Source organism: Lactuca serriola, chromosome 8 (genome assembly GCF_051521515.1).
Source record: "Lactuca serriola cultivar US96UC23 chromosome 8, Lser_US96UC23_V15, whole genome shotgun sequence".
NCBI lineage: Eukaryota > Viridiplantae > Streptophyta > Magnoliopsida > Asterales > Asteraceae > Lactuca > Lactuca serriola.
In genome coordinates, this window is record NC_136415.1 from 194,660,431 (window position 1) to 194,732,519 (window position 72,089).

The following is a 72,089-nucleotide window of genomic DNA, read 5'->3' on the forward strand; positions in this document are numbered from 1 at the left end:
AAATACCCCAACATACCCTAAAAATTAGGGTATTATCCGAACACACGTATGCCTGATGTACATGAGTGTACGCCAAGTGCACTAGGGTGTGCCCTAATATGCTTGGCGTTCCTAAATGTACGCCCAACATACTACTCAACTTTCCAAAAATTACCAATCTACCCCTAAGGCTAGGTCCAAACCAATATCAGGGGCCAAAATTGACTTATTAAAATACCAAGTAAAGATTCGAAAAATACCTGAAATCCATAATGTTACAACTCTCCCCACTTGAACTAGACTTCGTCCTCGAAGTCTGCTGCAGCAAATAGATTTGGATAGTGCTCCCACATCTCGACCTCCGGCTCCCAAGTCCACGTAAATCCCTTCTGATGCCGCCATTGTACCTTTACCAAAGGTATCTCCTTGTTACGCAGAACCTTTATCTTCCTCTCCAAGACAACCACCGGTTTCTTAACATAATTCAGGCATTCATCAACCTGAATGTCATCCAATGACACTACCACATCCTCGTCTAATATGCACTTCCGTAATTTCAAAATGTGGAAAGTTATATGAATTTGACGGAGCTCTGAAAGGTGCAGTCTATACGCCACCTTTCCAACCTTGGCAATAATCCGAAACGATCCAATATATTGGGGACCCAAATTTCCCCTCTTCTTGAAGTGGATCACACCCTTCCAGGGTGAGACCTTCCACAACACCATATCGCCGACCTAAAACTCCAACTCGGATCAGCGCCGGTCGACATAACTTTTTTACCGACTCTGAGCAGTTTGCAATCGTTGTCTGATCTGCTGAATATTCTCGGTGGTTTGTAGAACCACCTCGGATTGTCCCATGACCCGATGACCAACCTCGCCCCAGCAGACTGGGGTACGACATCTCCGACCATACAATAACTCGGAAGGTGGAGCACCAATGCTGGAATGATGGTTGTTGTTGTAGGAGAACTCTTCAAGGGGTAGGTAGGAGTCCCAGCTCCCACCTAAGTCAATGACGCATACCCTCAACATATCCTCGAGGGTGTGAATGGTCTGCTCGCTTTGGCGGTCAGTCTGTAACACCCTGATCTAAAAATAATCGTTTACAGAATTCACAGGCCAAGGCTAGGGTCGTTTTGGGCTTTTAAGGCCTTTGAGTTTTATTTGAGAAGTTTGGACCGAGGAGTGTTGCTAGAAGTGTAGGGCTTCTTGCAACCTTTTCATGGATATAAACTTCGTTGGAAACGAACTTGGAACGAAGGAATTATAGCACTTTGAAGTTATTATCATTAATGGTCCCTTAATGGAAAAATTGGCAAAAAAGACCATGCATGTAAAGTAGAAGGTGTGTGGGTATGCCCAACGTATAAAGGAAAAAGGATCGCGGGTGCTTAAGGCGTACGCTTAGCGTACAGGAAGTATGCCTAGCGTACACCCAGCGTCCAGAAACCCTAATTTTAGGGCCAAGATACCATATAAAAAACATAACACCCAGGTTAACAACCTCCATCTCATCTTTATACAGACACCACGAAACCCTAAACCTCTCTTGATTGTTCTTGAAACCTTGGGGGTAATTAGAGAGAATTTTGGGTGTTGTAAAGCCATTTCCAAGCAAGTAAAGAGATTAGCAAGGTGGTGGATTGAATGGGAAGCAGCAAATCCAAGATTGTGGTTCCATTTCAGACAATTTTGAGGTATAAAGTCTGAAACTTTCCTTAAGTATGCTTAGATCTAGGTTTATGGAGCTTTGGACCTTTTTGGGTCCAAAGGATGGACCTTTATGATGCAGCTTCGTCTTTAAGCTTAGGATTGCCACTCTCAGAGCTAAAAGTGTCCCATAAATAATAAAATCTTAATCTTGATGGTCCTAATGAGCTAATGCATGAGATTTAGCCCTTGTTATGGAAGTTTGTTGTCACTTTTCGAGTTTGGGCTTAATTAGTGGGTTGCAAGCCACCAAGTTAGCAACTTTATGGATTAAGACGTGGACAAGGATCTGGATCTGAGTTTGTAGCCTCTGAAGTGGTGTATTAAGCACTTAATGGAAAAGTGGCTTAATAGGGCCGTATGTTGGGCGTACAAGGAGGTTCGCACAGCCTACAAGCCATCAACAAGTACGCCTAGCATACTCTGTCAGTTTGGGCTTTGTGTTTTTGGGCCCCGGCTTGGACTATGTTTTGGATTTTAGGCCTCTAGTTCACAGTGGGTCAGCAGAAGTCAGTTGTTATGGGCCAAAAATATGTTATGGGCTTAAGGTAAAGCCCATTAAAGGGATTGGGCCCAATATAGCAAATTGGGCCATTAGTAGGCTTGAGAAGCTTACCTAGTACTAGGCCTTGTAAATCATGGTAGAGGACCTTGGATATATATCAAGTTGGGTTAGGAGGGGTAGAATGGTTATTCTACTCTATGAAGAATTATTGTATTGGACTAAGTGATGTTTTGGTATTGATAGCTCGGGGAGCCGAAGGAGCAGCGGTTTGGCATTACGAAGGGGTCTAAGGCCACAATGCCGACCCATGTAGTTTATGAGTAGGAAGACCCGGGGGTTATCCCTAGGCACTATATGCTAGTATGTTATTCCGGACTAAGGTCTGATATTGGACGTGTGCCCGGTGAATGTTTGTACGTTAGTTTATACATGTTGTATGTGTGATACTTGTATTGTGCCTGGTAGGAGGTGAGTGTGGGCGAGGACCCGTATCTCATCATTAGCAAAATATGGATGGGGTTCCGTATCTCATTAGTAGCATAGCAGGGGCGAGGCCCGAGGTAGGGGAAGAGTGAGTGTGGGAGGGGGCTCGTATCTCACCAACAGTAGGAGCATAGACGGGGTTTCATGACTCACCAGTAGCAGGACATGGGCGGGGCCCAAGATAGGCGAGCCCTTAGATCAGGATTATAGTAGAGTATGTTAGCTTCTTGTTATGTGTTATGTTATATGTCCATACGTGTTTAGTGGGCGGGGCCCAGAGACATACAGGGCCTAGGAGAAACAGATCTGTATAATCGGGTGGGGCTCGAAGCCAGGCGGGGTCCGATGTAGCGCGCGAGGCCCAGTGCTTGCAGTATTTGATTATGCATGGTATGTGGTAGGTTGTGGAACTCACTAAGCTTCGTGCTTACGACTTTCAGTTTTGGTTTCAGGTACTTCCGGTAGCGGAGGGAGGATCTCGGGGTGATCGCATGGCACACATCATTGTTTATTCAGCCTGGGATGTTTACTCTGATAAAATTAAATAATGTTTTAGACATGATACTCTGATGTGATATGTTTTGAATGAATTGTTGGCACTTGTCGTTTTATTATTAAATTAAATTGAACTTTTTGGGTCGTGTTTTTGGGGACGTTACAAGTTGGTATCAGAGTGTTGGTTTGAGGGATTTGGGCATGCTCTCGGGTGTGTCTGAAGTCAAACTGAGGACTTAGTATGAAAAGTTTCAAATGAAAATCATTTTTATAAAAAGAACTTAAGAAAAAGAAAAGAGTTTTGGAAATAAAAAAGCACTTGAAAAGGGAAACAAATTTTGAAAAAGTGAAAAGGGTGTGGTGCATGCAATCAGCCGAGCTCAAGTAAGTAAACCAAAATACTCATGCAAGTTTATGTTATGCTATATTATGATATTTGTATTAGAACTGCATGTGAGTTTAGGACTAAGGATCTAGGAAGAGGCCTTATGTGCCTGTTATGTGTGTATGAGATTTATGAATTGCATGCTAGTACAGCTTCCTGTTAGAGGATAACCGCTTGATTGAATTATATGGTTAGACTTTCCCTTTTGTCTGAATGTTGCTTGCTCTGTGCTTTGTGGGACTCTGAGTGATGGGAGTTAGTCATTAGGTGAATACATCACGTCACATGTGATCAGGGTTGAATAATCTCAGAGTGTTGGATTTGGCCCTATTGCGCAACTCTTGTATGATTCCAATCGTTGTAGCAAAGATTCGTTTACTTGAAGGATTATCTGAGCCTCATCACATGTGGTGGTATTCAGGTAGTGGAAAATTGGCATTATGAAGATGGCTTCAGTAGCCGAGGACTAGGTTCGGGTTGGAGGTTTCCCTAGGGAAAGCCAGGGATGAGATTAGTGTTGGGAGCAGTGGTAGTAGTAGTAGTGGAAGGGACTTGGTGGAGTCAAGGCAATTCCTGAGGAAAGTACAGATATATGTGGAAGGTAGTATCGGCCCGCACTACTTAAAGCAGAGGATCCGTACTCGATTCAAGAAGGGCCGAGATGAGACCATGGAACTTTTAGTGCATATGGGAACCCTTGTCAGTGAGGAATATTCAGATGCGTGTTATGATATGTTTGTAGCATGGTGACGCCACAAGATAGACCAATGGGTGGTGCGGGCGCCGGTGAGGGATCATGCTCGGGTTCAGGAGCCAGTCAGCTCGAGGGGCAGATGAGAGAGTTTGTATCAGCTGAGGTTCGCGCGGTATCTTGGACCAGACTCCTTTGATCTTTGGCACGGTCAAGGAGGTAATTTTGGAGCTTTTGGATAGCCGCCTCGAGGCCTTTCAGGCCGAGATCTCTACAGGGAAGTTAGGGGCTCCTCAGGGGCTGAATGTTTGTGGCTCACTAGGATCCCTTGGTAGATGGATTCCGTTATTAGCTTGAGTTGTCAGGGGTAAGAGATAGGGTTCGCACTTGGTCTTCAGGATAGTTCACTACACGATTGGATCATAGTGGAGGTTTCACGGGCCGTACACGAGGAGTTACGAGACATTATTGAGCGTGTTACTGGCAGGGTAACCACTAGGTTTCAGGGTCAGACGACGACTGTTCAGGCAGTTGATGGGGTAGCCGAGGCAACTCAGGAGCAAGAGTTTGGTTTGGATGTGCAGTTAGGGAAAAGGAAGCAGACACCAACATTAGGAAGATTGAAGGAAGGTGGAGGTTCCGACTCAGTTGACTTGAGTGTTGGAAGTCATGGAGATCTTGAGGTTTGTGGCAAGTGTGGGGGAACCCATGGGTTTGCTTTTCATAAGTTTAGGTGTTTCAAATGTGGAGAAAGAGGGCATGTACATCAGGATTGCAAGAAGGATCATATATGTTTTCATTGTCACCAGCCAGGTCATTTCAAGTCTCGTTGTCCTATTTTGGAGGCGGAGAGAGTTCAAGTTCCAACGCCCATGGTTCCGCAGGAAATCAAGATCGAGCCTCAATAGACCGCTGGTATGCATTTCATTTTAGCTTCTGATTGTGATATTATTGTTATGGTACTACATCGATGTTAGTAAGTGTATTTCAGAATATTATGTTTTCTGCTTGTGATTAAGTTATATCCCATCTGCATACCTTGGATGTTAGAGTAGTAGTTCGAAGATATTTCCATTTTGAGCATGTTCTCAGGATGAAGTCACTCTAGCAAGTGTTAGAGGGGCTCGGGAGGTATTCTGTTAGTCTGTTAGAGTGATTCAGATTCGTTATTGGTTAGTTTTGGAGCACTAGCAATGAGTTGTAAGGAATTATCAGGATCAAAGTAGGGGAGAACCCTCCAAGTATTCAGGAGCAGTAGCAAGCTAAACCCGGAGGAGTTAGTGACCTTCGAGAAGGAAAGGAAAGCAGTCTGAGGGGCTGTGTGGGTAGAGGAGTGAATGAGTTGAGGATTCAGGAAACTTCCCAACGTTGAGTTAGTATATTCATGTTAGTTTATGGATGGTTTAGGAAAACAGGTTGGAGGATCGCCATCAGGACTCAAGTGAGTCGGGATGAAGATTATGTAAACGTCTGGCATGGGATTCTTTTGGATTGTAGTCAATGGTAGAGACAACATGGAGAGTGTGGTAAGATTGTGGATCAGCTTCAACATTCGTTAGTAGCCAATTAGAGGAGTGTGGGCGAGGGCCCGTATCTCCTAGTTAGCATGATAGAAATTAGGAAAGGATAGTTCATTGAAATTTAGTATTGAGTTGGCCTGCATAGCCCTAGAGAGGTGAGACATTAGGAGAGGCCGCTCCAAGATATAGTTGGGTGAGACCCATGGGCGAGGCACGTATGTTGGTAGCAGTGCATGTGGGACCTGGTAGCGACCTTAGGGTCAGGTTAGGGGATCGAGGATCCCAAATCATATAGAGTCAGAGTGGCAAAGCAGATAGAACAGTTTTAGATAGCTGAAGTTTCCTTCGGGAGTCGCTGGGAGCGACTGAGCGATTGAGATTGGGTTTAGTAACCGGTAGGAGTCCGGTAACCCAGTTAATGGCAGATTAGTTGGGACCAGGGTGGTCTCGGTTCATCCGGAAGGCGGATAAGAGACAGAAAAATCTTCATTCAAGGGCAACAATCATAAGAGAAGTTTGGCGTGCAGTAGCTAGTTGACCGAGGAGTGCTACGCCTCTCACAGAAGGGTTAAATAATCTCAGAGGGAAGGGGTTGACCCTGTTGCACATCTCTCATATGAGTCTAACCGTTGTAGGGATGAGTCTTTTACTCAAACTATTATCTGATCCACTTGCTGTGATGGGTCTTCAGCTCCAGGATATAGTAAGAGAAAGCAGTCAGTGGATATCAGTGAAGTAACCAGCACTGGGAGTGGCTGGGGACGCAAATACAGTAAGGGGTATGTCAGTCACAGAGAAAGGAAGGGATATTGGTTGAGTTCTATTACCTTGGTAAGTCCATGACCACGCAAGTTAAATGGGTGAACCCCTTAAAGGCTGGGTATAGGTACTCCGGGAGTACCAGAAGGAATGACGATTAGGAAAAGTTATGTTCCTAGGATCGATGATGAGCAGGGTGCTCTCAAGGATCTATCATCAAGGATTGGTGTAACTTAAAGAATGGATGGAAGGTCAATGGAAGTGGTCCTCCGAGGATCGGACCTAGCTGAGGATGTATGCATCGGGCAGAGATGTTGTGAGCAGGTTGAAGGATATTTGGCCGTAGCGGACTTCGAGGATGAAGTCTAGTTTCAGTGGGGGAGAGTTGTAACACCCTGATCTAAAAATAATTGTTTATGGATTTCAGAGGCCAAGGCTAGGGGTATTTTGGTCTTTTAAGGAATTTAAGTTTTATTTGAGAAGTTTGGACTGAGGAGTGTTACTAGAAGCGTAGGGCTTCTCGCCACCTTTTCATGGGTATAAAGTTCGTTGGAAACGGATTTGGAACGAAGGAATTATAGCAATTTGAAGTTATTGTCATTAATGGTCCCTTAATGGAAAAATTGGCAAAAAGGACCATGCATGCAAAGTGGAAGGTGCATGGGTACGCCTAGTGTAAACTGGGTTACGCCCAACGTTTAAAGGAAAAAAGGATCGCCGGTGCTTAAGGCGTACGCCTAGTGCCCAGAAACCCTAATTTTAAGGCCAAGCCACTATATAAAGAACATAACACCCAAGTTAACAGCCTCCATCTCATCTTCATACAGCCACCACAAAACCCTAAACCTCTCTTAAGTGTTCTTGAAACCTTGGGGGTCATTAGAGAGCATTTTGGACGTTGTAAAGCCATTTCCAAGCAAGTGAAGAGATTAGCAAGGTGGTGGATCGAAGGGGAAGCAATAGATCCAAGATTGTGGTTCCATTTCAGACCATTTTGAGGTATAAAGTCTGAAACTTTCCTTAAGTATGCATAGATCTAGGTTTATGGAGCTTTGGACCTTTTTGGGTCCAAAGGATGGACCTTTATGTCTTTAAGCTTGGGGTTGCCACTCTCAAAGCTAAAAGTGTACCATAAGCAATAAAGTCTCAATCTTGATGGTCCTAATGAGCTCATGCATGAGATTTAGCCCTTGTTATGGAAGTTTGTTGTCACCTTTTGAGTTTGGGCTTAATTGGTGGGTTGCAAGCCACCAAGTTAGCAACTTTATGGAATCAGACGTGGAAAAGGACCTGGATCTGAGTTTGTAGCCTCTGAAGTGGTGTATTGAGCACTTAATGGAAAAGTGGCTTAAGAGGGCTGTATTTTGGGCGTACAAGGAGGTACGCACGGCATACAAGCCATCAGTCAGTACGCCTAGCATACATAGGAGTACGCCCCGTGTACTCTGCCCGTTTGGGCTTTGCGTTTTTGGGCCCCGGCTTAGACTGTGTTTTGGACTTTAGGCCTCTAGTTCATAGTGGGTTAGCAGGAGTTAGTTTTTATGGGCCAAAAATATGTTATGGGCTTTAAGTAAGGCCCATTAAAGGGAATGGGCCCAATATAGCAAATTGGGCCATTAGTGGGCTTGAGAAGCTTACCTAGTATTAGGCCTTGTGAATCATGGTAGTGGACCTTGGATATATATCAAGTTGGGCTGGGAGGGGTAGAATGGTCATTCTACCCTATGAAGAATTATTGTATTGGACTAAGTGATGTTTTGGTATTGATAGCTCGGGGAGCCGAAGGAGCAGCGGTTCAGGAATTGTCTCATAGCAGCCAGAAGGATATCTGCAAGGGTTCAGTAGTGCAAGGTGAGTCTCCTCATTGTGTGAGTGGGTCTAAGGCCACAATGCTGGCCCATGCAGTTTATTAGTAGGAAGATCCGGGGGTTAGCCCTAGGCACTGTATGCTAGTATGTTATTCCGGACCAAGGTTCGATATCGGGCGGGTGCTCGGAGAATATTTGTATGTTAGTTTATACATGTTGTCTGTTTGATACTTGTATTGTGCTTGGTAGGAGGTGAGTGTGGGCGAGGACCCGTATCTCATCGTTAGTAGAGTATGGACGGGGTTTCGTATCTCATTAGTAGCATAACAGTGGTGAGTCCCGAGGTAGGGGAATAGTGAGTGTGGGCGGGGCCTCGTATCTCACCAACAGTAGGAGCATGGACGGGGTTTCATGACTCACCAGTAGCAGGATAGGGGCGGGGCCTAAGATAGGCGAGGCCTTAGATCAAGATTATAGTAGAGTATGTCAGCTTCTTGTTATGTGTTATGTTATATGTTCGTACGTGTTTAGCGGCCAGGGGCCAGAGACAGGCGGGGCCTAAGAGAAATAGATCTATATAACTGAGCGGGGCTCGAAGCTAAGCGGGGCCTGGGGTCGGGTGGGGCCCGATGTAGCGGGCGAGGCCTAGTGGTTAAGTATTTGATTATGCATGGTATGTGGTAGGTTAGGGAACTCGCTAAGCTTCGTGCTTATGACTTTCAATGTTGGTTTTAGGTACTTCCGGTAGTGGAGGGAGGAGCTCGGGGTGATCGCATAGCACACACCATTGTTTTTTCAGCGTGGGATGTTTACTCTGATAAAATAAAATAATGTTTTAGACATGATACTCTGATGTGATATGTGTTGAATGAATTTTTGGCACTTGTGGTTTTATTATTAAATTAAAATGAACTTTTTGGGTCGTGTTTTTGGGGACGTTACACTGTCTGTGGATGGTAAGCGGTGCTAAAATGTCGTCTCGTACCTAGTTCCTCATGGAATGTCTGCCAGAAATGGGAGGTGAATCGAACATCACGATCTGAGACAATAGAGACCGAAACCCCGTGGCGAGCAATGATCTCGCAGATATACATTTCGACCAACTTATCGGCCAATGAACTCTCCTGAATTGCCATAAAATGGGCGCTCTTGGTCAACCGGTCCACGATAACCCATATATCATCATATCCCTTCTCCGTCCTCGACAGCTTAGTGATAAAGTTCATCATGATCTACTGCCATTTCCACATGGGAACCTCCAGAGGCTGCAAGTTTCCATGCAGCCTCTGATACTCGGCCTTGACCATCCTGCAGGTCAAGCACCTCTCAACGTACCAACGATCTCTCTCTTCACACATGGCCACCAGTAACTAAAACTCAAATCTTGGTACATGTTGGCGACCCCTGCATGAATAGAGAAACGAGACTTATGGGCCTCCACCAGTACTATCTGTCTAAGCCCTCCAGACATCGGAACCCACACGACCGCAGCGGGTCAACAACCAACGACTGTCCTGAACAAATCGGGTGATCTCGCCCCTGATCCTCTCAATCTTCCAATTTTTCTCTCGAACTCCCTCAATCTGAGCCTCTCTAATCAATCCCACTAGCGGAGAGTCCACGAAAATCCTCATACATGGTGTCAGAATTGAAGGTCCAACCGACTTGCAGCTCAGGGCGTCCGCCACCACATTCGCTTTACCCTAATGATAAAGGATCTCGCAATCATGATCCTTAGCCACGTCCAGCCACCTGTGTTGCCTCATGTTCAGGTTCGGCTGATCGATAATGTGTCTCAAGCTCTTCTGTTCCTTGTAGATGGTGCAGCGGACCCCGTAGAGGTAATGCCTCCAGATCTTGAGGGAGAACATTACCGCTCCCAACTCAAGATCATGCTTGGGATATCTCATCTCATGCAACTTCAACTGTCGTGACACCTAGGCTATCGTTCATCCTCTCTGCATGAGTACCGCTCCCAATCCGGTGATGGATGCATCATAGAAAGCCACAAAATCCTTTACTCCCTCCAGGAGGTTCAAAACTGGAGCCTCGCAAAGTCGCTGTCGGAGGGTCTTAAATGTTGTCTGCTGCTCAGGGCCCCACTGGAAATCTACCCCATTCCTCGTCAGACGAGTGAGAGGTATTGCAATTTTGGAGAAATCCAAAATAAATCTCCGGTAGTAGTAGCATGCCATACCTAGAAAACTCCTGATATTCGAGGGAGATTTCGGGACCTCCCACTGCATCACCACCTTGATTTTGGCCGGGCCGACCAAAATCCCATTCTAGTTAACGAGATGTCCAAGGAACTGAACCTCTCGCAACCAAAATTCACATTTCGAGAACTTGGCATAAAGCCGTTCTCACCTCAAAACTCCCAAAAGCTCACAAAGATGCTCATCATGCTGCTCTCTGGTCTTGGAATACACCAAGATATCATCTATGAACACAATAACTGAGCGATCAAGCATCGACCTTATACCTGATTCATCAGGTCCATGGATACTGTCAGCGCATTGGTGAGCCTAAACGGCATCCCCACAAACTCGTAATGTCCGTAACGAGTCTCGAACGTGATCTTTTCATCGTCCTCCTCCCTTACCCTGACCTGATGGTACCCAGGTCTCAAATCTATCTTGAAAAACCAAGATGCTCCCTATAATCGATCGAAGATGTCATATATCAGTGGAAAGCGATATCAATTCTTCACCATCAACTTGTTCAGCTCCCGGTAGTCAATGCACATCCGGTGTGAATTATCCTTCTTTTTGACGAAAAGGATAGCGGTCCCCACTGAGAACTGCTCGGGTAGATGAACTGCTTGCCTAGCAGATCCTGCAACGGAGATGACATATCTTGCATCTCAAGCGGTGCCATTCGGTACAGCGCCTTGGCAATAGGGGTCGCACCTGGCACAAGGTCGATCCTGAACTCGACCTGCCTTTGTGGAGGAACTCTAGGTAATTCCTTCAGGAATACATCAGCAAACTCTTCGACGACTAGAACCTATGAAACTGAGACCTGATCCCTAACCCACGTGTCCACCAGATACGCTAAATAACTGGCACACCAGTGCTTAATATTATCGAGCCCTGGCAGCTAAAGAAAAACCTAGAACTCAACCTAGTGTCGTCACCATAAATAACCAATTCTCCCCCACTTGGGGTTCAAACTACCACACACTGACCCTCGCAGTTGATCATGGCACCGAAACAACTCAGCATGTCCATACCCAATATAACGCAAACATCCCCCATGGGAATCAGAATCAAGTCAATCGAAAAGACACCCCAAATAACTCTAGAACGCAGCCTCGATAAACTGATGTAGCAGAAACCCCGTGTTCGTTGGCAATGGAAACTTGCAACAGACACTCTAGCTCTCCTGAAGGCAAACCAAACTCCCTTCTAAAAATTGAGAGACAAAAGACCGAATCGCTCCCGAGTCAAACAATACCAAAACAGGAAAAGAGTTCACTAAGAACGTACCTAACATAGGTGCAAACACATGAGCATACAATAAACATAATCAATGAGATAAGGGATAGAAACATACCGGCAACCACATCTGGTGCTGTCCTGGCCTCCTCGGCAGCAAGCTAGAAAGCGCGTCCCCGAGCCTTCGGGGGCTTTGCCCCACCCTGACTCCTGTCATTGTTCCTCAAAGTAGTCGGCACTGGAGCCTGTGTCGGCTTAGTGGTGAGCAACGGATAGTTGGTCTTCAAATGACCAATCTGATCGTTGTTGTAACAAATCCTCATATCCTGAATCGGGGATAACTGGTAGCAATCCCTCACAAAGTTCCACTCCCTGCCACACTTGCGACACACACCACTAGATCGATAAGCTCTGACATGAACCTTCCCGCACTTCCCACAAGTGCGGCCATGCTGACCTCCTGAATCGGGGATAACTGCCGCTGCTCCTTCAATTGAAGGTCTATCTTAAGCTCATGCCGCCTGGCGGCCTCCTATAACTCCAGCAAAGTATCACATCTTTGAGTGGACATGAATTGTGTGATGTTAGTCTTGAGCATGCTCTGATAATGAGTAATCTGATCTTGTTCGTAAGCAAACTCCGGGAAAAACATCTCCCTCTCGATAAACATACTCTGTAACTTGTCTCAAATCCAAAAAGTCCTGATCCATTCTCTAGCGCTCAACCCAAGGAATGTAGTGGCTGCGGAACAACTCCCTGAACTGATCCCATGATAGCGTAACTCTCTGCTCATCAGAATACGACTCGGTAACAAGTCTCCACCAATCCTTTGCTCCGGACCTCAACAGTTTCAGAGTGCACTTGACCCTCTGGTCAGTAGGGCATGAACACATTAAAAAGAATCCCTCCACGTCAGATAGCCACCTCATGGGTATGATCGAGCCTTGTACTCCATTAAAGGTCGGGGGCTTCGTGTTATCGAACTCCCGATACTAAAAAGCCCGACATGTCCCCGTACATGCAGCCACCATGGTTGTGGAAACTGCAGCAGCTAACGTCTCAGAAATAGTTGCGTAGCGATCATCAAAGAACTCCATCATCACGGTCTAGATAGACCCGAAAATCTCTAGAATCTAACCCCGGACGATAGCAACCTCCTCATGGATGATCTCCCTGACATGGTCCTTTGACAAGGCTGGCCCACGATGACTGCCAGCTCCCGATCCCCACCCGGATCCGGTCTCAAATCACCTCGTAGTCACCATACTAAAAATATACCAGGAAGATATCAGACATTCCATATAATAATGGGGAACCAACTTCCAACAAAACCCTAGGGGTTGTGACTTCCTTGCCATGCATATGGGTCCTATGCTTTCAGTAGTACTGGCCCATACTACCTTCCACACCTACCCATTTTTTTCTCAAGGATCATCACATCACCCTAGCAATATACATAAGCATAGGTGAGCGCTCAATCCTCACTCCTAAAGGAAGGCTAAACATCTCACAACTGGCCGACTAACTCCCTCACAACTCATCCATAAAACTTCCACCAACCATGCAATACTCATGTATGCTAGCCATACATAACACTGGACCCTATAGACATTCGAATATCCGATCCTACCCTAAGCCCTTCATTAAACAAGAACAGGAAATAAGGCCAAACCAAACATCCTCAGACTATAAGATTTTAGTTATGTACAACCGTGATGCATACGCTAAGCAACTACAATAATGATGTCAACTTCATATAAGGAAAACCCTAGGCTATCATGCATCATATAATCAGGAAATTCTATCTTGCAATTCCTGAAGATCCCTAACCTATCACTAACATGCTATTCTAAGATATCACAATATCAAATAACAGTATGGCATTTTGGGATCTAATTACTGGCTTCAACAGATCGTACACATTGCATTCTCCTTTAGTATTTTGACAACCATTTCAAAATCATTTTGAAAATCTTTTCCTTCGTTTGAGACCGGATTCACACGAGTGTTCCTCCAATTCACTCGAATCAAGGGTCTGATACCAACTTGTAACATCCATAAAGTTGAAGAAAATTTTTAATTTTTTAAACATTCCAAAACCATCTATTGTTTAGAAAGTGTTTTCAAAATAGTTTAACCTTAGAGAAATACTAGAAATCAAAACATAAAATACAAGGAGGTTCACAATCAAGCCTTTGCCTTCCCGCGATCATCCGATGTACCTGAAACAAAATCCAAAACTGTAAGCCAGAAGCTTAGTGAGTTCCTCCAAAATACCAACGCCATATAACAGAACAATATCATAAATAAACAGTATGCCTATAGAGTCTTCAACATGACTGGACCGCCTCACCGGACCTTAAGTCTATCGGGCCCACTCTCAGAACCTTCAACATGTATGGACCGCCTCACTGGGCCTTCAGTCTGTCTAGACCATTCTCCAGGCCTTCGACCTAAATGGTACATGCCGATGGGCCTTTAGTCTATCCAAGCCGCCCTAGGTCTGTTGGCCTAGAGCATAAAGCAGGACCGTCTCACCCCACCCGCAATCACACAATAATCACATAGATATCAAACGCTAGCTAGCACATACAACAATCATGCAGGCCTAACATATCATAAATCATAGCAACATCCTATACACTAAGATATGGATCTAACTGAACACTAAACATAGCATCATACGATGACCAAGATAACAATCCAAAAGGGTCGGCCTTGGTGCCTTCGACCCTATTAGTATAGTGAGGAAAAACTCACCTCACAATGTCGAACTGAACTGAAAACTTCCAACTACCGACTCACCGAAAATCCTGAGCTATCACTTTAAACGAACCCTAATATACAGCTGGAAAACCAATCTTGGCTAAGGGCTCAAACATAGGGTAATAGTCCATTTTACCCTTTTCCTAATTTAGGCCAAGGCCCAACTCCAGATCCTTGACCCAAAGGTCCAAATATACAAGGCCCATAATTGGCCCAAATTCCACATTGTGCCCAACTCTTTAATTAAGCCTCATACTAAGGTTTATTCCCATAATTGGCCTACGACACTTCTATTCAGAAAATCCAGCAAGGGCCCAAGCTAAATTGGCCCAAATCCGAAAGCCAAATCTCAAAAGCCCAACCGAAGGCGTACGATGGGCGTACCCCAGAGTTACGCGGGGCGTACGCAAGCCTTGCATTGACTAGAAAACGGGGACTTCGACTGCGTACGTAGGGCATACTTCTCTCTACACGGGACATACCCTCGCTATATTTGAAGACCAATAAGTGCTTAATGGCATAAACACTTAAGCCCAAATTCGAGATCCATTGACCGAATGTGTCTCAAAACCATAAAGTCTCAAACTTTAAGACTTTGGACGTCCAAAAAGTCCTTAATACATGGTCTTAATCCATTAAGACCTTTCTACCAATTGCACAGGAAATTTCTAGGCATTGTAACTTCTTTTTTATCACTTAGAACCCTTCCCAGGGTCTGAACGGACAACTCAACTTTCCAGAAATTACCAATATGCCCCTAGGGCTATGTCCAAACCAATATCAGGGACCAAAATTGACTTATTAAAATATCAAGGAAAGATTCAAAAAATACCTTAGATTTGGAATGTTATAGATTCCCAAAATACCCATACGTGTTGATACGTTATATGTGTTATGGAATGTTTTGTATGCAGAGGTTAGGATAAGGATGTGTTTAGGATTGCATGCTAGAATGCCTATTAGGTAGGATTTTTGTTGATGTTTTGTGGCCTGCAGAGTTTTACTGCTCGAATGTTGCTTGCTTTGTGCTTTATAGGACTCATATTGATGTGAGTTAATTATTTCATGAATATGTTAAGTTACATGATGCAGATGTTTAATAATCTCATAGTGATTGATTTGGCCATATTGTGCAACTCCCGTTTGAGTCTAACCATTGTATGATTGAGTCTTTTAGTCAAAGGATTGTCTAAGCTTTGTTGCATGTAATTGCATTCATGAAGTAATTAGCTAGCATTAATGGGAGTTCTTCAGCAGTTGTTGGTAGGGAGAGGTGGGGGTTCGTAGGAGCGCCTAGGTTGTGCTTTAGTGTGAGAGGTGCACTGTTTAGCGGGTACTGGGAGTATCAGTATGAGGAAGTGACTTATAGGATTCATGATTGTTCTTGAGGAAAGTATGGATACGTGTTGAAGGTAGTGATGGTCTCGTACTATTGAAAGAATAGGAGATTATAGAGTTTGGAGTTCTTCGAATATTTTCTGATGGTTTGTGTTGTTTATTTTTAGTATGGTGGTCACTCGGGGAGGTGATTTTGGTTCAGGTTTTGGAAATGGATCGGGTTCGGGCTCTAGGGACAGACTCGTGGATGATCAGATGTAAGAGTTCATTTCATCAAAGATCACTTGCAGTATTTTGGAGCAGTCTCCTATGATCTTTGATACAATTACAGAGGGTATCATGGAGATTTTGGATGAGTGTCTAGGCACATTCTGTATTGAGATTTTGGCTACTATGGGTGCACGCACCCTGACTTTCCTAGAGTTTCTTGCATGTGGAGCTCCTAAGTTGTTTGGGAGGAAGGACCCCATTATTAGTAGGCGTTGGTTGGTAAACATTGTGAACGCCTTTCAGACGAGCTTTTGCCCTGAGGGGTTGAAGGTCAGTGTTGGGATTATTACGTTGTGTCAATGGGTCATTTTGTTTGTTTATATTGTACATGGGTTGGGCCTGTCCACCCGTCTTTTTTTATTCAGGTTATAGTATTTAAGGTGCATGCATCCACCATATTTTGGAAACTTTGGAATATTATTGTAACCCTAATCATGCCTCTTTAGTAGCAATTCTTCATTGAGTTCTTTTGAGGCAGTAACATTTGAATCATTAAGCATACTTTGATTCTTCCATTGTGTTCTTATTTATTTAACTGTTTAGAATCTAATCGATCTTCAAGGATTCACATCCTATCAATTGGTATCAGAGCTGGAGATTGTGTAATTCATACGCATCTCTTATGTTTAAAGAGTCATTAGGGTTTACGTTAATATTGGATCTAGTTTGGCCGTCATCTCAAAAATTCTTGATCTGATTTAGTGATATCAATATTACCTTAAATCTATCTCCATTTTACACATCTGATTCTTAACAGGTTTTAAAGATCTTATCATCATGCAACACGACGAATCTCACATCAACTCCATCAATCTGTCTAGCAGCATTGGATCAACCACAAGGATTCCTATCCTATTTCCTAATGAATATGAAGTTTGGGCACTTCATTTTGAAAATTATGTTCTTTGTTTGGAGGACAATGGTTATCTTATATGGGAAGCTACCACTCTGGGTGCTTTTGTTCATACTAGAACCAGAAGAGTCATTAAGACTTAGAATGATTACAACAGACTTCTTCTCGAAGTAAAGGATGTCCCTCAAGATGAAAAGAACAAGTTGATCAGTAATGTCAAGGCATCATTCGATTTGCTTTGCCTCCTGATACCTTCCATCTGGTTAGTTCTTGCGACACAACTAAAGTGATATGGGATAGGCTTAAGGAACTCTACTCCACTGATGCAGATCTTGAGCATTCTACGCAAACTCTTTTACTTTCAGAGTTTGGTGCCTTTGTACAGAAACCAGAAGAAAGTCTAAGTCAATCCTTCAACCGCTACAATCATCTTCTTAGCAGAATGATGAAACATGACATTGGACGTGAAATAATAAAAAAAGGGTCACATTTATGAATGGACTTCGACCAGAATGGAAGGAAGTGGTGTCTACTGTTAAGGCACATGAGCAATTCAAGAACTATACATTGGCCAAGCTTGTTGGCATACTGAAGGCACGTGAAAATGAAGTGACTAAAGAGGCTAAAGTTCTCTCAGGGATGGGATCATTGGCCCTTATCGCAAAGGGTAAGAAGGTGGATGAAGATGATGATTCAGATTTTAAGCTCTCTAATTGTGATATGTCTAAAGAAGAGTTTGAAATGATGGTGTCGAACCCAAAGAGGTTTGCAAAGAAAAACTTCAACCGAAACAAGAACAGAAACTGGCAGGGTAGTTACAGCTCTAAAAATGTGAAAGTGGAAAATGAGAATGGTTCGCATAAGGAAGAAGATAAGAAATAGAAGACGCTAATAGGAGAATCCGGTTATGATTGCAACTATTGCCACTGCAAAATCATTTAGCCAAGGGGTGCATGCTGTGAAGATTGAACGAGAAGAAAGAGGGAGAAGATGATGAGGCTTACCATCTATGAAAGCTGTAAGAAATTAAGAAGAAAAAGAGTGTTGATAACTCTATGTCTGCTTTAATTGTACAGGAAAATGAAACTGATGATGACTTTGGAAGGGTGGTAGTATGGTCCACAGATTCTGAAGATGAGGAGGTTCGCAAGATTACTCATGGTAGAAGCTTTGTTACGAAAGATGAGGATTCACGTCTTAGAGGAAAATGTTTTACGGTTACAAATGATGTGTCCCAGATGCGAGGGTATGCCACTGACACTGGATATGAGAACAATAATTGTTTTGCTGCAAGGCCGATGTATGATCAAATCAACGAGTGTGATCAAATGATCAACAAGGTAAACTTCATTCTCGAACACTACTAGAAAAACAGCCTTTTACGACGCTCATTGCGCGTCGTAAAAGGCTCAGACGACGCGCAAATGCGCGTCAAGGAAGGCCCTGTCAAAAAGGGAGACGACGCGCATTTACAACGCGCAATTACGACGCGCGTTTACGACACGCAATGCGTATCAAGGAAGGCCCTGTCATAAAAGAAGACGACACGCATTTGCATGTCGTAACCTTACGACGCGCGTGTTAATGACACGCAATGCGTATCAAGAAAGCCCCTGTCAAGAAAGGTCATGTTATAAATGAAGATGACACACATTTTTGCGTATCATAATTTAAATGTTTAAAAAATATATTATTTATAGATTTACTAATTTTCAAATTAAATAATAAATTAAAAATCTCATAATACAAAATAAAATAACATAAATAACAAATATAATTCATTTCACTAATATGTCAAATACAAATAATTATTCCAAAAGTGAGTAAATCTTATAAAAAAGTGAACTCATTTATATACAATTGAACTTAAATTCACTTGTTCCATATAAATGTTGACTCAAGTTTCCATTTTCAATGAACTCATACACCAAAAAAAAGGAGCCCTCCACACAATATCGTATTAAACGCACCTGCAAATATAAAGTCAAATGTTAAATAAATATGGCCAACTCAAAATCTTGATAAATATATTTATCAATTGAAATACCACATACCAGGTTTAGATGATAAACATGTGTTAACAGATAAAATAATATAATTATGTCTAAAACTAATATTCCAAACCTCGCCTATGAGTTCTGCATAAATAAGTGGCAGCAGTTATGGAAGAAGGCCCTTGATGAGATTTGGCTTGTTGTGGCCAGCTATACTCAAAGCCAAAACAGTTGCACGCCTAACATGCTGCCCATGTTTATCAAAATTTAACAGATCATGCTAATAACTCATACGTATAGAATTATAAGGAAAAAAAAAGAGTAGGGTTTTCCCCATTCCGTTGAATTAGACAAAACAAAATGTTTTCTTTCCATTCCAATGGAATGAAGAATTCCATTCCTCCCCTGATTCCAGCATATATAGAGATACTTACCCTGATCAATTAATTTAATCAAATATGCATAAAAATACCAATCACCCCATCAACACTTTTGTTAAATCAACACAATAACACTATTATTAAAAAACTATGACTCAAATTTTGTAAAGGAGCTGTGTTTTAAATATTGAGCATGTGAAAGGAACCATCGCTTCATGTGATTTAAGTTTGAAGCAACTCCATTATTCTCTGATGAGGAAGCATCCAGTTCTTCTGTCACATCCATTTTATCACCCGAGATACTTGCTGCAAAAAATTGTACATTTTTTGTCATTTTTAAAACAATATTCAAATAATTTTCTGTCATGTTTTCACAAACATCATTTATCTAGATAGCACTTTATCAGTGTATCACTTAATGAGGAAAAAAAGCAATTTGAGAAGGGAATAGCAATATACGAAAAGGAAAAAAAAATAATAATAAGAATAAGTATAAGAAACCTGCTCTAGAAATGAAATATGGAGGTAGCTCTCCTAATGCAGTTCCAAGGCCTCAAAGAATAGCTTCTACCTGTACTTGAGGCAAAATGCTGCTAAGTGGAACCTGAACACCTTGAGAGGATAAAAAAACAATGGAGGCCCAAACTCTGAACAATCCTTTTGAAGCCATGTATTGCCTCTGTTTAACTTTATTGTATCATAAACAACACTTTTAAGATCCACCCGACCACACTGCAGTGCTTTTATTGTGAAGAAAGCAATGTGGGGACCCAGATATAGAACAAAAGTGTGCAGCCCAGACCCTGATCAATTAATTACAAATACAACTTAACAAAACTTCAAAAACTTTGGTTTCCAAAAAAGAACATAATAAATGAAAATGCAAGAATATAATTTTCTAAAGGGAAAAATACAAAACAACACTTGTACTTTCACCATTTTATTGATTTAGCCACTGAAGAAGTATTATTATTTTTATTAAATTAGCTATTGAACTATTATTATTATAATAATAAATGATAATGGGGATAAAGTTGATTGAGCTCACCAAGACCAATGGAAGATGCAACACCAAGAGCTACCCACCACAGTCCAAACCTTGCATATTCAAGAAGCTCTTCAACATGCTACAAGAACACATGTATCACATATTCATCATTATATATTAATATGTAACATATAATCATGAAAAACAAGGAACTTACAACCTCATCGATAATTTGAAGGAACTTTGAGTACGATGAATCATAGGCAAAGAATTTGTTAACAAACATAATACCTATTGAAGATCAACGTACAACTGATTTTGTGTTTTGTTTTGATTTTATGCTTTTCTTGGAAAACAACTAATAAAGATCAATAAATAGAGACCAAAAAATGGTATTTACTTCGTGTTATGGATGATCTCGTGATCAATAGAAGCTTTCATTTGAGAGAACTCATATACATCATTATTTCAAATAAAACTGCAGAAATATGTAGTTGTAATGGCCTAATGTAAGTAATAGGCAATAAGAAGTACCTTTCCATGAGGACCATCCACAGACAGAAACAAGAGTCCAGCTGCAACTGTGAGTGTGACAAAAAGCATAAGCCAGACAACATGTGTCAGAAGGTATACCAGTCATCTTGTTATATACTGAAGAACATCCACTATAAAAAGCTTCAATGTTTTGAAAGGTTGTGCTATTAATGTCATATTCTCGAGTTCTTGTTTATGCTTCTCACGCAGTCCTACAATTACAAACAAGAAAACCGATTAGCCAAGGAAACAAGGCATCCACTCACCATTACAAAAATATAAACCCAAAATTGGAAAAAAAAATCCAAATGGTAAAATGAGAACTTCCATGATTAAGGCTGTGTTTGTTACACGAGACAAAAAAGATTACAATTTTATCCAATTGACATCAGTCCACTCAATGCACACTAGACACGGATTGGACTCATAAAAAACCAATCGTGGGACCTAAAAAGGTCCAAAACTCCATCAACGTAAATCTAAGCATTTATGAGGCAAGTTGAAAGCTTTTTACCTCAAATGAGTACCAAAAAGTGATGTTATCTCAGATCCTTGAGCTCAAGCTACTCATGTCTTCTTCTTCAACTTCTTCCTTCTTCTTTCAAGCTTCTAAACACCACAATGAACTTCACAAGGCCAAAAACACACCAGAATGAGGAATGAGAGGCTATCTACGGTTTCTGGGGTTGAGAGGTTGGTAAGGAGGCTAGGGTTTGAATAATAATGTTGTATTTATATGGCTTAAACCTAAGAAATTAGAGTTTTGAGTCTGCTTGCGTACGCACCTCCGCCCCCCCCCCCCCCCCACATCCAATGTTGCACTACGCCCTGCATACGTCAAGCTTACTTACTCCCAACATACGTCTTCGGGTAGCCCAATCCTATCAGCCCACTTGCTAAAGCCCACTCAATAATCCACTTATTTATTTCATAGCCCAACGATTAATTTCAAAGATTTTAAATAATTATTACCTCAAGTGACGGATGTTACAATTCTCCCCACTTGAATCAGACTTCGTCCTCAAAGTGTGTTATGCCTGGAAATAACTCCGGGTAGTGCTCCCTCCTCGTTGGTCTCCCAAGTCCACTATAAGCCCTTTTCGGTGTTACCACTGCTCCTTCACCAGCTCTACCCTCTTGTTCCTCAACTCTTTCATCTTCATGTCGAGAATGGATACCGGTAACTCGATGTAGTTCAGGGTGTCATCAACCTGTATATCCTCTAAAGGCACAACTGTGGAGTCATCCACTAAGTACTTCCACAGTTGGGAGACATGAAAAGTGTTGTGGATCTGGTTGAGCTTTGCTGGAAGATCCAAACGATAAGCAACCCGGCCCACCCGAGCCAAAACCCTGAACAAACCGATGTACCTGGGGCCTAGCTTTCCCTGCTTCCTAAACTAGATGACACCTTTCCAAGGAGTCACCTTCAGGAGAATGATGTCGCCCACCTGAAACTCCAAGTTTGAACGGTGCTTGTCAGCATAGCTTTTCCGTCGACTCTGAGCAGTCTGGAGCCTACTCTAGACCTGCTGGATCCTCTCAGTGGTCTTGAATACCATCTCAGTACTCCCCATGACTCTCTGACCAACCTCGCCCCAAAAGTTAGGGGTCATACACTTCCTCCCATAAAGCATCTCGAAGGGAGGACATGCGATGATGGTGTGGTAGCTATTATTGTAGGAAAACTCTGCCAGGGAAATGTAGGTATCCCAACTACCACCAAAGTCTAAAACACACGCCCGTAGCATGTCCTCCAAGTTTTGGATGGTCCTCTCGCTCTGTCTATCTGTCTATGGGTGAAAAGTTGTGATAAAGTGCAGATGAGTACCCAACTCGTCATGAAATTTCTTTTAGAATTTGGAAGTGAACCGTACATCTCGGTCAGAAATCACGGAAACTGGAACCCTGTGTCGAGCTACTACCTTCCTGATGTAGATATCAGCCAGCTTCTTGGATGATATGCTCTCCTGAATCAGAATGAAACGAGCACTCTTGGTCAACCGATCAACAATGACCCAAATCGAATCCACTCCTCGTGCGTTCCTGGGAAGCTTCGTGATGAAATCCATCATAATATCCTCTCATTTCCAGATAGGGATATCCGATGGTTGACTCCTGTCGTGAGGTCTCTAGTGCTCGGCCTTGACCTTCCAGCAGGTCAAGCACCACTCCACGTACCAAGCTATGTCCTACTTTATGTAGGGTCACCAATAATCAAGACGAAGATCTTGATTCATCTTCGTTGCCCCGGGATAGATGGAGAACCTCAACATGTAAGAATCGTCCATCGGAACCTAGCGTACCCCACCCCAGTAATGAACCTAGACCCTACGATACAGGGTCAATAACCTACAACTGACATAATAAAATATGGCCACCTGGCCTACGATCCGGTCACATTTCTGGTGCTCTTCCTTCATAACCTCAACCTGTGCCTCCCGAATCTGCTCCAAAATCGGAGTCACTAATGTCATCCTCAGGTAGATGTATCGGATAGGGGTTGCGAATGCCTTGCAACTAAGTGCATCGACCACAACATTGTCCTTCCCTGGGTGGTATAGGATCTCACAGTCGTAATACTTCACCACGTCCAACCATCGCCGCTGCCTCATGTTCAGATTTGGCTGGTCCATCAGATACCTCAGGCTCTTGTGGTCCGTGTAAATGGTACAATGGACCCCATAGAGGTAGTGTTGCCAAAACTTGAGGTCAAAAACAACCGCCCCCAACTCCATGTCGTGTGTCAGGTAATTCTCCTTGTAAGGCTTAACTGCCTCGAGGTGTAGGCAATGATGTGCCCCCTCTGCATCAACACTACACCAAACCTTATATGGACGCATCATCGTACACTACAAAATCCTCAACGCCCTCTGGCAGGGCTAAGATCGGTACCGCGCACAATCTATGCCTCAATGTCTCGAACGCTGCCTACTGCTCAAGTCCCTAGTGAAAGACAATAGCCTTCTTCGTCAACCGGGTCACAAGTACCACTATCTTGGAGAATCCTGAAGGAATCTCCGATAATAGCCTGCTAAACCGAGGAAGCTCTGAATCTCAGATGGATACTTTGGAACCTCCCATCTCATTATGGCCTACACCTTGGCCGGGTCGACCAGAATATTGTTCTGGTTGACAAGGTGTCCCAGAAACTACACCTTGCATAACTAGAACTCGCACTTGGAGAACTTGGCGTACAAGCTCTTCCTCTTCAGGGTGTCCAACACCTCTCGTAAGTTCTCCTCGTGCTGCTCCTGAATATTGGAATAAACCAATATATCATTAATAAGAACTATCACAGACCGATCCAGCATCGGTCTGCATACGCGGTTCATGAGATCCATGAACACTGCAGGAGCATTGGTGAGCCCAAATGGCATCACCACAAACTCATAGTAGCCATAGCGAGTCCGAAACCCTGTCTTCTGCACATCCTTGTCTCTGACTCTTATATGATGGTAGCCTGATCACAAATCAATCTTGGAAAACCATGATTCTCCTTGAAGCTGGTCGAAGAGATCATCAATCCTCGGGAGTAAGTAACGGTTCTTCACCGTTACCTTATTCAGCCCCGGTAATCTATAGACATCCGATGTGAGCCATCCTTCTTCTTCACAAATAGGATTAAGGTTCCCCAAGGCTAATTGCTCGGCCTGATAAATCCCTACTCTAACATCGCCTGTAGCTGTATAGAAAACTCCTACATCTTGGGAGGAGCCAACCGATATGGTGCCTTGGCTATCGGAGCCGCACCCGGAACTAGGTTAATCTTGAACTCCACATGTCTCTCTGGAGGTATCCTAGGCAACTCTTCCGGGAACACATCCGGATACTATCGCACAACTGGCACATCACTCACAGTCGTCTTACCCTTCTTTCGGGTATCCGTAACATAGGAAACATAATTTGCGCATCCCTGCTGAAGGTAGCGCCTAGCCCTCGCTATTGAACACAAAGTTGGCCCGTGTTGTAACCTTTCTCCCTAAATCATCAACTCTCCCCACTTGGGGTCCTAACACGAACCAACTGCTGCTCACAGTCGATCATTGCCCCATTAGGGCTCAACCAATCCATGCCTATGATGACCTTGTTCCCATGCAAAGGTATGGGAACCAAATCCACGAGGTAACACTCGTCATACATACTCAAGACACAATCTCTCTAAACCTATGATGCCCAAACGGATTGGTCGTCCGTAATATCGAACTCTAAAGGACAATCCAACATGCCTGAAGACTCAACAAACTTCTTGCTGAGTGCAAGAGATACGAATGATCGGGTAGCCCCTGATTCAAATAACACATGTACTGGGATGTTGTTCACATGGAATGATCCTGAACAAAACACATAGAATATAAATATCAAAACAGATATGTAATAAAGGTTAGGGAGAAGAAAACATACTCGTCACCACATCCGGTGTGGCATGCGCCTCCTCGACGGTCAGCTGGAAAGCTCATCTCCTCACCACTGGAGCATCTGTCTTGCCCTGTCGGCCATCTGTGATCCGCAGGGTCGCTGGAGCTGGCACCGCCACTGGCGCTTCTGATACCAATCTCAGGTAGTTGGCCTTTTTATAGCCCTTCTGATTGCAATGGAAGCAAATCAGGTCTGACGTCTGAAGGGTGGGGGTGCGGGCAGTACAATCCCTACCAAAGTGCCCAAGGTTGTCACACTTATAGCAGCCAGATCTCCCTAATCTGCAAACTCCCTCATGCGTCTTGCCGCATATACCACAACGGCTCCGGCCCTGCTGGCCCTTCGACATCGAGTCGAATCCCTTGGGTTTCTTCCTAGAAACCCCATTCGTCTGCCCAGTCTCCACCTTCTTCTTCCTGACGTGCTTTATATCAATCTCCCTCTCCCTCTCCCTCGCTATCATATCATCCAAGGTCAGGCATGCCAAGTAGCAGATATATTTTTGTATGTCGGCTCTTAACATATCATGGTACCGGATTTTCTTTATCTCCTCATCACCCGCATAATGAGGCACCAATAAGGCCCTCTCCCTGAACTTGGAAGTAATCTCCACCACTGACTCAGTAGTCTGTATCATATCCAAGAACTCCATGGCTAGCTGCTGAATCTCCACAGTCGGTGCAAACTCGGCTCGAAATCTGGTCATAAATTCCGACCTGGTCATAGCCTTAATGGCTGGAGCTCCCATAGAATCATTGACTGCCTCCCACCAGTGTCTAGCCCGCTCCCTCAAACAACCAGCCGCAAACATGACCTTCGACCCCTCAGGGCAGAAGCTCATCACCTGCGCAGACTCAATGTCCGCAATTCATCGTCTCGCCATAATGGGGTCCTTCATCCTGCTGAATTCTGGCACTCTATATCCCTTAAAATCCTTGAAGGAGAGCATACGAGTCCCTGACTAGCTAGGTGCCATGTCACTCCTGAAATCCCTAAGGTGGTCCTCCATCATCTTAATAATTCCCTCCTTGATCGACCCAAAAATATTCGGGTTCACCTTAAGGATGTCTCTTGTAATCTCGGATGCAATAAACTCGTGCAATCCGTCATCAACTGATTTGGATCCTGTACCCAAACCTGACCTAGACCCTGAACCTCCTGCTCCGTGACGTGTCACCAGCATTCTGAAACAAAACACTCAATCGTCAGGGTTATACACAATATCGAGAGACCTCATACTCACCACAAGTTCCCTGGTTTAATCTCAGCTTTCCTTGAATCGAGTATGGATCCTCTACTTTCAGTAGTATGGGCCCATACTACCTTCCATATCTATCTGGACTTTCCTCAAGAATTACCTTAACTCCAGCAAGTCCCTTTCACTACTACTGCTCTCCGTGCTAATCTCATCCTAGACTTACCCTAGGGTAATCTCCAACCCACTCTCCGCCATCACCTGCATAAGAAGTCCCTGCTACCTTTCCCTAACTAGCTCGCGAATACCATTACATATTACCAAGACCAGACAATTCTTCGAATGAGAGGTCTCTCCCTATAATGGTTAGACTCAGACGAGAGCTGCGAAATAGGGCTAAACCTAGCCTTCTAAAATTATTTAGTCCTCGTAATATGTAACTTAACATATCCGTTTACTAGTTAGTTAAAGATAACTAGGACCCCTAAAAGCACAAAGCAAGCAGCATTCGGGTATTGACTAACCAAAACCAAGCATATCCTAATCAGGCTATCACATCACTAACTAGTCAGTACTATAATGCAGTTCAATAAGCACATACAGCAGGCACATAAGGCATCTTCCTAGATCCTTTAGCACTAATCTAGCATGCAGTTCTCATACAAATATAGTAGGCATATAAGGCATCCTTCCCAGATCCTTAGCCCTAATCTAACATGCAGTTCTGATAATCATATTATATATCATAGCAAACATGTATGGGTATCTTGGGGGAAACTTACTTGAGCTCGGTTGATTGCATGCATCACACTCCTTGTTCTTTCTCAAAAACCCTTAAATTTCATTTTAGAAAATTTATTTTTCTTGTAAAAATCTCTCAAACCCTTGATTTGAGTCCAAACTCACCTGAAAGTGTGTCTGAATCCTTCAAACCAGGGCTCTGATACCAACTTGTAACATGCCAAAATTTACGTCCAAAAATTTCTCTTTTAATATAACAATTTTAAAACCGTTTGTCTGAAAACCACCATAGTATCAACTCATATCAAAACCAAAGTATCAATAGTCAAAACATGTCATGATAAAACAACATCGGAGTATAAATCCCAAAGATCTCCTGTGCGGAAAATGCAGTGTGATGCGCTGCGATCATGCCGACTCCTTTCCCTTCGAAGAGGAAGTTCTTGAAACCAACACTAAAAACCGTAAGCACAAAGCTTAGTGAGTTCCCCCATCATACCACATATCATACAATAACATATTGCCTAGCATATCCGGGTGCTGGCCTACCCCTTCGGTCTCTTTCAACCGGTAATTGCCTAACATATTAGGGTGCTGGCCTACCCCTTTGGTCTCTTTCAATCGGTAACTGCCTAGCATATCAGGGTGTTGGCCTACCCCTTCGGTCTCTTTCAACCGGTAACTGCCTAGCATATCTAGGTGTTGGCCTACCCCTTCAGTCTCTTTTAAAAAGTAATGGGGACTATTTCACCCCTATCACTACCACATATCATCTTAGTACATAAACACATAAGCCACATACTGCCTAGCATATCTAAGTGATAACCTACCCCTTCGGTCCTTACGGATGGTAACAGGGTCTATCCTACCCCTCCTACCACTATCACATAATATCATAGCATACTAGCACATACGCATAACATATAGTGGCATACCAGACAATTATTACAAAGACAATCATCTCAACTATAATCAACTACTAGTGGGCTAGCATTGATGCCTTCGCCCCACTTCTACTGGAAGGTAACTCACCTCGTAAGGCTAAATGCAAAATCTCACAGTAAGGAATCTCTAACAGCTGCTCCAACGACTCCCCGACTATCATTATCACACTAACACTTAGTCAAAATCCAATAAGCCTTCTTAGGGTAAAAATGACCATTTTACTCCCTTGTCTAATTTGGACCATATCCTAGGCCCAATTCCTTCTAATCTTTCCAACCCTACTAATGGCCCACTAAAGGCCCACTAATGGCTTAATATTCTAAATTGGGCCCAACTCCTCAAATGGGCCTCCCCTAAGCCCAAACATGTCCTTAGCCCAATAACTGACTCTTGATGGCCCACTAAGGCCCGGGAGCTAAGAAGTCCAAAGATTGGCCCAAACCGAGGCCCAAATGACGTGAAACCCAAATCAGTGAGTACGTAGGACATACCCGTCTGTACGCTAAGCGTACAGACTGCATGGCTTGTACGCCCAGCGTACTACTGTGTTAAGCCATACTCCTCAAAAATGCTAAATCCCTTGAGATCTTAAGCCTAAAATATAGATCTGAGTCCATTAGCATGTGTTAACTCATAAAGTCATTTACTTGGTGGCTTGGAACCCACCAAATAGACCCAAGTTGGAGTATAGTAACTAACTTCCATGGAAATGACTAGAACTCATGCACGGTCACAAAAGGACCTTAAAGATCAAAACTTTACTGTTATTGGGACACATTTAGAACTAAGGGTGGAAACCGTAAGCCTAGAAATGGATTGTACTCATAAAAATCCATTCTTGGGCCTAAAAAGGTCCAAAACTCCATTAACATAAATCTAAGCATTCATGAGGCATTTTGAAATCTTTTTACCTCAAATGAGTGCCAAATGGTGATGTTATCTCGGATCCTTGAGCTCAAGCTACTCAAGTTCTTCTTCATCAACTTCTTCCTTCTTCTTTTACGCTTCTAAACGCCACAATGAACTTCACGAGGCCAAAAACACAAAAGAATGAGAAATGAGAGGCTATCTAGGGTTTCTGAGGTTGAGAGGCTGGTAAGGAGGCTAGGGTTTGAATCATAATGTTATATTTATATGGCTTAAACCCTAAAAATTAGGATTTTGAGTCTACTTGCATACGCTGCGCGTACATCTTTGTACGCTCCGAGTACGCACCTCCTCCCCCCGCATCCAATGTTGCATTACGCCCCGTGTACGCCAAGCTTAAGCCCAACATACGTCTTTGGGTAGCCCAACCCGATCGAAACACTTGCTAAAGTCCACTCAATAATCCATTTATTTATTTCATAACCCAACAATTAATTACAAAGATTTTAAATAATTATTACCTCAAGTGACGAATGTTACAGTCCTGCTTTATGTTGTAGGCTAAGATACTATGGCGGTCCAGATGTATTATAGGCCTTGGAGGCGGTCCGTTCAGACTATAGGCCCGAGGGAGCAGTCCAACTATATGTTGTGCGATTAGGAGAGAGGTTCAGGTGTATTGTAGATCTTGCGAGGTGGTCCAGTCAAACTGTAGGCTCATGTATGTATGCATTGTATGTGTATTGTTGTGTGGGGTATTTTTGAGGAACTCACTAAGATTTTGCTTATATTTGTTGATTTAAATATTTTAGGTACCTCAGATGACTGGGGAAAGGAGAAGACGTGATTATACACATCATCCAATAGTTCTATGTTTTGAGAGATACTCTGTTATTATTACTTTGATTTTGACATGGTTGTAAAACAATGTTTTGGTGACTTATGATTTCTATGAAAACGCCTTTTAAAAATAAAAAAATTTACTATCGTTTTTGGGACGCTACATGGTGTGAAAATGAGTTTTTTTAGAAAGTGTTTGGATTCGATTTTGTGGTGGGGAAAGTCAATAAGTTGTTTTTAAAAAGTGTATATCTTAACTTATATATGTTTTAAGGGGTATTTGACTTTTACAACCCAAAAAATATTGTATTGGGTGTCTAAGCCCATAACTATAATTGGTATGCACTTAATTTGATTGTAGCATGGTCATTTTGGGTTGTCTTCACCATAGCAACTGGACATGATGAGTTTTGGAGTTAGAGGTTAATTAATGGTTTATTGATATATTATAAGAATAATATATTAATTGGTAATCATATTATTTAATTAGTATAGATCAGAAATTAATTTGGAATTAATTTAGTGGTCAAAGAAACTGATTAAAAGAACGAGGACTGATTATGTAAATTAGTGATAGTTGTAGTTTTGGGCTATTGGACTATATTGATGAGGAGTGGAAAAAAATCTATGGGAAGCCTCATAGACTTTTCGTCCAAGGCCTATCATATGGGGGTTCCATGGATTGCCTAGTGCCTAAGCAAGGGAATTAGGGTTTCCAGTTGAAAACCCTAGCAGCCGATTTGTCTACCTTCTAAGAGAAATCCTAGCCGATTTCACACTCCTTCTACCTCATTCTTTGCTTGTGGTGTTTGTGACTCCATTAGAGGTGCAACGCTTGAAGCACAAGGGTTTCAAAGGTCAAGGAATTGAAGTGAGGATTACTTGTTACTACTAGCTAACAAGAAAGGTATTCTATTAAACTCTAATATGATTAGATTTCAATTTTATATAGTAGATCTAGGGTTCTTGCTTTGGAAATTTAATTTGCATGTATAACTCGAGAAAAACCTAGATCCAAAGCAATTAGGGTTGCAAGTGCACATAGGAATGTTGTAATGCTCAAAATCCATCAGTGGTATCAGAGCTTAAGGTGTTTTTCTGTTATATATGATGCAATTGTAATTTGTTCAAAGTTGGATCAAAATCATTTTGTTATTTGTCTGCTGAACTCGACGAGTTCAAAGATGAACTTGACGAGGTGGACCAACTCGACGAGTCCTTTCCCTGACTCGACGGGTTGGTTCGTCTGTTGGTAGATTTTTCGGATTTTAGGCCTAAATTAGATTATCATAATTACCTAAAATTGTTTTAACTATTTGAAATCGAATTTTCTGCTATGGTAATGAATATCCTCATCTAATTAAAAGATAATGGTGAACTTTAAGATAATGTCTAATTATAAAATTAATTGATTGTTTATAATTTGATCTAGAAGTTTTGAAAAGTCTTAAAATTTGCCCTCAACTTTTGGAATTTGAAATGTAATTAAAAGTTTAAATTTGAAATATTAAATTCTAAAACCCTAGTATTTTAAAAGTTTAAAATACAACCTTTGTACTATTTTAATATTAATATTAATATATATATATATATATATATGTATATATATATATATATATATATATATATATGTATATAAGATGAGTCAATATTATCATTAGTAGACCTCATTCACGAAGCCGATCTATAAGGGGGTATAAGGAAACTGCCTATAAAATGGCGGTTGAATGGGTGTCCACTCTCACCCACTGCTTTCTTGATTGGTGGAGGGTCGTTAGCCGAACGAATAGGATATGACATTAATAAGTATGATGAAAATTATTAAGTAACTAAATGGTTTTATAAATTCTCCATCTTAGTTGCTTTAGGAAAAATGTGAAAATGATGTTATTCTACAAAATTGCACTTTGCACCTTGCAAGTCGTTAGTGGAGCGTGTGTGGTTAACCGACACACTAACTTGGACTAACAAGTGTGGAAAAGGGTAGCTCAAGAACTATCATAGATCAATGGAGCGTGTGTGGCTAACCGATACATTGATTAGGTGGTAAATGACATTGAGAGTACCAAGCTAATTTGCATGGTTACTCACACCTTGTTTATGATCCTCGGTTATCCAGTCACAAACTTGAAGGGCATAATCGAGATTAAACATACCATTGAAAAGTTCAATGAATCTCAAAATAATCTACGAATTTCATTTCATTGAAAATCTAATTCTTCATTTCGTTTTTCGTGGTGGAATTGGTAAATCGTCATTTACGTACCTTCAAATAATTTGCAATTGGATTACGGCTTCCCTCTTCCGAATTGTGAATTACTGTGTTGGGTCCTAGCGTTAATATTTAATTTGGGTGTTATATTAAGGATTATTTATCTAATCAAACTTTGTCTTTTTTCTTTTTCAGATGTGTGGCTCAAACAACGCTTCTGGCTTGAACTCCAACTCCTCAAGCTTCTTTTCTCTCATGAACATTTGTGCGAGGATCACCTTCGATGGATCCAATTTCAATGATTGGATTCGCAACATTTTAATGGCCTTGCGATATGAAGAAAAGGAATATGTTCTCAACAAGCAACTAAACGAGATCTGTGAAACCAAATCTATTCCTGAACAAATAGTTGAGTATAAGGCTCACGAAAAGTATGCGACAAAGGTGTCGTGTATTATAGTAGCCACTATGACTCCTGAGTTGTAGTGGTTCTACGAAGACTACTGGCCTTACAAGTTGTGCCAAGACTTAATGGAAAAATACAATCAAAGTGCACGTCAAGAAAGGTACGAGATTGTCGCCTCGTTGATAACAACCAAGATGAAAGATGGAGAGTCCATCACAAGCCACTTGCAAAGAATGCAAAGGTATGTGGATCTTTTGCTCAAGTTGAATGTCAACTTTGACGAAGAGTTCGCCATTAATATAATCCTCCACTCTTTATCTCCTTGTTATGATCAGTTCAAGATGACTTATCATATGAACAAGGAGGAAGTCACTTTGAGCAAACTTCAAGGTTTGTTGAGAACTGCTGAAAATGGACTTAAAGGCAAAGTTTTCGAGTCCACTCCTGTTGTTGTTGCCGCGGTCCTTGCTATAGGACATGGAAAAGGGAAAAAGAGGAAATCTCCCTCTAATAACCACAAGGGAAAGTCCCATGATGGATCTTCTTCAAATGGATCCAAAGGTAAGGCTGGTTTTGCCACTCCCTCATCCGATCCTAAAGAAGCAACATGCTTCTACTGTCACGAGAAGGGGCATTGGAAACAAAGCTGCCCGGAATACTTGCAGGACATCAAGGATGAGAAGATAAAACCCAACTTCCCAAGTATTTATACTATTCTATCTAATAACTCATCACATGCAAGCTCTTGGGTCCTTGATACAGGATGTGGTTTTCACATTTGTTCCAATTTACAGGAGCTAAGAAGAAGTAGGGATGTGGAGCATGGGAAGATGAACCTGATAATGGGGAATAGGAAATCGTCGCATGTCACCAAGATTGGGATTTACTCTTTCGTGCTTAGCAGTGGGTTAGGATTAGACTTAAATGATTGTTGCTATTCGTCAGAGACGACGAGGAATATTATTTCTTTTCATGGTTTGTACAGACAAGGTTTTAGATTTTCATTTAATAATGAGTTGGTTCTATTAATGCTTTCTGTAATGGTATTTTTAATTTTGAAGCATTACCTTGTAATGGTATATATGAAACTATGATGGTTGTAGATAACTTAGGAAATAATGTTTTGCATATTGATTCGTCTAATGGTTTAGACAAGGCATGCTTGTGGCATTTTCCTCTTGGACATGTCAACAAGAAGCGCATAGCCCAACTCCAAAAGGATGGAGTCTTGAAGTCATTTGACCTAAAGTCAAATGATACGTGTGAATCTTGTTTACTTGGATATATGAATAAATCACCTTTCACTAGGGGTGTCAATTTATGACACGACATGACAAAAATACACAAAACGAAACAAAATCGGGACGAAATCAAAATTCGAATTCGTGTTCGTTTCGTGTTCGTGTCAAGATTTAAAAACACGATGTCGTGTCGTGTCGTGTTCGTGTTCAAAAATCGACAGGAACTTGACACGATTAAGCATGTGGTTGTCGGGTTTTTCATGTTTGTCGTTTTAATCGTGTTATATATCTTTAAGTATGAATGAAATACACTAATAGTTATGTAATATTATCTTTGTCGTGTCGTGTCGTGTTGTCGTGTTTTAATTGGTTCATTTTCGTGTTAATGAAAAAACACGACATCGTGTCGTGTCGTGTTCGTGTTATACAAAACCTTGTCATGTCGTGTTGTGGCAGACAAAAACACGACACGACTGCCCGATTTGACAGCCCTACCTTTCACTAGTACTTGTGAAAGAGGTGAGGGATTGTTAGATCGCATCAGATCCACCACAAGAGATGAAAACCGCTTCTATGTGACTTTTACCGATGATTATAGCAGATATGGATATATCTACTTAATCAAGCACAAGTCAGAAACTTTTGAAAAGTTCAAAGAGTTTAAGCTAGAAGTGGAGAATCAATGGGAGGGAAGATAAAGATGCTCAGATCTGATAGGGGTGGTGAGTATTTTAGTATCGAGTTCCACGACTATCTTAAGGAATGTGGAATTGTTTCACAATTGAGGCCACCTAGAACACCACAACTTAATGGTGTGGTTGAGAGGAGCAATCAAACCTTGTTGGACATGGTTCGTTCCATGATGAGTCGAGCTTCATTACCCATCTCATTATAGGGGTATGCCTTAGAGACTGCCGCCCATATCCTTAATCTAGTCCCAACTAAGAAGGTTGCCAAAGCAACTCACGATATGTGGACAGGGAAGGTTCCCTCGTTGGCACATATCAAGGTTTGGGGTTGTTAAGCTTTCATAAGACGAGATACTCACGACAAGCTTGAACCTTGAAGTGAGCGCTATATTTTCATCGGCTACCCACAAAAATCTTTTGAATATCTTTTCTACAGATCTAGTGACAACGTGGTCTTTGTAACAAGGAGAGGGGTTTTCCGCAAAAGATAACTCATATGCCAAGAGGACAGTAGGAGGAAAATTGATCTTGAAGAGCTTCAAGAGTCAAGCAATGAAGGAACCTGTAACACTGGCGCTCAACTTGAGGAAGAGATTCATGTTGAACCGATTGATGAGTCATTGCCTCTAATACGTTCCTCTCGAGTTAGAATGGCACCAGAGTTTTATGGTTTTCATATTACTACGGAAGGTGCTACGTTTATCGGTGAAAGTACACTGGTAAATTTGGATGAGCCTACTAACTACGAGGAAATCATGGTGGGCCCCGAGTCTGCCAAATGGAAAGAGGTGATGGACAGTGAGATCCAGTCCATGTATGACAATCAGGTTTGGAACTTGGTTGACAATGTATCGGGTCGAAAGACAGTTGGGTGCAAGTGGATCTTCAAGAAGAAGACCGACATGGATGGAAAGGTGCATACGTTCAAGGCACGGCTGGTTTCGAAGGGCTTTACTGAAGCCCGAGGGGTTGGCTATGATGAGACCTTCTCACCAGTGGCTAAGATCAAGTCTATTAGAGTTATGTTAGTTATCGATGCGTTTCATGATTATGAAATCTAGCAGATAGATGTCAAAATTCCTTTCCTTAGTGGGAAGCTGGCTGAAGATGTTTACATGTGTCATCCAAAAGGTTTTGTGGATGCTAAGTACCCCAATAGAGTATGCAAGCTTCAAAAATCTATTTATGGATTAAAGCAAGCGTCTCATGGATGGAATCTTTGTTTCGATGAGAAAGTCAAAGAGTTTGGTTTCTTTAGAAGTGTGGATGAGTCCTGTGTGTATGTCAAGGCTGGTGGGAGTATAGTTAGCTTTCTAGTTTTGTATGTTGATGACATACTGCTCATAGGAAACGACATTCCATCTTTGCAATAAGTAAAGTCTTGGTTTGGAAAGTATTTTGCTATGAAGGATCTAGGAGAGGCAACCTATATTCTTGGGATCAAAATCTTAAGGGATCGAAAGAAAAGACTAATTTAGTCAAAGTACATACTTGGATAAAGTATTAAAACATTTTTGTATGATTCAGGCGTAGGATCGATCATGTACGCTATGACATGTACTCGCCTTGATGTGTCTTTTTCTTTAAGAACGGTCAGTGGCTTTCAGGGAAATCCTGGCAAAGCTCAATGGAAAGCAGTGAAGAATATTCTCAAGTATCTACGAAGGACAAAGGATATTATTCTAGTCCTTGGTGGAAGTGATACATTGACATTAAGTGGGTATAGTGACGCAACCTTTCAAACAGATAGAGACAACCTTCGTTCTCAATCTGGTAGGGTGTTTCTATTAAATAGAGGAGCAATTACTTGAAAAAGTTCTAAGCAGGACACAATGGATGATTCTACTTGTGAATCAGAGTACATATCAGCGAGTGAAGAATCAAAGTAAGCAGATTGGCTGAAGAATTTCATTGGTGATCTCAGAGTAGTTCCGACCATTCAGAGCCAATGGAACTTTTCTTTGATAATGAAGGAGCGGTTGCTTTCACCAAAGAATCAAAGATCATGGTAAATCCAGACATAATAGCAGAAAGTACCATTATATCTGACATAGATTTGAATAAGGTCATCTCATAGTAAAGAGAGTGTCATCAGAAGACAATCGTGCAGATCCTCTCACAAAGGCTCTAAGTAGGGTTAAGCATAGTCAACATGCTAAGAGTATTGGTTTGAGAGATGATATTAGTTTTAGTATTTAGATGATTAGTTTGAAACTTATAATAGAATAAATGTAATTGATTTTGGTGATTGAATAATAGAAGATTATTTATGAATTTGTTTACTGCCTTTGTCAATAATTTATTATTGTGTTTCGTTTTGCATGTTTTACTTGCTCATACTTTTGGAAGTAAGTAGTGAATGGAGACTGTCATGAATTAGATTGTAGACTGTCTAAGGAGTTTAGACATAGCAATTGTGTTGCTACAACGTTCATGAGTACTTGGATAATGGAGATTCCAGTATTGGAAAAACCCAAGCTTAGAGAATTATTTCATGGATTCTATCATGAGTAATTCTGAGACAATAATATTTTATATTCTTAAAATTGAGATAAATGATTTATAATTTACAAGTTGGTTGTACATCGGTATTGTGAAAACGTATCACTTGGTGTTATAAAACGTAGTGTCATGTATGATTTGGTGAGTAAAAGATACAAGAATATGAGTCAAAGTTTATTCGTTCCTTTTGTCATAACACGAAAAACGATATATTTGGGCCCCTCGGTGATTTTAGGGGTGTTTGTTTGGCTGGATCGGTTTGATCCGATCTAATCAAGTGAATCTAAATTGATTTCGGTTTTCAAAATATAGATCTGAATAGCTCAAACTAAATTCAAATCCGATCCGATCCAATTACAACTCGGTTGGATCGGTTTTTATAATTCGGTTTTCAAAAAGCAAAACATTTTAAAACGACATATAATTATAATATTACCCAATTTTACATAAGAAGTGAAAACAAATTATTTAGCTATGATTTTGAAATTTATAAACAACTAATAAGAATGTATGTTAAAGTTAAATATTTTATAGATAGAAAATTTTTGAGAGAAAATGAATATTAATATTTTTTTTATCGGGCGAAACGTTTTGAACCTATTTTAAAGAATAAATCACAAAGTAATAAATAACTATATATATATATATATTAAAAAATAATAAATGTTTATTCGGTTTTTTAGACTGTTCGGTTCTTATTTTATAAACCAAAACCAATCCGAAATCCAAAATAATAATTCGGTTTTGTTGAAAACCAATCCAAAAATCCGAATATCCGGACCAAATAGTCTGATCTAAATTGTCTAATTGAACAATTCGGTTTTATCCAAATAGTGAACAACCCTAGGTGATTTGGTGTTGACCTATAGTGCTAGACCCAGCCAGGACAAGATTGATGTGTTCAATTATAAGTCTTATGACGTCATAACAAATCAGGAAATTAACAAACAAAATTTTGGACAATGAGACTAATTCTAATCCATGTCCCATGTCCATACGATATCTTGTAGAATGAAGAAATATTTGATCACTTATCTTAGGACTAATAATTAATAGGATCAGAGACTAGAGTTGCTTTTGGAAGCTCCCATGGCTGATAATTTAGAAATTATACTAGCAATTGTAGTTATAGACCTATCCAAGTGGGAGACTATTGGATTGGGTGTCCATTTGGAAGCACCCTTTGCTGATAATTTAAAAGTTATTAGCAAAGTCCTTTTTGGTTTCCCTGTCCTTTTGGGTTACCCTCAAACTTAGTAATTGAGTAGGATGAATTTTGGAGAAAGCGACTAATTTATTGATTTATTATATGATTAATAAATAGCAATAAATGAACTAAGCTGTAAATGTTCAATAGTTGAACAAAAAGGTGTTCCAGAACCTTCCACCCTTGGGCGGTTTTCTAAGGGTTTTAGGAGCTTCTGAAATGTACCTTGAAGATAAATAGGAATACGGATAATTACCTAATTTAATATAATAGTATTATATTCAAATTAGGGTTAACAGGTTTTCCTAGTGTAACTATAAAAGGGACTTTATACATAAGATTTTTAGCCACCTCCATTAGATAAAAAGCCAACCGAAATTTCCCTCTCTTCCTCTCTTCTAAAAGTATTCCAAGTTGCTAGCGTTTGGGTGTGGATCATCAGAGGCACGAGATTTCTGGTGCTCGTTTCCAAGATTTCCTAAAGAAGGATTTGATTAGTTATTTACTATAATAACTAAAAGGTACGTAATCCCTAATTTGTTTGTGATTTTCGAAAATAGCTAGGGTTTATAGGGTTCTTGTTGTTCAATAGAATGTTACTTCATTAGTGCTATGACTAGATCTAATAGGTTGCATGTACCCTTATGTGAAGAAGTATTTATCCATGTTATTGCATGTAAAACCTATCACGTTTGAGCTCTTTTCTTCTTAACATCGGTTTTACCTATAGTAGAGTTGACACTTCTTTTTTGTATTTAATTAAAAAAGACACCAACATTATCTACCTCCTAGTGTATGCCGACGACACTATTCTATCAGGAAACAATGTCAATCTCATCAAACTCTATATTACACACCTCAATAAAGAGTTTCTCATTACAGATCTTGGTAAAGTTAACTATTTCCTTGGCCTTGAGGTTTTTTTTATCATGACTCAGGTATTTTTCTAAGTCAGTCCAAATATGCCCATGATATTCTGGTTAGAGCTCACCTTTTGGATGCCAAGCCAGCTGCTACGCCTTTCTCCACTTTCGTGCATTTTACGAGTCAAGGCACTACGTTTCTTGATCCCACTCTTTATCATTCTCTTGTTGGAGCATTACAATATCTCACTATTACTTGACCAGATCTGTCCTATGCAATCAATCAGGTGAGTCATTTTCTTCATGCTCCTATGCAGGACGTAACAACCCGTTCTTTTTCCAGTCAACAAAAGTCAAATCCGTTAAATAAAATTTTGACTTTTATTCATGTTGTTAAATTCATAATGGTTAGAGAATAATTTAAATTATATAAATAATGTTTATATAAGTTTTTGGAATCAATAACACACAAAAACCAAGGTTTTCCTCGGACTGAAAACCCTCGCACCAAACCCTTTTCGGCCGAAAACCTTTGGACCGAGAACTGATTTCAGCCGAAGACCCATTCTCGGACGAGAACTCCCTTTCTGACCGAGAACCCAAGCGGTATATAATTTTTTCATCAGAAAACTTGATCATTTCTCCCTCTTTTCACTCGAAAACACTCTCATTTTGCTCCTAATGATCATCCAAGAACATTCAAACATTCAAGTGAAAACCTTCAAACCTTCATATTTTCACCAAGAACAGCCTTCATATCTTCATGTGACCGAAAACACCCAGGTCTGAGAACCTATTTCCGAACAAAAACCTGTGTTCGGCCGAGAACCCGTTTTCAGCCAAGAACCTCTTTAGGACCGAAAACACTCTACAGCACTTATGTAATTTTCGGTAATTACTCTCAACACAAAACAAGTGTTTTTCCGACACTATAATTAATGGTTTCGCAAATTTAAATACAATTATGTGTTTAACCATTATTAGGATACTGTTAATTCCGTGTACGTCAACTCGAGGGTCATCTTTCCAGTCTCGCTGTTCAGCTCGTACACATAAACAGTTGTGACTTCATACCCCTAAATTTTCAATGCTTTTAATGTTTTCAGGGGGAATACAAGTAAAACACAATGACTTTTGTGTTTTTATACAAACGATTTCAAACAGATTAAAAACTTTTGCAATTGATACAAACCAAGAAATCACTACATTTTATAAAAATATTCAGATATTTTTATCCCTTTTGTAACAGTTCGAGCATAAGGGTAGTTTTCAACACACGGACAGAATTGCAAAGTTTTCAGTAAAGTACATAACATAAAATCAAACTATAGTTGATATAGTTTGGGAACATTACATTACTTTTACAGAATTTAATACACGAAACGGGAACATACACATAAACTATAATAGGTATAGTTTGGGATACATTACACTGTTTTACTATTTCAAGAACATTATACAAAAACTAACATATAAACTATGGTAGATATAGTTTATGGTATACAATACTATTTTCCGAATACAAGAGTACGATACTAAATAATTATTTAAGTATAATTATTTTACACTACAAGTATACATATAGATTCAAGTATAAGGAAACACTACAACATTACATGTAAACTAGTGAATACAAGGTTGTGAGGCACTACTTCAATTGTATCCACCAGGGTACAGAACTAAATCCTATATTAGTATAACCAGAGTCTCGTGGAGGGAGAGCATGAGATTTATGTATAGATCTATACGGGACTAACAATCCCACACCTGAACTGTTAGCTATAGTTAGGCCGACAGACTTGGGGTGACAAATGGCATACCATTCTGACGCCTGAATAACGTCGTAGGGGTCACTAGATCACATCAAGCATGGTTATATCAAACTCACAATAGTATAAACTAAACATTTGTTTACGGGATTTCAACTCTTCAAATAGTTTTATTTTAATTAATAGAACTACTACACAATATAGCTGGACGATTCCAGGGAATTACTAACGCATGGTTTTATTTTAATTAATAAAACTACTATACACTACTACTAGTGGTATCCAGGGATTTCATACAAAGGTTTTCATACATAACAATACTATACACTACTACTAGTGGTATCTAGGGATTTCATACAAAGGTTTTCATACATAACAATACTATACACTACTACTAGTGGTATCTAGAGATTTCATACAGAACAATACTATACACTACTACTGGTGGTATCCAGGAATTTCATACAGAACAATACTATACACTACTACTGGTGGTATACAGGGATTTGATACAAAGGTTTTCATATAGAACAATACTATACACTACTGGTGGTATCTAGGGATTTCATACAAAGATATTCATACAAGGGTTCTTATTACACATTACTACGATATACAATTACATAATACAGTAACAAACGTACAACTTGGTCTTAAGGTCTAAGACTACTTTTCACTACTAAAGAAAATATGGGATACCTTGAGAAACATACAAACATTTCCAAAGATTCAAAGACAAGATTTCATTACAAAAACATTCTTATGAACTCACCAACTTAAATGTTGATACACTTTCAAAACCACTTGTATTCTCAGGGAACCGGTAGATAGGTACAGCCGCAGGTTTTGAGAAGACGGAGCTTTTAGAGTTGCGTCTTTTATACTTTTGTTATACATTTTGGTGTCATACAAACTATGTATCGAACAGATGTAAATATTTTACTTATTCAATGTAATGGTTGTGTTTGCTTTGATTACTATTATGCAATTGTTGTGATACTTGTTAGAATTTCAGGGTAATAAAGGCACTTGGATATTCTGAGAATTGTGATTTCACTATCAAATCAAAGTATTGGGTGATACTCCTTAATCTTTGATTGGATAAGACTCGGAAGAGAAAAGAACAGAGAATGAGATATATGACTTTTTTAAGTACCAGAAAAAACTGACCAAAATTGGTTAAATACCTCCTTTGTCTTAAAACTGTCATAAAACAGTTTAGCAACAGTCACAAAACTGTCATAAATTCGGATTTTCTATAAGGATTAATACCAAGCCAGGCAGCTTGATCCCAGCCAGGGGCTCTGCCCCTTGGACCCCGCCAGGGGCTGCCGCCTCTTGGATCCCGCTCCCAGGGGCGCTGTCCCCGGACCCCCGTTCGTTCAGGAGCTTCTCTCCTAAATGACAGTCTGCTTTTAATATTGAATAAACTTAAACAAGTGTGCACTCCACACCTTCCTTACTTGTTTAATATTTATCAAGATCACTTTTGGTCAACAAAGTAATCCCATTACACTTAAATCACATTAGTGAAACAAATCACCAACAATACTGTACATGACGTCCTCCGCCCCCGAATGTTTCTGCCGTCTCGGTTTGGGGGTGTGACACAGGATCACTTTCATCCAGTAAAACGGATCATATGTTACGTCAAAGACACATTGTCTTATGGCCTCTCATTCTTACATGCCACCTCTCCTACCATCCTAGGCTACACTGACATTGATTGGGCTCGATGTATTGAGACTCGACGCTCCACCTATGGTTATTTAATCTTCCTCAGTGGCAACCTTGTCTCATGGAGTGCAAAGAAACAACCAATTGTGTCTCATTCAAGCAGTGAATCTGAATACATGGCTTTAGCTAACACTAATCCTGAAATAATATGGGTTACTCATTTACTTCGAGAGCTACATGTCTTGTCACCTGGACGTCCCACTCTATTGTGTGACAACTGCAGTGCCCTCTTCTTAAGCCAAAACCCGATCTCACACGAACGAGCCAAACACATCGACATTGATTATCATTTCGTGCGGGAGTTAGTTCTTTCAGGCAAGCTTCACACCAAATACATTTCCACACATTTGCAGTTGGCATACATTTTTACTAAGAGTCTTCCACGTCCTCTCTTTGAAGACTTTCGGTCCAAGCTTCGTGTTGGGCCTCCCCCTCTTCGCTTGCGAGGGGGTAATAGCAATGATTCAAAGGAATCTTAGATAATAATGAGATTGTATATATCTTGTATTTTTGTTAAGTTGTATTTGTATTCTATATAACGATCAATACAATTCTCTCATAATTAAGGTGAGATTTCACAAAACCTAATACATACGGATAACAAAACTGTTTTTTATTAAAATATGTATATATAAATGACTAACAGTTTTAAAATTATTTTAGTAATTATTTTTTAAACCACAAGTATTTGGTAAATATAATTTTAAATCACTGCCCTTGTGTACATAACTCGATTTTGAATTAACTTGACAGTTAACAAACTAGAAATTTGACTAAATTTGGTAGGCTATTAACAAACTAGGGTTATAAGTAACGAGTTGCAAGACTTGTTTGAATATTTAGTGTTATCTGGAGAAAAAAAAAAGTATAGGAACTGGAATTGACATGTGACCAAACATTAAGCTTTAAACCCCAAAAACCCTTTGTCCCCCTTAAAAATGGTTTTCGTTACAAGCAATTAACCTTTCTATTTGGATAGTTAAAAGTTTTGCTTAAGATGAGTATAATCTTGTAGTCGTGAGTTAAATATTTCTTTGAAGGAAAAGAAGAATATTTGAACCAAAAACCCATTGTACATCGTATGCAAAAAAAATGGTTATGTATACTTAAGTTTTCCCTTAATTTGTACCAATATTTCCCAACTTGGTTAACATATTAAGAATTTTGTGATGCATATTATATCATATATGAATTCTAGATATACAATATGATAGCAATTTATATATTATTTACTTTATTTTGAGGTGCAGTGCTTGTCCAGTTGTCTGAATGTCTCCAACACGTCACCGTTGGCCAGGGTGGGTAGTCATTGTACATAAAAAGAAAAGTATGCAAATACAACAGAGAAACAAATGTCATTCTTGTTTATAATGACTAATATATAAGCAAAAACACATGTCACAATGACAAAGCATCTAGAAATAAATAAATAAATAACATTTTAAAAATGCATTAACAGTATACCTTTAATATACAATAGACCTATAAATACTTACTTCTTAAATCTTCTTATACTACACAATAACATCATCAATCAACATGAAGCCATCACTAACTTCTTTACATCTCTTCGTCGTCGTGATCATGACATTGTCAATCTCTTCTATGATCACTACAGCCGCCGCCCAAACCGTTACAGACACCACCGGAAGAGAGGTAAGAAATGGTGGCAAATACCACATCATCCCAATCCAGGGTGGCAGAATCAACTTAACCAATGAGAAAATCTGTCCACTTAACGTGGTGGTGAACCTGTCGTCTAAGGATAAACCAGGTGACGGGTTTTACTTTTCTCACTATACACGTGATGCGTTTCTAAGAACATCACGCATTCTCAGTATTGATTCAGGAAAAAAAAAATGTGTCTGGATGTAATAAGTCGACCATTTGGACAATTCCTAATGCTGAAGCAAAGGCACCTTGGAACTTGATAACAACTGGTGGTGATATGAGAAAGTGTTTTCAGGTTGTGAATTATCCGCGTAGGATGCATAGGACACCTACGTACATGCTTCAGTATTGTCCCTCATTTTGTGGTGTTAGAGTAGCTACTAAAACTTGCTTTAACATAAGCACTTACTCATATAAAGGGGTCACACGTCTTGCTTCGAGTGGAGGTACTCCTTTTGAGTTTGGATTTTATAAATTATAAGGTCCAAGGAAATGGTGATGATATTGATATGTGATTTCTGTAATATAAGGAGAATACGTTGGGTTCATATGGTTTTATTTAAATGAGATCCGTTTTTAATAAAAACAAGCTATATATGGTTGTACTTGTGACTTGTGTGTGATCAAGTAATCATAAAAAAATGTAGGTTGTCAAATTTATTTTAAGAAGGTTGTACAAAAAGTTGTAGGTTTCTTTATAAAAAGTTCAAAAAAATATGTAAGAAGTCTTTAAAAAGTTAATTTGTAAAGAAAGTTTAATTTTGGTATGAATTTAAGAAAAAAAAGGTTTGAAAAGTTTAGACCAAAATCACAATAAAGTTTAAAATTTAGACCAAAAATATAAAATTATAAAATGAATGTTATCCATGATATATTAGGTAAAAACCAAAAAAACGTTTGTCAACACTTTATGCAATAAAATCACAACTTGAAGACAGTGAGGGGTGTTAGTGTGGGGTGTTTGGGATTGCTTATTTAAGGTCTTAAATAAAGAGTTTTTGATGAGTTAATATTTTGTAACTAATTTAAAATAGTTTATGACTTATTTAAACCAATTTATCATATTAATCCTATTTGTAATCGTTGGAAATATGGTTTAGTGGCATTTGGAAATTTGAGAATCATGATAATCATTTTCTAATCGAAGTATTTTGGTAGTACTCTCAAATCCTCAATTGGATAAGACTCGGATTAAATCATAGAGAAAGAAAGAGACTGAGAGGATATGATTTCGTGACTACCAGAATTGAGACCAAAACTGAATTTAGATCTTTGTCTGAGTATGACAGTTTAAAACTGTCACAAAACCACTAAAACAGTCATAAAACGGGTCAACTGAATAAAAGTCAAAATTGGGTCAATTATTTAAAAAACCGGATTTCTAATGCATTTTTTATATAGTAACATAACCTATATAAAAAAATTTCGATCCAGGGGCTCAGCTCGATCCCAGCCAGGGGCTCTGCCCCTTAGACCCCGCCAAGGGCTGCCGCCCCTTGGACCCTGCTCCCAGGGGCGCTGCCCCCGAACCCCTGTTAGTTCAGGGGCTTCGCCCCTAAATGACAGTGTACTTTAATACTTGATCAAACTTAAACAAGTGTATACTCCACACCTTCCTTACTTGTTTAATATTTATCAAGATCACTTTTGGTCAACAAAGTAATCCTATTACACTTAAATAACGTTGATGATAACAAATCACCAACAGTAACTATATATTTATACTAGTTTATAACTCATGGGAACCATGGTTACAAAATTAATTAAATTTTAATAGTAAAAACTCAAAATTATTAATCACTTATTTTAAATAAATTATTAACTAAGAGAATTTTTTTAGTTATATAAAATTATAATCATTGATTTAAATAAATATATAAAATTATATCGCTTTATAAATTATAATTTGTGTTAATTTTATTTTAATGTTATTGATTTAATGTAATTAGAGTGGGAAAATTTTAAATTTTAAATTTTAAATGGAGAATCAATAGGTTGACAAGTGACATGCATTAGTTAGAAAACATAATAGAGTAACACGTGAGAAAAGAAAAATAAAATATACATTAATTATGAGGGCTAATATGATGATATCTGTCAAAAGGAGAATAAAACTATTTTTTTATTAGAATAGAGAGATATACTAGATGTAAAATCTGTGTATTATATGGATTTATTAAAAAAATAAAATATTAAAATATAAATAATAAATATTTTTTAAAATAAAATTTTGAAATAAGAAATGAAGAACATATTAATTGCAATTTTATATAATATTTATTACATTTGATACTTTACAATATATAAGTATAAGTATTATGTGATTTTTTAATTTAAAAAAAAAAAAAAAAAAAAAAAAAAAAAAAAAAAAAAAAACCATAAATTGACATGTAGATATTATTTATTGAAAAAATATCACAAAATAACAAATGTCAAAATTAATTAGAGATTGACATGTGACAAAATTATCTTCATTTATTATAGCAGATCCTATTTTATTGGTATTTTACATATATAAATAGAAATTATCAAACACTAAAAAAACAACTTATTAACTTATTATGTTTTGATAGTTAATATGCTAATCCAAAGACTTTATAAAACTTCATTTTGCCATCGGAAAAATTAATAAGCATTTTTACAAATAAACATAAGTTGTTCTAAATATCCCAAACACCCCTGAAATAGACTGTTAAACCATAAAAAAATCAAGGTAAATTTTCCACTTATGTTTTTTGTTAGATGATTTGACATTTATATCTTTATATTAATTGAAAAAAAAATTTTGAATCGTCATGAAGGATAAAAATCATATCACTTTATTTTTAAATGAATAAATAAAAAACCTACATACAAATATCATCTCCCACGAAAATATATATATATATATATATATATATATATATATATATATATATATATATATATATATATATATATATATATATATATATATATATATATATATATATATATATATATATATATATAGGAAGAAAAGATGAAGTCAAAGATAGAGATATAAGAGGCCCACATATGCAAAATTAACAGGTGAAATTAGTAGTTATATAGATTTGTCTAAGTACAAAATAGAATATTACAAAAGTGCATTACTAGTTCTTGCACATAACCAACCCAACATAAAATAAAATAAAAAAAATAAAAAACCAATCTTTTTTAAGTAAAATAAAGATGCTTTTTTACACTATCTCCAACCAACCATCTAAAATTACAACAGTAAAAATTGTGTATAACAGATAAATCCAATAAGTTTCTGTTTTATAAAAAAGGCTTTTTTGATCATCTTTGCAGCTTTCCAATCGAATGCAAATAGATGGAAACTGAAACAACACTGTCAACAAACACTTATTATTAATTCATTAATTAAATAAAGAATCATTAATTAATTTAGATAAATAATAAAAATGATTTGCTTACGTGGATCCAAGGAAGAAAGCCAGAGATAGATGAAAATTGAACAAAAACACTGAAACAACCGCTGTCACTAGCATTGCTACAGAAGTTGAATAAACCTGCAATAATGGCAAAACTGTAAATACCAATAATGGCAATACTGTAAATACCAATCAACTTACCTTCACAATATTGTCAGCATACTTCATCACCATGGACACAGCAATCCCACTACAAATAAATAAACATTTTTATTTTTATTTCAATTAAATCTTATTTTTTTTTTTTTTAAAAAAAAAAAAAAAAAAAGCATATCTTTCAGATCTTGGTATAAATAAAATACCTTAGGGCATGGTTGATAATCATGAGAACTGTAATCAGTGAATATCCATGGAAAAATCCCCTGCACAAAAGACAAAAATTGTAGTTAACCATGTATTGACAAAAAGATGAGAAGGGCATTTACGTCTTTTACAGAGTATAAGAAACACACTTGTTGACAACAGCATCAAAATCTTGGATAATGATTGCAACAACATTGAAAGCCATCCCAAAAACATATAACCAGAAATTCTGCACATTTATGTTCCTCGAAGGACGTTTCTTTATTATAGCCTGAAAATAGATAGGAGTTAAACGCATGTGAAATGACCATTTTGCCCCCCATTAAGTAACTACTGGACCTTATCCTAAAAATCAACAAACTACACTGTTTACCTCTGTGTAGACTCCAGCAAAACCACTTAAAAGTGCCATGATCTGGAAAAGAAATAATTGAGTACATATCAGAATACTAATTATTTTAATAAACAATTTTTTTTTGTAATATGACATTAATAAGTTGAAAAATACAAGGACTCACAATGGCCATTATCCAACCTACGAAAGGAGTCTGAAGCACATGATCAGAACTGTTAATGAAAAGTGAAACATAATCATAAAGAATTAAAGAAATCAACGATACTATTATAAAAAGAATTGAATAAAGATGAACTGTTTGTTTATGGAAATTCACATCCAATTCAGAAACAATATAAGAAAAAAAAAACTTGTATACCGAAGATAATCAAACTTACGAAGGGTTAAGTTGTGCTGTTGTGCACCCTGCACAAAGTAAAATGAAAGCAGCCCATTGGATCTCACTTAACCTATGAAAAGTTAAAGTCAATTGAATTCAAACAAAAGTCAATATGTGAAGTAATCATCACTCATCATGAGGATTTACATAAAGGATAGAGGAACACATACTTCTTCTTGAGAATTATACGATACAACACACCAGTGCTGATGATATTCAGATTTTTCAAGATTTGATACCCTGGAGCATCCACATATGCAAAGATATAGTACTACAAAATACAGACATGCATCAGAAAGAATTCAATTCAATTCAATACAATTAATAATGTCAGAGTGAAAAATGATAAAAAGATAAAAACCAACCTGGAGCAAGTTTTTTACAAGGTAAAGTGCTGCAGGAATGGGGTAAACACTAACTTCATCTACTGTTGTACTCAACCTGATGAAAAGAGTGAGTTTCATACTTTCATAATGCAATGAAACAATGGGACAGATTTAATTTTGAAGAAAGATTATTGAAGAAACCTGTTATCTTCAGTCACACCTTCAGTTCTCCATATTCTACCCAAGGCCAAAAGTGATAGTGCACATTTCAAAGCCTCAACCTGATTCCAAAGCAAGGAAAATGGAGGTCTAGCATAAGACAATATAAGAAAGAGTTCTCAATCAGAGTATGGAGCAATAAGTAAAGGTTTTTCACTTGAAATCCTGGAACAAAAATTCCTCACCAAAAAGTTTGCTGTTGTGACACTGTACTCGTATCTTCCAGCTCTTTTGGACCAGACAATAAGTATAGCTTGGGAGCTTGTTAGAAAAGTTAATGCTAGTGTCACCATAGACCTATTGCAATCAAGAGAAGGAAATACAGATCATGACATACGAAATCTTATAGCATATAATGAAATTGGCAATGATATGATAGAGAGTTAGAGACTACTACTTACTTCATCTTCCACTTTGTTTTGTCATAAGGTGCAGGACCTGAAAATGTCAGCACAAACCTTCAGGACAAAAGGAAGACAAAACTCCTACAAGATGACATTTTAGTATTTTACAACACATGTATAATCTGAAAAACTGTATGATACCATCTAAAATAGCTTTGCCGCGTAAGCTCTCGAGGTCTTCGGTAGCAGGATTCACATCCTTATCCTACAAGGTAACATTACATTACATTACATTGAATATGTGGACTCAACAATACTGCAAAGAAGCAGATCGAGGTCGAATCTAACCATGAGGATGAGATATGTGTTGTTTAATTCGACTTAACCGACAAAATCGATGAGAATGCAGAGAGCCCCAAATTATATAAAGAGTATGATAAAATAAGAGAAAGAAATCTAGGGCGTAGAACATGGAGAAGAAGAGAACAGTGTTCGAACCTGATCTTTGATCCTTCTGTACTCCATTACAACGTTTCAATTTGAATTTCGCAGTACAAAACTGGATCCAGACCGATGTCAGTTGGAGGAGAGTGTATGAGCAGCTGATGAACTCGATGGCCGAAACAAGCATCAACGGTGGACGGAGTGATCTCTATTCTCTACTGGTAGTATCTCAGAGACTAAAAAGAGTAACTTGTAAATGGATGTAATTTGATGCTTGAATCAAGGTGTATTTTATTGTTTAGATATGATTTTTTGATTTAAAGTGTAATTGTCGTAATTTGATTAATTGAATTGGTTTATACGATCTAAAGGATTTAATATAAAATAAGGTTTCATTATTTACTTATGTAACAATCTTTTTTTTTATTTGTTTTTAATTTGTATAATCATGTTTATTTTTGTATGAAATGTGTAATGGCCGAGAGTAATTCATCCATAAAACCATATCAGTTTTTTTTTTCTTTTTTTTTCTTCTCTAACATATGGGAATGGTTCTTTCTAACATCTCCTTTCCATAACATTTTAATACAACTGATGATGCCCATGACAATGATGAAAGGAGAACGAAAGAAACAAGCTTGGAGAGCACAACCCGAAGGAACCTCTTTCCCTAGCTATTCGGATATGTGTTTCCAACGAGAATGAAGACGATGTCTTTTTTCCGCCATTGTGGTTCAAGATAAGGGTGTTGATCGGGTATAATTTTCGGATTTCGGATAGTTCGGGTTTTTTTTTAAAAAAATACTACTCGATATCCGACCTATATTACACTTCGGGTATTCGGGTTCGGGTAGATCAAGTTTTACATATACCCTTATACATGTGCACTACGTTTTCTTTATGATATTTTTGTTTTACAACTTTTTTTTCTTTTGAAATTGACTATTGATAACTTATCGATACTCAAATATTAACTATGTAAGTTAATGGATCAATATAAGTTTAATAGTTATTATAGCTAATGTATCAGTTTTTTTTAAAAGATCGGGTATACTCGAATTTTTTTAAACCTACCCAATATCCGACCTATTTAAGTATTGGGTTACCCGATTACTCGAATTTTCGAATCTGATACCCAGACCGATCTACCCGAATTCAAAACGGGTCAGGTCAGGTAAACAGATATCGATTATTTTCAACAGGCCTAGTTCGACACCATCCACTCTAAAGATGTTTCAAAAAAATGACTACTTAAATTTTTAGACACTTCATACTGTTTAGGTATTCTCGTTTTTAGCCAACAAAATTATAAGTCTAAAAAAATTTATGGCAGATGTAATTATTTATGATGTCATTGTAAGACATTGTTAGACTAAAGGGGTATACACCTATAGTGGAGTGTGGTAAGTGTGATCTGACACCATAATGGGGGTGCTGTAATGATATACGACCTCAAAAGCCAGTGTGTGGTGAGGGTGAGAACTGGAGAAATCTACAACATCTCTAACCTCTTTCCCAACATAATGGGTGCGGGAAAACCATACTATAAGAACGCTTATCGTCGTTCTTTCATTTTTCTTCACGCTTCCTCTCCTATGTTCTTCTTTCTTCTAGGGTTCCTTTTCCTCTTCTCTTCCATGGCTGGTCCATCCGGAATCCTTTTTACTGAAGTTGAGTACAGGTTTCTTGAGAAGACGTACGGCCTTTCTTCAGCGGATGGGGTCGAGTTCCCATGACCTGGTTCGTCCATTATGTCTCTTCCTCCTAGAAAAGTGGGGGTTTATCTGAAGACCCTTGAAGCTGGACCATGCCTCCCCCTTACCGATTTCCAGGAGGAGGTCTTGCAAAAGGACGGTTGTAGCATCCAGATGTTGACTCCCAACGCCGTAAACAAGGTAGTGGCGTTCGAGATGATCTGTTGTGCCAATGGCGTTCTCCCCGACTACTTCGTCTTCAAGTACTTTTTTAGGTTCTGCTGTACTGGTGACAAGTGTACTTTTTCCGTCCGGCGAGGGGGACACACCCTGGTTCCCAATGGACGGACCCTAAGAACTGGCAAGATAAGTGGTTGTGGGTGAATCATAGCTTGGCGGGTAGTGGACGGTATCGTGCTAACTCCTTTGTCGACATTACTCCCAAACTGTTTCCGTGCAACCAGGGTGTCGCCGACCTCCTAAAGAGCATCCAGGTCACCCCTGAGGACTACTCCGAGGCACTGCTGGCCAGCATGGGAATGAGCCCCTCCTGGAGGCGACGGGGGAAAATGGCGGTCTTTTCCTTCATTGTTGATGGTAAGTGCTCATATTATCTCTCCTTGCTCTTCATCTCCCCCCCCCCCTTCCTGCTATTTCTTTCTTCCATTAGGGTTAGGGTTTTAGTCTGCTGGATCCTTACGTTTGTTTATGCGTTTTCCTTGTACCTCATCTTTTGCAGGTGTTGAGTCTTCCCTGTCCATGGACGAGGTGCTACAGAAGCGTTATCGGGGGAAGTTGGAGTGCCGAGAGGCGGATTTGGTAGATCATCTTCCTCCCCCACAACACCTTGACCAGCTTACCCTGACCACTGCCGCTCCTGTTTCTCCTGTGGTTGGGGGCGTCGACATCAGTTGGGGGAACCATTTTGGCCGTTTGTCCAGTTTCAACCGTCATACCCCGACTGGCGCTTGCTCCAGTTCCGCTGAGGTGGATGAGGACAGCAAAGATGGTATCATCTCTGATGTCCACCGCATGCAGGACAAGAGGAAAGTCGTCTTAGCCATGGGCGAAACGGTTACCCGCTGCACCTAATGTCGCTAAACGAGTTCATACGAGGCGCAGTTTCACCCGCCTTCTGAATTTGATATCCTCAACACCGGCGGCGATTTTCGTGATCCCCGATGACGACGTTCAACAGTCCGAGGGGATCCCAGGGGCGTCAAAGCAGCCCGATATTCCTGTTCAAGCTATTTCTCAAGTTCTTTCTAACTCTTCTCCACTCAAAGGTTTCGATAGTGTGGAGCGGGTCCCAACTCCTCCTGGTGGGGGCACTGGCGGGGGTTCTTCTGGGCCCCCCACTTTTGTCCTTGCCTGGAGTCTCAACATTGAATCTCAACTTTCTGTGCATACCAACAAGGTGGAGTTTTTTTGGCACGCATTTCCTCTTGCTGTGGTTGCTGATATGGAGGTCATGGGCAGCTCCGCTCTTTCCCATAATATGTCTTATGTCGCTACACATGCTATGTTTTACCTTGTTGCAGGTGCTCGGCGTATTCAGCTGCTCAGTGAAATGGAGACTGTTCATGCAGGGTGTGATTCTCGTGAAGCTGGGTTAAGGCGCCAAGTGTCTGAGCTTGGAAGTGACACTCAGGTTTTGGAGCAAAAATGTCAGTTGCTTGCTGCTGAAAAGGCTGCTGCGGAGGAAGTCAAGTCCGCCTTAGAGGCCAAGGTTGATTCCCTTACTCAAGTGAATGAAGGGTTGCTGATTCGGGTTGAAAGTCTGGAGCGCGATGCTGCTGACCGTGACAGATTGATTGCCACAGTTCAAGCAGGTGTTGAAGCTACCCAACGTGATTTGGACTGGTTACTACACGTGGGTCTTGTTCGAATTGTGGATAAGCTGATTGAACACCCCGGACTTTACAAGTGATGTGAGTCTCATTCGCCATTCTGCTTTCGTCGTTGGGGCAGAATCCAGTCGCAGTGCCTTGGTTTATGGAGTGGGTTCTAAGTCTGTTAATCCTGGTGTTGGGGTCCCCCATCCTGGTCCCGTTGTAAGGAATGAGGCCCTTCTTGCGTTTTCTAGTATGGACCATGCATCTTGACTAGGATTGGGTAATTTGGATATCCAAGGGGTCCGGGAGCTTTGCGCTTTCACAGGTTCTGAGTATACTCCTGAAGGTATGGTGATCGATGTTGTAGATGATCTTAGTGTTAGAGGTAGTGTTGATGATTTAATTGGTGATGATGGTGGAGGTGTTGGCGGTGGCGAGGGTGCTAGTGGTGGTGGTGATGGTGATGGGGGGTTAGTAATGTTGATAAGGAGTTGGCGGTGATGTTGGCAGTGGTGGTGGTGGTGGTGGACCCGTTGGTGGCGCTGATGAGGATGTGGGTGAACATGTTGGCGGGCTTGTTGTTGATGCTGGTGAAGGTGCCCATGCACCGTGTGCTACCCCTTATGGGGCGTGAAAATCTTTTTATTACTTGTCTCTTGTATTTTGAACAAACAATTTGTAGGTTTGGCTTTGTTGGCTTTTTTTTTTGTATTGTTGTTGTGGCCCTTAGGCCGTGTTGCACCGGTATGCTTGTTTAATATGCATTGGGCTTTGTTGGCTTTTTTTGTATTGCTCTAAGCACTCTTAATTTAATATGCCAATTTTATGAATGGGAGCATCCATTTAGTGCTTTGTATGCCAATTTGAGGTTGGTACACTATGTACGACAATTCCATACTTAATACTCTGGGTTTTTAGGCGATACACTGAGTATCGACACACTGGATATGGGAGTTTTGCGCTTAATACTATAAATATTCAATATCAATACACTGAGTATGACAGTTTTCGTGCTTAATACACTAAGTATTTAACACCAATACACTGAGTATGAGAGTTTTCTCACTTAATACACTAAGTATTTAAAATCGATACACTGAGTATGCACTTAATACACTGAGTATTACACCAAGCATTACAATTATACAATCTGCCCCTGACATGTTAGGTAATGGAATTTGGACTTGCCAACTTAAGCGCTAAACAAAGCTGCTTGTCTGGGCGTTTCAAGCCCTTGGTACTGCTCGTCCAACTTGGTGAGGCTTGTCAGAAGTAAAATTTCCTTGAGTTCCTCACATTTCATGTCCTAGGGATTTGTCTCCCTTCCATTGTTTCCAACGCGTATGCTCCACTGCGATTTGCCTCAATGATCTTATATGGCCCTTCCCACACGGGACCTAATTTGCCTTGTGGTTGGGCTCGACTTACCTCATTCCGCCTTAGCACATAGTCTCCTACTTTGAAGGCTTTCTCCTTGACCCTCTGGTTGTAGTATTTTTCTACAACGTGCTTGTAGGCAGCCTGCCGTACACCCGACCGTTCTCGCCGCTCTTCGAGGAGGTCTAGACTTAGCCTCAAATCTTGGGAGTTAGTTTCCTCTTTGGTATGGATTGTCCTCAAGGTGCATATTGTCAATTCCACCGGGAGCATCGCCTCCGCTCCGTATGTCAGGCTGAACGGGATTTCCTGTGTGCCTGTTCTCAGCGTCGTCCGATACGAACATAGCACTGCTGGTAGATCCTCAGCCCAGTTTCCTTTAGCTTTCCCCAATCATTTCTTGATCTCGTTTACAATCATCTGATTGGATACTTCTGTCTGCCCATTCGACTGGGGGTGTGCTATTGACGTAAACTGCTGAGTAATCCCTTAATTAGCGCACCAATATCTGAATGGATTTTTGGCGAACTGCAGTTTGTTATCACTGACGAGTGTCTTGGGCGTTCCAAATCTAGTCATTATGTTTTTCCACACAAATTTCATCATCTTTCTTCCAGATATGCATGCTAATGGCTCATCCTAGATCCATTTTGTGAAATAGTCCACCGTGACTACCATGTATTTTAGTTTCCATGGGGCCTCTGGAAATGATCCCACAATATCTATCCCCTATTGATAGAATGGCCATGTGGTAGAGATGTTTGTCAAGGGAGCCGGGGGGTTTCCTTGGACTGGGGAGTACGATTGGCATTCCACACACTTCTTTGCTAGTTCTACCGCATCTTGGTACGTGGTAGGCCAATAGATACCCATGCGGAGTACTTTTCCTGTCTGGGCGCGTGTCCCCTCGTGTGCGCCTGCCTGACCAGCGTGCGCCTCCTGGAGTGCTTCTCTTCCCCTGGCTTCGTCCACACACCTCAACCAGGGTGTTGTGAACCCTTTCCGATATAGTTCCCCATTCACAAGCGCGTATGAGGGCGCCTTTATGCATATCGTTCTAGCTTATTCATGGTTGCCTGGCAAAATGTTGTGTTGCAAATATTTGATCAGTGGGGTCATCCACATGTGTCTAGCCGCTACTAAAGTATTCACTTGTCGTTCGTCTACACTTCTCTCCTTGAGTACCTCGACTAGGACCTTCTTGGACAAGTGGTCGAAGCATGTTGATGCCAGCTTGCTTAGGGCGTTTGCCCTCCTGTTTTCACTTCTTGGTATGTGTTTGATCGTGAATTTTTTAAAGGATTTGGTAAGCCATTGCACTATCCTGACGTATTTCTCCATCCTTTTGTCCTTTTGTCTCGAAGCTTCCATTAATTTGGTTGGCGGCCAACCTCGAATCTGTTAACGCCATTACTGCTTCTTCCCCCATTTGTTTGGCCATCCGTAAGTCGGCGAGTAAAGATCTATACTTCTCTTTGTTGTTTGAGGTGTGAAAGTCGAATCGGGGGGCGTACATGACCTCCTCTCCTTCTGGGATGGTTAGGATCAATCCCGACCCTGAGCCTTCTCTGTTGGACGCCCCATCCGTATATAGCGTCCATTTTCGGTTATCCTTTGGGGTTTTCCCTGCCATGGGTACCTCTTCTTGGGTCATACCTTCCCCTCCCCCAGGGATTTCGAGTAAAAAATCCGCAAGTGCCTGGACCTTGATGCTTGTTATTGGGCGATAGCTGATGTCGTGCTCGCCCATCTCGATTACCCATTTTGCGGGTCACCCCGAAGTCTCCGGCTTGAGCAATATTTGCTTGATTAGGCAGTTCATCAAGACCTCGATCTGATGTGCCTGGAAATAGCGCCTTAGTCATCGTGCGGCGTTGATGAGCACGAGCACCAACTTTTCGAGAGCGGGGTAGTTGAGTTCAGGACCCTATAGTGCCCGGTTGACAAAGTAAACTGGCCTTTTCTCTTCTTCCCTTTCTACAACCAGCACAGATGAGACGGCTTCGGACGAAGTTGAGAGGTATACATGTAATGTCTCGCCCGGATAGGGCTGACCAGCGTGGGCAGCTTATGCAAGGCCTCTTTGATTTGCTGGAGGGCCGCCTTTGTTGCCGCTGTCCACTGGAAGTTACTTTTCTCAATGCATCCCTTAAGCGTGTGGAAAAGTGGCATAGCCTTGTCAGCTGATTTCGAGATGAATCGACTAAGTGCGGTGAGCTTTCCGTTTAGGCCTTGTGCATCTCTTAGGGTGGTCGGTGGTGGGGTCTCCATGAACTCATCTACTTTGACCGGGCTAGGCTGTATTCCTTGTCTAGTCACGTAATATCCTAAAAATTGCCCCTCTTCTACACCAAAGGTGCACTTGCCTAGGTTCAATTTCATCTTGACTTTCTCCAACGTCTTGAAGGTTTCTTCGATGTCTTCTAGTAGTTTTGCTTCATCTGGGCTTTTGATGACCATGTCATCAACATATACCTCGATGTTCCTTCCGATCTACTTGGCGAATATGGAATCAACTAGTCGTTGGTTTGTCGCCCCCGCATTTTTTAATCTGAATGGCATCTTGGTATAACAGAAAGCGCCATGATCTGTGTAGAAGGCTATCTTCTCCTCATCCTCCTTTCTCATCAGGATTTGGTGGTACCCCATTGTATGCGTCCAAAAAGCATTTTAGTTTAAAATCTTGTAGTAACTCCACCTTTTGGTCAATCTCTGGTAAGGGATAACAATCTTTGTGCCATGCTTTATTCAAATCAGAATAGTCGATACATATGCGCCACGATCCATCATGCTTCTTTACCACGATGGGGTTGGCGATCCAGGTTGGGAAAACTGCCTCTCTCAAGATTCCTGCCCTCGTTACCTTGGCTACTTCTGCATTAATCGCCCTGTTGCGGTCCCCTCCTTGGACTCTCTTCTTTTGTTTAACCTCCTTTGTGCTTGGTTTGATCATCAGCTTGTGCTCTATGACTTTCCTATCTACGCCGACCATGTCGGTGGGAGTCCATGAGAACACATGCTTGAATTGTTTCAGTAGGCTTACCAACGCTCTCCTGATGCGTTTCGGGAGGTTGCAGCCAATGTTGATTGGATGATCCATGTATTCTTCATGAATTACCTCTTTCTCGTTTGCCGTCTCGACCTGTAACACCCCGAGATTCAGGTGCATTTCTTTCACCCTTATTCTTTGTCAATTAGTCATGATTAGTCCTTGAGTGGAGGGAACTTAGCAAGTGAGTACGTTGGGCGTACCAGAGGGGTACGCTGCGCGTACTCATGCGCTTAGTTTGGACGCGGAGTCGCCAAGGTACGCTGGGCGTACCCAGAGTTACGCCGGGCGTACCCGGCCCAGGTGCAAAACCCTAATCCGTCTTGTGCACTATTTAAAGGGTGCTAAGGCTCATTTCTCAGCCTCCATATCAGTGAGTGAAACCCTAAGAGAGAGCTTCCCATCGTCCTTAGTGTGTGTGAGTGTTGCTGGAGCTAATTATGCTTTGGTGACTTAGTGAAAAAGAAGGAAAGGAGCTCTTGGAAGCTAAAGCTTGAGGTGCCATTTTGGATTTGAGATCTACAGAGAAAGGGGCTACACTTAGAGGTATAAAGTTCAAAACTTTCCTCTTCTTTTGATTCTTGTTGCATGTGCCATTTCTAGGGCTAAAAACCCCAAAGGTGGAGACTTTATGAGTGTAAGGTGCTCCATGGTCCGAGATCTGTCCCTTTTCAGTGGTATTAGTGATTCAGAACCATAAATTTTCCATTTTGGTTGTTAGTTTGAGGTCATGCTTGAGTAATAAGCCTTCTAGAGTTAGAGGATGGAATATTATGGGAGTTGGTGGCTTGTTCAGCCATGCAAAGGCTTAAAGTCATCAACTTTATGGATTAAGAGGCTTAGATGTGGTCAGATCTAGAAATTGGACGTGGGTCTTAACTGTTTAAGACCTCAAGAGCTAAGGGACTGAAGCTGGGGAGTACGTCAGGCGTAATCCCAATACGCGCCGCGTACTGGGTGGCGTTCCCCGATTCTGAGATGCAGCCGGGTACGCTCAGCGTACACATTTGGTACACGCAGCGTAACCCGGAAAGTCGACTTTTGGTTGACTTTTAGGGTATGGTCTATTGTGGGGCCTTTTGAGTTATGAGAGGGGTAAAATGGTCTTTTACCCTTCTGAGAGTGTCATAAGAGGACACAGTCTAGCCTTTGAGGGTTATATTAATTAGGGTATTTATTTCATATGATTAGGCGGAGGCTAGACCAGCGTTTACCGAGTCAGAGATTTACCGAGATACCCGAGGTGAGTCTTCTCACTATACTTTACCTAGTGGGGTAACAGAGTTATGTGATAGAGTATTTTAGAGTTATATGCCAGTGTAATTGCATGTTATTTATGTGTTGTGATTTATTGTGATATGTGATATGCATGATTCAGAGTTACAGAGTTAGGACCTTCGGGTCCATAGAGTTAGGGCCAGAGGGCCCACAGAGAGTTGGGGCTGGAGGGCCCCACTGAGACACATTGACCTGAGGGTCAACAGAGTTACAGCCTCGAGTGGCTATTATGTGTTAGAGTGGTATTTTGGAGAACTCACTAAGCATTTATGCTTACACTGTTATGTGTTATGTGTTTCAGGTACAAGTGATGATCGCGGGAAGGCGCCGGCATGATTCGTACACACGCACACCGGAGTTTATGTAATTTGATCTTGGGTTTTGTACTGATACAATGTTGACACAATGTTTTTAATTATGATTACAAATGATATTTTATGGATTTCAAAAGTGAAAAATTGTTCAAATTTTTACGGTGTTACAAGTTGGTATCAGAGCCTTGGTTTGAGGGATTCGGATACATCTTCGGGCGTATCTGGACTCAAACTGGGGATTTGAGGAAATTTTTAATAATAAAATAACATTTTTGAAAGAGTAAAAAGAGTCTTGAGACAAACAGAGCAGAGCCATGTGTACGATCAGCCAGCGCCCGAACGGTGATTTCCCAAAGTACCCTCATAATAAGTGATTATCAGATATGTTATGTTATGCTATATGATGAATTACGATATGCATGCTAGAGTAGACTAGGTATTCTTATTAGGACTAGAGTGGCCTGATATATGATGCCTTAGTCTAGGGGTTTTGCTACTAGAGATGCTTAAGAGTGTTTAGATAGCAGCGAGGTGCTTATGAGAGATTTTCTAGTAAGTAGCACATGATAGAGAGAGTAGAGTACTTGGGATTTGGGGCTCAAGGAGGAGGACTTGGGATGAATGCCGATGCGGTATGGACGGTAGTATTGGGCCCGTACTACTGAAGATACCGGGTTGGTGCGCAGTCCAAGTAAGAATCCTTAGGGCACTAAGGAACAAGTAGGGTTGAATTATCGAGTGTGATTATACTCGAAGGGGTATCTAATATTCTTATGTTGTATTTCAGAAGGAGACCATGGTTGGGACACGCCACACACCAGAGAGCAGTAGCACGAGCGAGGCTGAGATCCGTAGGATCATTCAGGAGGAGGTGGCTGCGGCCATCAGGGCAGAGATACCAGAGATGTTCGGGTCTATCAAGACCACTTTGATTGAGACATTTGATGAGAGATACACTGCTCTTTCTGAGGCTGTTGTTGTTGCGGCCACTGCAGCTATAACTGCGACGAGACCGCAGGGTGGTGATGCGTTGCTGTTCCGGGAATTCAGCAACACGAAACCACCAGATTTCGATGAAACCTAGGACCCGATTGCAGCGATGAGATGGATATCAGACATTGAGTGGTGTTTCTTTACCTGCTCATCCCCTGAGCATTTGAGACTTCGGTTTGCACTGAACCAGCTTCGCTTGGGAGCGAAGGACTGGTGGAAGTTTGTGACAGCGCACTACAAGCCTGCTGAGCTTGCTGCAGTAACCTGGGAGAGGTTCACTGCTATGTTCCGAGATGAGTATGTTCCCCGGGTGGAGAGGTGTTAGGGTGCAAAGTCATGCTTGGATGTAGTGTTTTAGGCTTTCCTCTTTGTGTGTGTAAATGGGTTGAGTCTTTCCTATAAATAGGAAGTGAGTGACTCCCATTATGAAAGAGTCCATTTGGAGTGTTAGACTAGAGAGAGAAATTGTATACAAACCCATTTGTATAATCTTTCTAGATCTAATAAGAGCTTACAAAGATTTATTTACTCCATGTGTTCTTGATTTTACATGATGAATCACTAGATCTTTCTAATTCCACACATGCCATCATAATCAACACCACTACAATTGGTATCAGAGCGGGTGTTCTTGATTTCATCAAGAATTGATCCTTGATGGCGATCTTGATTTGGTGATTCTTCATGTTCTTATGGATCTTCGTGATTAGAGTGTTTTTGTGTTCTTGAAGTCGAATTTTTCCTTGATTTGATCCATAATTCGACTTTCTCTCTCTAGAATACTTGTTTGTACCACTTTCTCTCACTAGAATTTGGTTCATATTCACTTTCTCTCTCTAGAGATCTACTTGATTTACACTTTCTCTTTCTAGAAAACTCAAGTTCATAACATCGGATTCAAAAGAAAAGAAGCAATTATGGAGCAATGGTTGGTTCGGAATGAAAGTTTTCTATACGTATACACTTCTTTTGAATGCATTCTTTATCAATTGACTGTTGGATCGCAAAGTGAAGATGCACTTATGTCAAATGGAGAAAGGGATAGAAAGGGAGATTACATTGGTTATCCAATTTATCAAAACAAAGATTTGTTTGATCGATTGATTACAACATATCAAGAAAGACGAAGAAATAAGAGGAATGGTGAAGTCATAAAAGGAATTCCTCTTGCTAATTGTAAACCAGGAAGAAATAGTCTTGAATATTATGCAAATTGTCGTGAAGCGCAAGAACATGTTCTTGATGATGTTCATCGTGTTCATGATGTTCAAGGAAAAGAAGTTCAAAACAATGGAGTTCAATGTGATGTTCTTGATGTTCAAGAAAAAGGAGTTCAAGTTGATTTTCAAGATGAAAAAGTTTTTTGCTCAATTGGAGTTCAAACCGATGATATTTTGTGTTCTTGTGATTCGTTTGAAGGAATGATTCCTTATCGGAAGCCGGTGGTTCAAGAAATTCACAAATATCAAACTCCAAAAGATTTGATTCAAACTCAAAATGTTCATGTTGTTGAAAGTGGGTTTGTTCATGAAGTCAAGTCTTCAAGATGCAAAAAGATGAGAAAGAAAAAGAAGAAGAAGATGAATCGGAAGAACAAGCGGGTTTACTCACAAAAATCGTCAAATGTTGTGAAGCCAAAATCCGTGAACCAAATTTGGGTTCCAAAGCAACAATCTCCAAAGGTTGCATTGAATTTGAAGTCAAAACCCAAATGTGTTGGTGGTTCTTTTGAAGATGTTCTTGGTTTGATGAAGAACACGAAGAACGAGTTGTACATCTCGCATAGTGGGTGGTACAATGTTCGATTTGGAGATTTTCTCATTCCGACAAAAGAACCAAGATCTTCCAAATTTGATTCGTTCGTTGAAAACGGAACTCGATTCGTCAAAAAGGTATCTCAAATTCTCAAATGGATTCCAAAACATCTATGATTTCAATTCGTACTTTGCGTTTTTCAATTTTGATCAATTTGTTTCGTTGGATCTAATCCGTTTCAATCACTTTGTTGATCCAATTATTTTTTGTTTAGATCAACTTAAAATCAAAATCATATTCACAAATTTGTTTTAATTTCGAAGCATCACTGTTCATCAAAATGATTCAAAATGAAAATGTGTTACTGTTCATTCGATAGAGCCCAATCTTAAAACAATTACTGTTCATGTATCCATTTGAGCCCAAATGACATCGAATGTATTTGATCCAAATTCGTTGTTGCTGGAATTGTTCAATCTTTAAGCCCAAAATCTTTCAATCCGATATCATTGATTGAGCCCAACTTTATTTCAATTCAATATCTTCTTTGGTTCTCTACTGGCTCGTACACTCTGACGTTCTTTTTCAATTGTCGATCGACTTGTTCTTGATTCACGTTTTGTTCAGCTTGTTCTCATAGATTTGATTTCGTTTCGTCATCTCTAACATTCGATGAGCTTTGCTGTTGAGTTGGACTTGTGAATCGGTTGTATTTCTTCCATTAACGAGCCGATGATGATCAAGTGATTGTATATCAATCCTTTGATTTGAATGAAATTGATCATGAACTATTGAATATGTTGAAGAACAAGTTGAATATTCTCTGTTTGATCTGAAAATCGTTGATAGATTCATGGATTTGTGTTTGTCAACTGAAGAATTCTTAAAGTCAAAGCTAAAAGTCAAAATCGATTTCTTGATGAATCTAGAATTGATTTCGCATTTGATGTTTTTGTTTTGAGTCATTTGAGAAATCGAACAGGAAAGCAGTATTAGAGTCGAACTTGATTTCAAAATTTTGACTTAGACTTGCGATTTTGATGATGAAAAGACGGTGTTGGTTTATTGCTTAATATCGACTGGGTTAATCGATTTTGGAGGTTCTTAAAATTGATTGAAAGGCTGAGGAATTGAAGCTGATTGATATAGCTTGGATTCGATTGAAGTAAAGCAGGTTATTTTGATTTCGATTTGGATTTAGATGCGTCTGTAAAAGCGAAGTCAACTGATAACGAATGTGAATGGTTTGAATATCGATTCTGGGTTTGATATCGACTAGAAATGAAGTCTGTAAAAGTTTTGAAGTTGGAATCAAGCATCGATGATAAAAACGAAGCCCTGTTTAATTGTTGATGTGCAAATGATCGATTGTTAATTTTGGTTGTTAACCAGTCAAGAATCGATGCCGACTGGGATATCTTGGGTCGATGTGCGAAAGTTTTTGATTGTGTGAGTTCACAAGTTTGGAATTGAAAAGTTTGATTGAACAACTTGAATTGCTAATAATCAATGGAGATAAGGAAGATGCGAATTTGTGTTCGATCAATTACAGTTCACATAAGGCTTTGATGTGTGCTGTTTTTTTGGGATCGCATTTAAAATTACATTTGCAATGGTTGGTTCACTTCGCATCCGGGCCTCAATTTTAAGTTCGCATATGAGATCAAAGTCAAGTTTGCATTTGGATATAGAAATCTCAATTGAGTTGGCATATGACGTTAAAATTGATTTCGCATTTACGTTTTGGGGATAGAGATGTGAATTCTTCACCCCTATGAAGTTCGCATCTGTGAATGTTTGTTATCATTCACAATTTGGTAACAAATGTAGAAGAAAGTAAAAGTGTCGATTCGCATCCCTGATCTTTTCACGGAATGATAAAATTGACCCAACTTCGCATGATTGGAGAACAAAAGGGAAGAAGATTCGAAAACAGTCCCTGGAGTTTCAAATTTTTGGAAATAAATAACCAACTTCACAAATAGCAATAAAAGCTGAGAAATTGCAACATTTTCAGTTCTGGTCCTTGCAGTTTGTGCGAATTAACGCTTTATGCCCGGTTTCGCAAATGGGCTAGAGTTTCGCATATTTGACTGTTTTAGGCGCAACGGGTCCCTGCAAGTTTCAGAAAGTGACAATATCTACCCGGTTTTTGAAAAATCTTGCAACTTTCACTCAAAAAGTAAAAAAATTTCATAAATTGGAAAAAAAATTTGTGGCTTTTTCGTGATTGTTTTTCTGTGCAAGATTTTTGGTGATTCATTTTTGGTACACATCAAGGGGGAGTATTGTGAAGACTATTCCTCGGGCGCTTCTCATCCTTAGTGGGTTTTATAATCATTTTTTGATTATAAAAAGGGGGAGAATGATGGGTATTCGAAGCTTCTCGGGTTTGTTGAATATTCATTTGTGGATTTGAAGACCGGTGTTACTTCGAGGGGGAGTTTGGTCTTGATCGCGCTAGCTCGTTGGATATTAAAGCCGGACATCTAATCCTAACTTTGAGGGGGAGAATGTTAGGGTGCAAAGTCATGCTTGGATGTAGTGTTTTAGGCTTTCCTCTTTGTATGTGTAAATGGGTTGAGTCTTTCCTATAAATAGGAAGTGAGTGACTCCCATTATGAAAGAGTCCATTTGGAGTGTTAGACTAGAGAGAGAAATTGTATACAAACCCACTGTATAATCTTTCTAGATCTAATAAGAACTTACAAAGATTTATTTACTCCATGTGTTCTTGATTTTACATGATGAATCACTAGATCTTTCTAATTCCGCACATGCCATCATAATCAACACCACTACAAGAGGGAGCGATTGGCACAGAAGTTTCTGACCCTCAAGCAGGGTACTGAGTCGGTTACAACGATTACTCGGAAGTTTCATGAGAGGGCGATGTTCTGCCCAGAGCACGTGTCCTCCGAGCAGGCACGTATGAGCCGGTATTTGAGTGTGTTGAGGAGGGATATACGAGAGTTCGTGGTGAACTCATCGTACCGGACATTTGCTGAGCTTCAGGCAAATGCCCGGAAGAGGGAAATAGAGTTGGAGACCCAAGCTAGGGAGGATGTTGAGTCTCAGGGAAAGGATCGGCGGCCGTCTTAGTCTCAGCCGACAGCCAAGTGGGCCAAACCCGCTGATTCGAGATCTGGGAACCAGAAGGGCCTCACTTGTGGCAAGTGCGGCAAGAGCCACGATGGGATATGCAGAGCAGGGTCTTGCTACAAGTGTGGCAAGGAGGGGCACATGGCCAAGGATTGCCCCAAGGGTTTTTCAGTCTATTTTCACTGCAACCAGACTAGACACCGGAAGGCAGAGTGTCCACAGTTGGTAGGGTCAGCGCAGGGAGCATCTCCGGGATCGGCCCCTGCTGCTAGGGCTGGCAAAACTGTACCATGGAAAACCAACCAACATGTTACCAACCGAACCAAGAAACTTGGTAGCCAATATATTTGGTAGTCAACATGTTTGGTTAGTAGTATCGTACCAATTGATCAATTTTGGTATGGTAATGGTACAAAAACTAGAATACCATGGTAATACCGTACCAACCAATTCATTTGATATATATATATATATATATATATATATATATATATATATTTCAACTGTTAATTGTATTTAGTGTTTACAGTTTTAATAACATTATATTAGTCATTTGGTCATATTAGTCAATAGTTATTACCACGTTAAAGCACAATATAAAAACGTTACTTTAGCGTTACTTTAGGAGAATTCTTTTGTAAACTAAAAGAACTACGTAACTAATTTCTATACTACACATCAAAATCCCGATGTCTTTGCTTATTTTTAAATGTTATAATAGAAAATTAAAAGAAGTTGGTATATACCATTACCAATATGTACCAACCAAACTTGTTGGTAGCTAAATAAATTGGTACCAAGTATACTTGGTACGGTACCGGTAGCAATTTTTTTATACCAATTATAGTTGGTACAGTACACGGTTTAGAGAAAAATGAATTGGTACCGTACCAATTCCACCCCTACCTGCTGCGATGAGAGTTGCGGATGTTCGGCCTGCGAAGGTCGAGGCACCGAAGGCACGCGGGAGAGCCTTCTAGTTGACTGCGGAGGAGGTCCGCGCAGCGCCCGATGTCGTGGCCGGTATGTACTCTTTCATGTATTCTTTTGTATATTGTGATATTGTGCTTATATTATGTTATGCGTAGGTACTTTCCTTGTGAATTCTATACCTGCTCTAGTGTTATTTGACTCGAGTGCGAGTCGATCTTTTGTATCGTTGGCCTTTAGCCGACACATCAGTATTAGTCGAGAGGCGTTGAGTCGACCTCTGAGAGTTTCCATAGCGGATGAGAGAGCGGTGTATGCAACTGAGGTAATTCGGGGTTGTGTACTTGAGATTTTCGGGGTGGAGTTTCCAATAGATTTGGTCCCTATTGTAATGGGGGATGTCTGTGTCATCGTGGGCATGGACTGGTTGAGCCGATTTGGAGCGATCATCGACTGCGAGCGACAGCTGGTGACCATGCGAGACCCTAGTGGGGGAGTTCTTACAGTATACAGCGAGGGTACACGTTTCGGTTCAGCATTTTACTCAGCCGCCAGGGCGAGGCAGAGTCTACAGCAGATATGTAAGGGATTCATAGCGTATGTAATGGACGCGAGGGTTGAGTCAGAGAGACCGAGGTCTGTGGGAGACGTTCCGATAGTGCGTGAGTTCCCGGATGTATTTCCGGAGGAGTTGTCGGGCGTACCTCCTAAGAGGCAGGTGGAGTTCAGTATCGATTTGGTTCCGGGGGCCGCGCCTATCGCCAAGGCGCCCTATCGCCTTGCGCCTCCAGAGATGTAGGAGTTATCCTCGCAGCTTCAGGAGCTGCTGGGAAAGGGGTTTATTCGGCTGAGTAGTTCGCCGTGGGGAGCTCCTATCCTTTTTGTCAAGAAAAAGGATGGTTCACACAGGATGTGCATTGATTACCGGGAGTTGAACAAATTGACGGTCAAGAACCGTTACCCGTTGCCAAGGATTGACGATTTGTTCAATCAGTTGCAGGGAGCATCTTGGTTTTCCAAGATCGACTTGAGGTCTGGATATCATCAGGTGAGGGTGCGAGATGAGGATATCCAGAAGACAGTGTTTAGGACTCGTTACGGGCATTACGAGTTCGTGGTGATGCCTTTCGGGATCACCAACGCACTAGTGGTGTTCATGGATCTAATGAACAGGGTGTGTAGACCGATGTTGGATCGCTCGGTGATCGTATTCATCGATGACATTTTGGTGTATTCGAGATCTAGAGAGCAGCATGAGGAGCATCTGAGGGAGATCCTAGGGGTCTTGAGATCGGAGAGGCTTTATGCCAAGTTCTCCAAGTGTGATTTCTGGTTACGAGAGGTCCAGTTCCTGGTACATCTCGTTAACCAGAAAGGGATATTGGTCGACCCAGCCAAAATTGAGGCGGTGATGAGTTGGGAGGTGCCAAGGTCACCCACGAAGATCAGGAGTTTTCTAGGACTGGCAGGCTATTATCGGAGATTCATCAGGGATTTCTCCAAGATCGTCGTGCCACTCACTAAGTTGACCCGGAAGGGTGTAGTTTTTGCTTGGGGTCTAGAGCAGCAGGCCTCCTTCGAGACACTTCGCCAGAGATTATGCGAAGCCCCGGTGTTAGCCCTTCTGGAGGGAATGGAGGATTTTGTGGTATATTGTGACGCGTCGATATTAGGGTTAGGAGCAATGCTTATGCAGAGAGGCCATGTGATAGCATATGCATCGAGGCAGCTGAAGCCTCATGAGACGAGGTATCCTACCCATGATTTAGAGTTGGGGGCAGTAGTGTTCGCCCTCAAGATCTGGCGTCACTATCTATATGGGGTCCGGTGTACCATATACACAGATCACAAGAGCCTGAAGTACTTGATGGATCAGCCCAACCTGAATACGCGACAGAGGAGATGGTTGGATGTGGTAAAGGATTATGATTGCGAGATCCTGTATCACCCGGGGAAAGCCAACGTGGTAGCCGATGCCTTAAGTCGTAGGGCGGAGAGTGTTCCGATGCGTGACATTTGTATGAGATTGACAATGATGACTCAGGTGTTGGACACCATTCGAGGAGCTCAGGCCGAGGCCGTGAGACCAGAAAACCAGAAAAGAGAGCGGGTTATAGGGAAAGTGTCGGAGTTCGTTACCGATAGTCGGGGGCTTGTGACGTTTCAGGGTCGGATTTGGGTGCCGCATGTGGGCGGAGCGCATACCATTTTGATGGAAGAGGCTCATCGATCGAAGTTCTCGTACCATCCCGGGGCCACTAAGATGTATTTGGACCTGAAAAGGGAGTATTGGTGGCCCTGTATGAAGAGGGACGTTGCATTGTTCATGGAGAGGTGCCTAACCTGTCGTAGGGTTAAGGCCGAGCACCAGAGACCGCACGGCAAGTTGCAGCCGTTAGAGATTCCCGAGTGGAAGTAGGAACATATTGCCATGGACTTTATCACCAAATTGTCGAGGACTGCGAGGGGTGTCGATGCAATTTGGGTGATTATAGACCGGTTAACGAAGAGCGCTCATTTCCTCGCTATTAGCGAGAACTCTTCCGCAGAGAAGTTGGCAGAGATGTATGTGAGGGAAGTGGTATCACGGCATGGAGTGCCGATCTCGATTATCTCAGACCGAGATGTGCATTTCACTTCGAGATTCTGGAAGAAATTCCATGAGGAATTGGGTACTAGACTGCATTTTAGTACCGTGTACCACCCCCAGACTGACAGACAGAGCGAGCGGACGATTCAAACGCTCGAGGATATGCTACGGGCATGTGTGTTGGACTTCGGCGGGAGTTGGGACACGTACTTACCCTTGGCGGAGTTTTCCTACAACAACAGCCAGCATTCGAGCATTGGTATGCCACCCTTTGAGCTATTGTATGGGAAGAGGTGTCGGACCCCCATTTGTTAGGGAGAAGTAGGGCAGCGTGTGATGGGCAGTACAGAGATTGTGCTTCAGACGACTAAGCAGATTCAGTAGGTCAGGCAGAGGTTATTGACCACTCAGAGTCGTCATAAGAGTTATGCGGACAGGCACCGGTCCGAGCTTGAGTTCCAAGTTGGCGACTTCGTTCTCCTGAAGGTCTCTCCTTGGAAAGGAGTGATCCGATTCAGGAAGAGGGGCAAGTTGGGGCCCCGATATATCGGTCCCTTCAGAGTGATCGCGAGGGTAGGCAGGGTAGCCTACCGGTTGGAGCTACCTGCAGAGTTGGGTCAGGTTCGTGACTCCTTTCACGTGTCGCAGTTGCGAAAGTGTATAGTCGATGAGTCGGCAGTGGTGCCATTGGAGGATATGCAGGTGGATGCGAGCCTGAATTATGCTGAGAGACCGGTGGCGATCAGGGATCAGAAGATTAAGGTTTTGAGGAACAAGAAAGTGCCTCTAGTTTTGGTTAAGTGAAGGGGTCCGAGATTACTTGGGAGTCAGAGTAGGAGATGCGAGCGCAGCATCCAGAGTTGTTCAAGGAATGAGACTTCGGGGACGAAGTCTGGTTCTAGTGGGGGAGAATTGTAACACCCCGAGATTCAGGTGCATTTCTTTCACCCTTATTCTTTGTCAATTAGTCATGATTAGTCCTTGAGTGGAGGGAACCTAGCAAGTGAGTATGCTGGGCGTACTAGAGGGGTACGCTGCGCGTACTCATGCGCTTAGTTTGGACGCGGAGTCGCCAAGGTACGCTGGGCGTCCCCAGAGTTACGCCGGGCGTACCCAACCCAGGTGCAAAACCCTAATCCGTCTTGTGCACTATTTAAAGGGTGCTAAGGCTCATTTCTGAGCCTCTATATCAGTGAGTGAAACCCTAAGAGAGAGCTTCCCATCGTCCTTAGTGTGTGTGAGTGTTGTTGGAGCTAATTGTGCTTTGGTGACTTAGTGAAGAAGAAGGAAAGGAGCTCTTGGAAGCTAAAGCTTGAGGTGCCATTTTGGATCTGAGATCTACAGAGAAAGGGGCTACACTTAGAGGTATAAAGTTCAAAACTTTCCTCTTCTTTTGATTGTTGTTGCATGTGCCATTTTTAGGACTAAAAACCCCAAAGGTGGAGACTTTATGAGTGTAAGGTGCTCCATGGTCCGAGATCTGTCCCTTTTCAGTGGTATTAGTGATTCAGAACCATAAAGTTTCCATTTTGGTTGTTAGTTTGAGGTCATGCTTGAGTAATAAGCCTTCTAGAGTTAGAGGATGGAATATTATGGGAGTTGGTGGCTTGTTCAGCCATGCAAAGGCCTACAGTCATCAACTTTATGGATTAAGAGGCTTAGATGTGGTCAGATCTAGAAATTAGACATGGGTCTTAACTGTTTAAGACCTCAAGAGCTAAGGGGCTGAAGGTGGGGAGTACGCCGGGCGTAATCCCAATACGCGCCGCGTACTGGGTGGCGTTCCCCGATTCTGAGATGCAGCCGGGTATGCTCAGCGTACACATCTGGTACGCGCAGCGTAACCCGAAAAGTTGATTTTTGGTTGACTTTTAGGGTATGGTCTATTGTGGGGCCTTTTGAGTCATGATAGGAGTAAAATGGTCTTTTACCCTTCTGAGAGTGTCATAAGAGGACATAGTGTAGCCTTTGAGGGTTATATTAATTAGGGTATTTATTTCATATGATTAGGCGAAGGCTAGACCAGCGTTTACCGAGTCAGAGATTTACCGAGATACCCGAGGTGAGTCTTCTCACTATACTTTACCTAGTGGGGTAACATAGTTATGTGATAGAGTATTTTAGAGTTATATGCCAGTGTAATTGCATGTTATTTATGTGTTGTGATTTATTGTGATATGTTATATGCATGATTCAGAGTTACAGAGTTAGGACCTTCGGGTCCACATAGTTAGGGCCATAGGGCTCACAGAGAGTTGGGGTTGGAGGGCCCCACTGAGACACATTGACCTGAGGGTCAACAAAGTTACAGCCTCGAGTGGCTATTATGTGTTAGAGTGGTATTTTGGGGAACTCACTAAGCATTTATGCTTACAATGTTATGTGTTATGTGTTTCAGGTACTAGTGATGATCGCGGGAAGGCGCCGGCATGATTCGTACACACGCACACCGGAGTTTATGTAATTTGATCTTGGGTTTTGTACTGATACAATGTTGACACAATGTTTTTAATTATGATTACAAATGATATTTTATGGATTTCAAAAGTGAAAAATTGTTCAAATTTTTATGGTGTTACACGACCCTTGCCTTCTTGGTATCCATTGCTATTTATGCCAGTTGCATGACCTCGAAGCATTGCAATTCCTTCGGTAGCATGGCGAGGACTGTGGCCGGTCCTTCGGTGGTATTGAACTTTACGATCCCATGCATTGTTGACAGGATCGCCCCAAGATTAAGCAGGTTCATCCTTCCTCGTATGATGTTGTGCGCAACGGAATGTCGGATCACCACAAAATCGATTAAGGTCGTCTTCCTTCTTTGTTTGTCATGGCTAGTCAGCGTGAGAGGCAGGTGGATTGTTCCTAAGGGCCATAGGATGTGTCCCGTGAAACCCACTAGCCTTCCTGTGGTGGGTCTGAGGTTCTCCTTCCATCTATTGGGGAGGAGGCGGAAACAATGTTCGTAAATTATGTCTATTGAGCTGTCTGTGTTGATGTATACCCTGTGAATGGTTACATTCTTTATGGATGCTTGGATTATGAGTAGGTTATCGCCCTTCCAAACTTTAGGCACGAGGTCTCATGTTGAGAACGTGTGTCCTTGGGTTGTTGTAGTGAGGCTTATCAGATCGCCTTGCTCG

The 72,089-nt window shown here is 40.8% G+C and overlaps 1 protein-coding gene and 1 pseudogene across 1 annotated transcript; both read right to left on the reverse strand.

The window, feature by feature from the left end:
• Positions 1-19,526: 19,526 nt before the first annotated feature.
• On the reverse strand, positions 19,527-28,216 carry LOC145067730 (vacuole membrane protein KMS1-like; annotated as a pseudogene).
• Positions 28,217-47,241: 19,025 nt separating this feature from the next.
• On the reverse strand, positions 47,242-50,307 carry LOC145070831 (CMP-sialic acid transporter 2-like). The gene is made up of 15 exons (XM_079017790.1): positions 50,084-50,307; positions 49,787-49,850; positions 49,643-49,679; positions 49,427-49,538; positions 49,224-49,303; positions 49,062-49,137; positions 48,867-48,967; positions 48,695-48,766; positions 48,481-48,529; positions 48,336-48,377; positions 48,112-48,233; positions 47,962-48,021; positions 47,801-47,849; positions 47,643-47,737; positions 47,242-47,556 (listed from the first exon to the last, which is right to left on the reverse strand). Exons 1-15 carry the CDS (start codon positions 50,108-50,110, stop codon positions 47,505-47,507), a joined length of 1,038 nt encoding a protein of 345 aa, XP_078873916.1. The 5' UTR covers positions 50,111-50,307; the 3' UTR covers positions 47,242-47,504.
• Between the last annotated feature and the right edge of the window lie 21,782 nt (positions 50,308-72,089).

Bases quoted from the DNA above. Each gene is read 5' to 3' on its own strand.
- LOC145070831 (XM_079017790.1), bottom strand. From the start codon at position 50,110: ATGGAGTACAGAAGGATCAAAGATCAG. The intron at 49,304-49,426 runs GTGAGGAATTTT...CTTTGGAATCAG, and splicing joins TCACAACAGCAAACTTTTTG to GTTGAGGCTTTGAAATGTGC. The intron at 47,738-47,800 runs GTAAGTTGATTG...CCATTATTGCAG, and splicing joins ATGCTGACAATATTGTGAAG to GTTTATTCAACTTCTGTAGC.